Below are 72,089 nucleotides of genomic sequence, written 5' to 3' on the forward strand. Positions count from 1 at the left end.
TACAACCTTCGTTCACATAAAAATAATTAATGCACACCTCTAACTGATTATAAAATTGCTACAAAGTTTCCATTCAATAGAAAAAAGAGTGCATCACATTGAAGACAGGCTAAACTTTATATGAGTCATTATTTTTATCCTAGCGTATTTTGTAGACAACAGGTATGTTATGCACATATAAATTGCACATATATTTTTTTATTTTTATCGACGCACACATGGTAATAAAATATGTCCAATTTGAATGTTGGCTCTGAGAAGTTTTCCTTTTGAGGAATATGTATATATAATAATAATGATTTAAAGGCCTCTCCAAATTGTATTAAGTTCAACCGATTGGGAATCAATTCTTTACACATTCTTTGTGATCATAATCATATGATATATTGAACCGTGCTGAATATTAGACCAGCCAAAACGTGATTTTGTTTTTACTTTGGAGGGTATTTTGGGTTTATGCATGGCATTCATGCTTAAACTCTCGCAAAAATAATAAATAAAAACACAGGGGTGGATGCCAAGCCCTTTTTTATCCAAAAAAAATATTTCTTGGCCCATAATTTAAAAGAATGTTATTAAAAATTAAAACAAAGTGAATAATTTGTGGGTAATTGTTTGTTTCCCATAAAGTAGGTTATGGACATAACCGCTAGGTGGTTAAAATTGTAACAGATCAAGAAAACTTTGAATTGTAGAAAATACTCTTATTGTTTATCAACAACTTGAAACAAATGGAAAGCATCTAATAATTCTAGTTGACTGTGTATTTGTAATACAAAGATATGGGTAATATGCACAGTCATGCAAAAGGAGGAAACTGAATATTAAAGAACTTTGCTAGTTTTATCATAAAGTCGGTGGTGGATGTGACCACCATGACCATGGTAATCAGTTACACTCAAGAAAAGTTAAACGGAAGTTAAACGTTATGAATAGCGTTCCTTATAAATAGCTGTCATTATGAATAACGGTCCTTAGAGAAAGCAAATAGATGCCGGGGGCACATAAGCTCAAGTCCCGCCCAACAGAATTTAAACATTCTTTTTATGACCCTTTTTCGTGGTGCTATTCACCGAATCTACAAACTTTTGTCCCCTTTTACATGTTGAGCAATAAGGCCTAGTATGAACTGTGACTATGGAAATAAGAAAAGAATGAGGGGCCCTGTACAAGTATAAATGAATGGAAAGTACCCCCGGCCCCAGGACCCAGGTTTATAGGATTGAATTTGTATACATTAGCACATTGGCGTTAATGTATATGTCGATAATTGGTGGCTAGTTTTTTTTCGGTAATCGTTGGCCTCTACATCCCCCCCCCCCTCGTCCCCCACTGAAAATGTCTAGCGACGCCCTTGCCAACGATTAGCCCCAATTGGCCAAGCTATCGGCCACTTCTCCATCGTAGTACATTATGTGTGACCGGGGTTTAAGATAGGGAAAAGGAAGGCAGTGACGAAGAGAGAGAGAGAGAGAGAGAGAGAGAGAGAGAGAGAGAGAGGGGGGGGTGTATAGCCTAGGTTCAAATTTAGTTTTCTTCATACATTTAAACTTGGTACTAATGTTCATTTAGCTGCCATTGGCTTGCACCAAGTATATTAAACACAAGGTTGAGTTATGGGGAGAGAAGGATAATTGTTTGTGAGCGTTTTCATTTATATTATGCAAGTGTGAAAGAACATCAGAGAAAATATGTTCCCTGAAAAGAATGGCTTCATATTCTAAAAATAACATCTAACAGCTTCAAAATGAGGACCTCATTTTAATGTCACGTGTTTGTGTAGTCCCATGTACATCATTCTGTGTACAGTGCTTGTTACTTTTACCTTGACTGGGCCAAATTTCTTATAACTTTGATATTTTCAGAACCTTGCAATACACATCAATACTTATATGCTACATAATCAACTTTTTTCCGACTGATTCCGTACCGTTTCTTTCGGAAACAAGTCATTATATTGGTTGTGGAAATAGCGGGATCTACTGGGTGCATCCGGAAATTTCTTTATAACAATTGAAACTCAAGAAGCCTAACAATAAAAGCAGTTCTTTATCCAAATATCATTGCAAAGACGATGAACAAATAAGAATGATAATACAAGGTTGTCGTTAATGACGAAAACATGGACCTACTACAAATGGAAACTAATTGGTACCATAACACATTTATGCACCTGACTCTGTCAAAAGTATCATAATGACATTCCAAACATGCTTTCAAGCTTTGATCTCATGATGACCGCCGTCAGTCAGCCATACAAAAACAGAACTATGCCTGGAACTCTACAGAATGCCTGCGCAAAAGAAATTGAATCGCTTAAAATCACGGAAATGCATGAGCAGTTGTGGGGTAAAGCAGGATTAAACTATGATCGCCAAAAATGATATTGTCTTGAAACTGTCATAAAATATTAGCACACGAATGGCCAAGAAAGACGCGTTCGCAAGGGGAGGGAGGTGTTTTGGGGTAATTCGTGCAAACAGTGGAATCAAGCAAGTAAAATCAACTGTGAAATGAACTACATTTTTCATCATTGAGTCCCCAAAGTTTATTTAGTCAAATAGCATTGTAAGGACGGTGAACAAAAAAGAATAATAATTAAAGGTCAATGTTATTCGCTTGGCTCATTTATTCGCCAAGTGAAATCAACTGTGAAATTAAGTACATTTTTCAAAATAATAATGTAATACAAAGTCAACGTTAATCATGTTCATTTCCATGTCTCTCTGCTAATTCCAGCGAATTGACAATGGAATAAATCAAGTGAGCATCATTTTTTGGGGGGTATATGACCCGAAAATGCGAAAATCGAGCCTACCAATATCTCGCTCTCAGTGGGGGGGGGGGGGGGGGGGGGGGAGTATGCACCATTTAATAATATAATATATATATATATATCTGTAAAGCGCTTTGAGAGGGCCTTCCGTCCTGGAAAGCGCTATATAAGAACTAGCTATTATTATTATTATTATTTATTTTTGTATTTGACCCCGAAAACGTTTGATTTCCACAAAAACATACACACTTGAAATATTGTATCAAGCCATATTATGTTCATGAAAATGTATGATGAAAAAAAGAAAAAAGATGCAGAAACCAATAAATCAAATCAAATCAAATCAAATCACTTTTGTCAAGTTCAATATACCGATATAATTATACTGGCAAAAATCAGAGGAATATCTACAATAAAGCACCTTTTTGGCTCAAAATTTATATTTCACACACTACATCACTCATCGAAATTGATATCAGAATGAAGGTATTTTAATTATCCATCTTTTGACACCAAATACATGGTGATTAGAGGTTTTTAGTTCAAAGTTATCTTTCAAACTCGATATAAACACACCAAACAGGTCCTTAATACACTAATGCACGTATATGCATACAGTTATTACACATGAGGCAAAAATGTTGTTTTTGTGGAAATCAAATCAATAACTTTGGATTGATATAACTTTTTATTGAAACAATATATAAACCTCTCCCTCACACAGGATATTGTCGTTGTACATATGCAAATGTCTGGAAACTTATGAAAAAATGCAATTTTCCGATTTTGATATGTGGAAAATAATGTTTTTTTATAAAATTTAAATTTTTCGAAAAAAATTACAAAAATCATGGTTTTTACTCAAATTTGCGATGTTTATTAATCCAAAATTCTTTGAAATTGGTATCGAAATGTAGATAATTTAACTCTCTTTCATATGACACCTAACTCATTGTGGATCAAGGTTTCCCTAAAATATGATTTACAAAATACTATTTTGTCGTCAAAAGGGACACTTTTGTGGTGGGGGCGTCCCCCTGGCCACACCCACCACTTAGAACATGCCAGAAGGTCAATTTGTTATGTGGAGCTATGCGATCTTTACATCTGTGCATATTAAAATTGGTTTTCTGTCCAGCTAGGTTGACCCTCATTGGCTCCCGGTCTAGGACCCCCCAGGAAATGAAGAAGGGGTCTGAAAATTTGCACCCCATCATTTTTGGCTAATTTGGACCCTGTTGAAGCCAAAACAGCAGAAAAATCAACTTTGGCACAAACATCCTACGGGATTACATACCATACCGCACAATTAAAAATGTTTAGAAATCACATTGCTAGAATGTTAAATTTAACACAAAGTTTGGGGTAAATTTTGAAAATAGGGTGGATAGCGATTCTTTACAATTTATTTGGATGCCCCTGTAGGTGTATTATAAGCACTAGAAATTTAGCCCCTGTAACACTTCTGCTTTCGAGAAAAATTGAATATGAACATTAACCGGTGCTCCCGGCAAATGTTGATAAATTTCAAACAGCGCCTACGGTTGTACAATGGTAGCTGCGACCATGAAAATCTCGGACTATGTGGTTGTGATATATAATTTCCAAACGTTAATAGCTAATCTGTCGATTTTAGTCAAGAAAAATTGTTTTATATAGCTTAATTAATATCTTTACCTTGAGAGGGAGCTATACAACATAAAGAGTTTATTATTTACAATTTCATAACTTTAGACTCGATTTCAACCGCGACAACGATCACTGAATATGGTAAGATCGCATATGCTTCCAATAGGTTAATTTAAACCAAGTTCATGACACCATACCAACATTTTGCATCACCTTTAAGCTTTGTCATATTAAAACGGTACGTCTCTGGATCTATTCATACTTGCATTCAATTAATTCAGCCAAAGTAAGCATGCACATGTATTGTAACTTCTAAGCTCTTAGAAACTATAGTCTACTATACTCACTTTGATTCAAAAGTGTAAAACTCAGAAGTGCACTGAAAATTACTTTCAAACTGAGTGGCTACCAAACTGTATAATTCTAATATACATGGGCTGCACATCATAACATATGCAACAGTCCATAACTATATATAAAGATCAGAGATTTGGCACATTTGGCACATATGGTTACTTCAAAGCACCAACGAATTCAAGTTTCTAAACCCCAGGGGGATACTCAGAATTGGTTTTGACGGGGGTGATCCTCTCAAGTTTCAAAAACCCTACCCATTTTTAAGGTTCATTTCGGGGGATTTTACTCAAGTAAAGCCCATTTTTCAAAATTTTTGAGTCTTTGCAATTCAAACACCCGAAAATCTTGGAAATTTAAAAAAAACCGGACCCATGTTTACGGACTTTTTTTTAAAAATGGAACCAATATTTCGAGATTTTCGTGAAAAAGTGATCCATTAGAGCAGCACACCCCCGTATGTCGTAAAATGTGAGTACCCCCCCCCCCCCCCCAAAAAAAAAAAAAAAACATGAATAAATAAAAATAATAATAATAATAATAATAATAATAATAATAATAATAATAATAATAATAATAATAATAATAATTTAAACTTCATTTCTACCCTAATAAGTCAAAGTTTGAAGAAAAAAACATTACAAGGGCTGTCCAAATGAAGATTTAAATCTCAAACTGTAGTTGTTATTCTGAATACAGTTTACATTTCATATTATACAAATTCTGAAGAAAAAAAAACATGTAAAGCATGGATAGTTGATTTATTTTCTTCCGGAAAAGCAGATTGAAATCTACAACAAATATCAAACTTATTTAAGAATTTGACAGTACGAAAATGAGACTAATTTTGCAGGGATTATTTTAGAAAAATGTTAAGAGCAATATCATGCTTTATTACCCTATTGAAAATTGGGATTACCTTATAATAATTTTGTTGGTAGTAGCTGGAGAAAACAACATCGATGAGCCTTGAATTTATTTTAAAAACGAGTAAAAATTAATATCAGATTCGGGAATTCACGGCCAGGATTTTGACAAAAGTAGTAGTCGAAGGTTCGAGCTATCAGTGTGATGTCTTGTATATCACATTCATTCAACGTTATGTTAGTATTGGATGGTAATTTCGATTTAGTGCTTAGGGCATTATTTATGACCTGCCACGAACTCTTTGCATCGCGTTTCTGAAATTGGTATTGTCGAGAAAAGTAATTATTTTTAGCTGCTCGTAACAATAATGTATTAACGACGTTGTGATAGATAAATTATTTTCGTTTATTTCGTTCGGATTTTGTTTTCTTATACTTAATAAAGGCTACTTGTCGCGTTAACGGAGCGGAGAAAAGAATGTGTAATCCCTGGAGATATCGGGACTTTTTTATAATTGGTTATAGTAGATTGTAAAGGTGTGAGGATTTTATACAAATTCATGAATGTATTAATAAAGGTGTTGAATGATTCATCAGTATCGACATTGTTAAAAACCTGGGACCAGTGAATTTGTGCTAAGAATTCTCTGAACCTATCCACGTTGTTCCTGAAAGGTTTCGGGTCATTGTTCGGGCAGAGCGTGCTATAGGGAGAGCGGCAGAAGTGAATGCAAATACAAGGAAGTTATCAGATATATCACTTGTTATTATCCCGAAGTAAAAGTTTTGTTCAAGAAAGTCGGTGAAGATATTGTCAATAAGGGTTCAGTAATCAGTTGGATATTGATGGTTGTATTAAAGAGCAGCAATAACTGTTACATAATAATCATTGTCAAAATAATTATCGCTTAGACTGCTTTGAGGACATCAAGCTAGATTAAATTGTGATCGACACAAATTTATTGATTTGAAAACATTAAGAAAACGTTGGAAATGGAATTGATGAGACATAGATGTGAACATGGTAGACGAGGGTGACAAACTTGATTTGACTCTGACGAAATTGGATGCGAAATGATGAAATTGATTGGACAAAGTTTAACAAAAATAAATGACCTAAGACGAAATTGACTAGGAGATGTGCAAGTTTGAGAAGTTTTGGGACGAAATTGTCTGAAAGAAAGTATGAAATAGGTTGAAAAGGTGGTAAAATGGACGGGACAATATATATATATATACATGGTCGTTAATCGTGAGAATATTCGTTTCTCTCTCCCTCCCTGTTAAATCCTTCGAATTCAAGTTGGGAATATTTTGTTTTTAGTTTCCCTTCATTGTGAAGATTGAAGAGAAGGATGATAACTGATTGAAAACAATGTCAAAAAGCTATTTATCAGCTTCTGAATATCCAAATAACATTTTAAAAAAACTGTGGTATATCGGTGAGGACTCTTAACTCTCATAGAAAAGGGTTGTTCCTTATCGGTGCTACTGCTTTCACCCTTGGGCAAGGCCTAAAGATTGTACCATGAGACATAAGTAAAGCATGGAACTTTGATAACACATCCTAGTAATAATGAGCTGTCATAGCAAAATGCGTTACTACTAGGCCTGACTTTTACCTGAAAACAATCTTCTGGATCTGAATTTGAATCAGTTAACCATTTGGAAATCGTATACACAGGCTCGACTATCTCTTGTTCATATCAGAACTATTCAGTAACATAAAACATTTTCTAAAATTTTAAATTTCTTTTTATACGATTTTCAGTATAAATAACATTTTTTGTTCATAATTATGACCTTGATTCGCTCAGATTAGATTGCAATGAAGCTGAAATCGAAAAATGTACACAAACTTGGATGTTACATTTTGTTTTTATATTTATTGTTAAATTATAGAAATGTAATATCAATCAAATTGAATTGTTGCAGGATATTTATAAACATTTATAGAAATATAAAAGAAATTTCGTAACGGTTTGTAAATTTGTTTGTTTTTTAAATACCTTTTCAATACCAACATCATTTTTGTCTGACTCATGACCTTTAAATGGCTCATATTACATTGCAATCAAACTGGAAGCTCAGATACTTTGATATAGATGCTAACATTTGTTTTTATGTTGTTCGATTACCAATATTTGGTTTTCTTAAAATTCAGTTATTTTCTTGATACCGTTTATGGCAATTCCCACATATTAGCAGAAAAAGTCCAAGAGCCAAAAACTGAGAATGCACACACCACCTGAGATACAATTTTGAATAATGTTTTCCTGTTAAGTAGGACCCTTCCTTATCAGAATATGTCTGTTGCCCCTAATGTTCGTGGCGGATTTGACCACTAGGGTTATTACCATGTTAACGAATCAAGAAAATTCGAATTTTTTGAAAATGCCATATGTCAAATTTGTTCTATGTTAAATACAAGTAATAACAAAATACATAATTTCAATTTATGACTTTCTGCTTTCTAGGACCCTCGGTATGATAATCTGTCTGGCTGCCATAAAGTAGGTGCTAAACATGAGCGATGGGCCGTTATAATGAAAACGAATCAAGAAACATTTGAATTTCAGGGAATTCTGTTATTTTCAAAAAAATGAAACAAATAGTAAGCAGCTAATAATTTCATCTACCCGTTCGATTAGGATTAAGATTTGAGATATTTCAAGTATAAAAAAAGGGCTGGTGGAATGGAAACGGAATGTTAAAGAACCTCTTATCTTTCAGCCCCTAGCTCCCCATCCAAAAAAAAAGAACAATAATAATATTTATTATCATTATACTGCTGCTACTACTACTACTAATACTACATCTACTACTACTACTTCTACTACTACTACTACTACTACTACTACTACTACTACTACTACTACTACTACTACTACTACTAATACTACTTCTACTACTACTACTACTACTACTACTACTACTACTACAACTACTACTACTACTACTACTACTACTACTACTACTACTACTACTATTACTACTACTACTACTACTACTACTACTACTACTACTACTACTACTACAACTACTACTACTACTACCACTACTACTACTAGGAAGAAGAAGAATTATAAGAGGACAAGGAGAGGAGGAAGACTGGGAAGAAGAGGCATATTTTCAGCGATATTAGTGATAATTTTCTCTGTGATCGAGGCATACACATGCACATTACATACAGGAAGGCAATGACAAAGAGAGAGAGTATCCCAGGGTTTAAATTCAGTTTTCTTTAAATTATTAAGCCCTGTACTAATGATCATTTATCTGTGGCGCTACATACAAATAAAACCACGGTGTCGTTTGTTGTCATCACAATATTCAAAATAGATTTTTTAAAGATGATGAACAAATGAGTATAATAAAAGGACGTCGTTTATCGTGAGTTAGTTCACTTCTATCTCTTTCTGCTAAATCATCCCAATCAATGGAACCAACAGAGTAGAATTAACTGTAAAACGAATATATCAGAGTCCTACTCCGATGGCTCAGATTGGATTACGATCAAATCAGAAGATACAATCCTACAGCCCAAGATGCGTACATTTATTTTTCTAGTTGTTGTTCACTTATATAAATGTGGTAGCACTAAAATTCAAATTCGTAAGTCACATCCACCACCAACTTTATTACTGAACGAGGGGAATATAATTAATCAAATATGATTCGATCGTCGAGTAAATTCGTGGCTAAAACGGAATATGCTAGCCTCTTTACTACCATTCTAGCACACAAGCAACAGGGGAATTTCATTAATTATAAGTTATCACATTTTACAGATGCCTTTGGAGGCTAGAATCCTGCTGGGTCATTAGGGTACATGTTTTCTCGTGGTACCAGATTGGGTTGACGGTGGAACTTGACTGACATGTGTCCAACGATCGAGCCCCCCCCCCCCCCCACACACACACACACACACACATCTCAATCTGCAATTGATAATACAATGCATTATTTTGTCTCCTACGCCATGAATTAAAAAATAAAATCTAGCCCCCTTTTTTTTAAGTGCAAAATTTCCCCTTTTATCAGATCTATTATTCTACTCACGATACTTTAATCAGTTATGGTAATACCATTAGGCCTACGGTTTGAGAATGAGAATTCATTGAATTATCTGTCACTGGAATAGTAGTTCGTCTTACAGTGTTATATTTCACACTAAAGTTGCACAAACGCCAAAAACCGTGAGGTGCAAAGACCAATATTATATAAGAAATATCATCCATCATGACTTACATATCTAGTATCTGACGCCATGGTGCCCACGAAGCCGAGGCTGTGCCACCTCGTAGGGTACGTTTTGTGTTAACAGAAAACACTCAGACAGGCAGTACGACAATCAGTCAGCAGCATACACGATTCCAATAAGACGGCCTTGACTAACTTGTTATCAGGAGGACATACGCGTGAATGACGATTTCAAAAAAAATAATCTTGTTTTATGATTTTTGTTTTGGTGAAAATAATGTTCATATTATATTTATTCTTGCGAACCTACACAAACAAGCGATGCTTTCCGGTAGGTTTCTGTTTCATTTCATAATAATCAGCAATTGATTTATGAAATGTAATAAATTCGAATCAATCAATCAATAACATATATTCTTTATTCAAATAGCATTTTAAAGACGATGAACAAATGCGAATAATAATACAAGGTCGTCCATAATGGTGAGAATGCTAATTCCAACGAACTAACAGTGGAATCAACTGTGAAATGAACTACACTTTTCATAATAATAATAATAATAAATAATAATACATATAGCGCAGCGAAAATGTGACAATGGGAGCAATATGCCTGGAATCGACCAAGTGGAATCAACTGCGAAATGAACTACATTTGTCATCATTGAGTCCCTAAAGTTTTTTTTTAATTCAAATAGCATTGTAAAGACGAAGAACAAATACGAATAGCGATACAATGTCAACGGTAATCGTGAAAATATTCACCTCCATCTCTCTCTGCTAATTCCAGCGAACAGTCCAATCAACCAAATGAAATCGACTGTGAAATGAACTACATTTTTCTTCATTGAGTCCCTAAATAGTAAATTGCTATTCCATGTCATAATAATAATGATATAACAATTAAACTACTACTGCTACTAGTGATTACCATGTGACGCTACATAAAGTAGTATAATAATATTTGGTCTTGTTGTAAAGAAAAGTTTGGCATGCACCTGGTAGATTAAGATCGCGTGCTTTTTTTTCTTGTAATTGAAAGCAAGTCAGAAGAAGAAAAAAATGTTGGAACCAGCGGAATCTACTGAGTGCATGCTAGAAATGCCATAAAAACAATTGAAACTTCTACCAGGAATCCTAACATTTACACTTAGTTAATTCAAATGCATTGTAGAGACCATGGACAAATGAGAATAATAATAATACATCGTCGTCAATAGCTGACCAGTTCATTAACAATACGTATCGAACACTTACTTCACCTACACAGACCCACTTGCACACACTTGCAAAATTTTCTTCTTTCTTTAATTTCTTTCCACTTTTTATTCAGATACTTTCTAAAATTTGTTTGTATACGTGACACTCTATTCCACTACAAACTCCTATAACAGCGCCATGTACCCCCCCCCCCCCCTTTCCCGGCTGCTATCGACTCAAGCATTCTTGCTTATGATAGTTGGCCTCTGCATTTATCTTGATTATTTTTTACTTACATCGATACTTTCAAGCTTTTTTTTTTATTTGTGTGTATTTAAGTTGTCATTCTTTATGTAAATCAATTATATTATATACTATTATTGTTATTTGAATGTTTTATATTTGATTTATTAATAAATGCAGAAACATCTGCTAAAAAAATTAATGGTGAGAATATCATGCCTGTGCAAGAAAGGGGTACGTGGGTTTCGCCTTCAAAGACTTTAAAGACATTTGTTTTGAAAATCTTTTCAGAAATGTGTCTTAAAAGACATTCTCTTACACGTTATGATCTAATTTAGGTGAAATCTTGCAATCAATATGTTGGGGCTTCCAATACTTAAAGATAGTATGTCCCTTTTGCAGCCAACATCAAATTATGTAGAACTTTGCAGGAATTAGGAATATGTCATGTATGTCCTATCTGTGAAATTTAAACTTTAGCAGTGTCCTAATATTCATATTATGCAAGGAAACATGTTTACTTGCTAGACTTCACTGTCAGACACTATTGAGTGACAGACTGTTTTTTCTTCTTTGGTAATAACATACATACATACATTGAGCTGAAAAGGGTACATGAGCATTTCTCAACATCAATAACCCACTTCTTGTAATGGCCAAAATTAAACTGATTGAATCTTTGCGCAGCATAAAACGTACGACTATTCGGTACAAAACTACAATGGTCTGAAAATCAGACTATTACTTACTGGCTCTATAGCTTTTAAGTCGATTCAACAACTAATAGTCATTATTTTCCCACTTAAAGACTTTTCAAGCCCCACTTGTTTTAGGGATGTTCTAAATTAGTGTTATCTTTCAAATGCCGTTGGAATGTATTGTTATTGACTATTGTGTTTTGAGTTCGCCATTAACTGTTCATGAATAATAGAGGTAAATTCCCAGGTGAGTGGGTGTGTTTTCTTGTTGTATGAGTATCAGATGAAGAGGAGGAGGGGTGTTGGCTATATAGTTTACACGCGTGGGTGCATGAGCATGAGTGGGTGTGCGTGCTCGTGCGCTTGATGGCATTAATGCTAGTTTTGTAACAAAACATTATAAGTATTGTCATCATTGTCGGGTTTGGGGAAGGGGTCGCAGCTGAAGTAAGGCCTATTTGAGAAAAATAAATGTGGAGGAGTCTTTTAAACATATCAACAGCACAAATTCTGTTTAGAGAACAAGTCTCATCGTTTCTTTACACTTCGCCCTTAACTTTGCTGAGAGTCCCTCCCTCCCTCGACACCGCCCCCTCAAAGGCTAAGCGTACTTTCAATTATAGATAAAAACGTGATCATATCGACGAGTGTCGATAGGATTTCTTTTCTTCCAAATTGAAACTAATTATTTGGTGTCTATGCCCCCTATCTTCCTCTTTCAATTATAAATATTTTAGTTCAGCTGTCCCAAATTTTCACCTGTTAATGAACAAGTTGTTCCCTATCCTACAGCTTACATCACAGTCTATCGTTGTACTTGCTGCATAATATCATGTGCAATCAACCGTTTTGAAGTGCTCTACACGTACCTCAGGGCATTTTGATGATATTCATATTGAAGCCATATATATGTTGTAGCTGTGTATTTGTTATCATATTCTGTGGATATTCTGATAAAAAGAGAATGACCTAAATCAAGGTTGTTTGAATAAAAGGTGCAATGAAATAGTAATATGTTGGTCAGCAAAACACACGAAATGGCGCTTTAATGTAGAGCACTTTGAGCTTCTAGTCCCCTGTTTGCCCATCTACATGCATACAGCAGTCAGGTAAAACAAACCACCAAAACAAAGCAAAAAGGGAGAAAAGAAGAAGAAGAAGAACAACAAATAACATCAGATAAGTATATAAAACAAAGAAACGACCAAAGATTAATCAAGTAAAAAAGGCATATACTTGGTGGAAATCACAAGTGGGGAGGGGGTAGGGGGCTAGTTCTTTCCAATGAATTAAGACTGCGAATGAAGAGGGGTGAGATATGGTGGGGGGGGGGGGGGATAAAGGGGACAGCTAGTCTGTACAGAAAGCTGATGTTAATGCTCAAACACATAGACACAATGTAGTATGTTTTGATGCGAAACACCAACATACGATGCATATCACCCACCCGCAACAGAGAAAAAGTACATGGATTAAAAGACACTGACACAGGTCATGGCTGGGTTGATAATCGGTTTCATAACACGGATCAAATGACCGAATCTATACCCTCAAGTGTGTTTCGTTCAGGGCAAGTTTAATAACCTCGAATATGACCCTAACAATTCCATACGTGCTGGTTTATGCATGACCTTGTCAATTGAAATTGAGTATGTTATTCGAGCGCAGAATCAGTATGCACCCGTCGCATTTATTGGCGGGTTGATAAAATAAACTTGCTCATAGGTCACCCCATGGACAGACAGACCAAAGGCAGAATACTGGAAATATAATCTGACCTCTGTGTTTCCGGATGAACGTCTATGCTCTGACTAATTTCCAAACTCACCCTGTTAGTTGGTGAAAAAATTACATCCTTCAGTGAACATCCTGTTAATGGTAAATTCAGGTAGTACCTGCTCTTGATCGACAAAACATACTCCATGAACTCACTGCCTTCAATATTTAAAAAATTAGTCACAATATATTTACGGGGCTACGGACATTTTGCAAAGTTGTCTATGCAACGTCACACCGAGACACGAGCATCTCCCTCCCCCACTCGGGAAATTACACAGTTTAATTGTTACTAATCAGTTTGGTTTGCTTTGGGGACATCATCTGCTTTTATAAAGTAGCACGGAATACGTCTGGTATAACATGGCGGACGCCGAGTTTTACGACGTCGGACTGTTCCAGGCCTGGGACTATGTCGTCCTAGCGGCGATGCTTAGCGTGTCAGCCGGCATCGGGGTCTTCTACGCCTTTACCGGCGGCCGGCAGTCAACCACACGTGAGTTTCTGCTCGCGAATCGTAACATGAACCCCATCCCCGTTGCGATGTCGCTGGTGGCCAGTTTTATCTCTGCGATCACCGTACTGGGGACGCCAGCCGAAATGTACCTGAATGGACCCATGTACTGGTTGTACGGAATAGCCTTCATATTCACCGGATTCCTGACGTCCCTCTTCCTACCAACGTTTTATCGTTTGGGTGTGACGAGCGCTAATGAGGTAGGAATCTGTTCTAATCATTACTTTCCTTACCTCCCAACACACACACAAAAGGAGCAAGCAAGTCAAGAAGTAAACAAAATCAACTTTTATGACATTATGTGCCTAAAACGTGTTCAAACCAGGTTCAAACATAAATAGCATGCACCCTCACCAAATTACCTTTGTTTTCCTTTTTTCATATATAGACTTATATGGGAAAAGCGAGAATCTTTTTCAGGGGAGGGCTTCAAATTATCCTAGATAGCTCATCGAATACGTTTTGTCTCTGAAAGGCCAGATGTACATGATCATAACTTTCCTGACTCTTGATCATTATTTAGTATTGAATATAATTCACCCAATTTAGTTTCAAACGTTGTGTAAACAAAGTTTCCAAACAAGTTCTCTTTTTATCGGGTAATAGGAAACCTCAACTGTGATTTCTAAAGTTTTCATATTTATCTCCGGAAAACAGTCACAGGGACAAATAAAACACCCACCGGAACTACTGTGCCCTTTCATTTTGCCATGCCAAGGACAATTTCATTGTTTTCAAACGGTGCTTATATATCTCTATATAGCGCTTTCCACCGAAATTTCTAAGCGTTAGGTGACAAGGTGACATGTATATTATAGTGGACCAGCCAAACATAAAAAGACTCCCTAAATAGTTTCCATGGCATTTTAGGGTAATACAAGGCATCCACGCTAAAACTCGTGCAAAAATACGGAATAATAACAATGGGGTGGATGCCACGCGCATTTTCTAACCGTAAACATTTAACTTTGTGGACCGAATATGTATTATCCGATGAAGACCTTTTAATTGCTTTAAATTTCATTATGATATTAAAGTAATAAACCGGTTTAATAGACATTTTAAAGTTGGATATTACACACATTATGTATGACGCATTGAAACATAAAAATTTGACTTATTCAAAATATGGGGTTATTGAAACTAATCATATTTCAAAGATTTGAAAACACCATAAAGCTGTCCGTTGAGACACTTCTTTGCAAAAATTTTAGCACGATTGCAACGCTTCAAAATCCCGTCTAGGCTGTTTTACTATCAAATCGAAATCGATTTTAGCTAAATAAGTCTACTATTGGTTCGAAGCAATGAATCAACATCTTTTTCCACTTTAAACAAATCTCCAAAACAATGTTACAGCATATTTCTTCCCTCAGTAATACAATATATTTTACATTCTTGATACGTGTCATGTTCCTCTTAAAATTCGGTGATTTTGTATGCGCTACCGTACCTTTTGTTTTTAGGGCTCATAGATACTCGAGATCGTTATTGTTATTACTATTGAGTAAATATTCAAACTCACGGAATATTCACAAGACGGCGACGCTTACGCTAATCACCGGGTTTTCGCGTCCAGTCGGGTGGTCGCGTTGCACAACATTTCGTGAAACGGAAGCGGAAGATCATATGAAGATGCACATGAAAGGATGCGACTTTTCGTAAATTTTCCCAAGGGTATTTTCTAAGTGTCGAATAAATGGGACCGGATAATTTGTACGTGAGAGGGGTTTATCTCACAATGTCACCCCCTACATTTCGTGAATAAAGGGGCATGTTTTCGGAAAAGGTCCGACTGGACGACCCGATGATTCGAAGTAAGCCCTACGCCACAATCGTTCACGATGTTGTAAACTTGCCATTATCCATACAATCATCCTAATCATGCTAAGTACAGGATTAAGCATGTCAAGAAGCCTTATTTTCAGATGCCTTCACAAAGCTCAATTAATGAAAATAAATTAAATGAAGATATAATGGAGATGATTTAATCAGTGGGCAGTTTGAATATTGCCTTGTGTTGTAAATTATCTACACAGTAATGACAGTCATACTATCTTTTTTTTTACAGTACCTCGAGAAACGATTTAACAAGCCAACAAGATTACTGGGGACAATACTGTATCTTCTGCAAATGGTAACTTGTCTAATTTTAGATTTCCAATCATGACAGTAAAACATAACGAGAGACATATCACCAAGATGGTACCTGAATTCGTTTTTAGTTTTTACCTCCAACCTGTAACCACATTATTGAAATAATTATATCAATATGCTTTTGCAATATCCATAATAACATTTTAGTTTTTAATATTTGTATGTCCGCTGTGTATCATAACTTCAAAAGTTATATAGATATATTTTGTTTTTCTCATTTGAATACAACTTGCCCTTTCTTGTAATACTAGTAATATATTTCATTCTTTAGTTATTTAATATGGATATAACACACATCACTGAATGAGTTTTTTTTTTCTTGCTTTCTGATATATATTATATACTAAAAAGTGTAAATAAAAACCACTGGAGGTATTGACATTGCCCTTTATTTTGAAAAGTTGTCCGCCTCCCTAGATTGTCCCGTTGTGTTTGCATAACATTTTCGTTAAAAAAATGTCTATGCTTGGGGACCGCCCAACAAATGAATAAAGAACCTCTTGCGAAAATATTTAAAAGTAAATATGGAAAACTTAATGTTATCATTTCTTTCTGTATAATTATGTAAAGCATAATTCCGAAACGAGCTTTATCCACTTTTGATGAAAATTGAGTTATAAAGATATCAGAATATTGCTCACTTAGTAAAGTACCAGTCTTCATTCATCTAAATAAATCTAATCGGTCGCTTGGTCGCTAATGATCCTTCAGCAGGGGCGGCCGAGCGACTTCCAAAGTGTGGGGGAAGTCGGGCACCAACGAAAAATAGCACTTTCTGGAAAAGGGGCACCTACAAAGAGAAATCTCAAAGCAAATATATACAATTTTGTATATTTCGACAATGGGGCACTTTTTAGAAAGGAAAAGGGCACATGTAAAAATTAAAGGTACACTTATCCGAGTTAATTGAAAAGGGTTAGTTATCAAAAGGGGAAGAGGCACGAGGGGCAGTTGTCAAAGTAAAAAGGGCATCTCTCAGATTTGTGTAGGGCATTTATCGGAGGTTAAGAGAGCACTTATGAAAAGTGAAAAGGGGCACTTCTCGTACTTGATAAGGGGCACTTACTAGAGATTATAAAGGGCACAAAAAGAAAAAGCAAATTGAATCCAAATCATTATTTTTCAGGAAACATGTACCAAAAACTAATTGATTTTGTAGAATTTCTGTTAAACCTTTTGTAAACAGGGGAAAGCATTTGATGATGAAAGCACTATCCACTCCATGTTATTGGCTGTTTTCGAAGTATTTGCCCGTTATAAGTATTCTGCATTTGTATGTGACTGATGTAGTATCATTTTGCCTACAGATTTTATACCTCGGTATTGTCATCTACGCCCCGGCACTTGCCTTAAACCAAGGTAAACATTCCAGAATATTTTAAAGAGTTCCTTAATAATTTCCTATTCCTTTTCCTATCTCAATGGACATAATTTATTAGAACCTTCCTTTGTAATATACAAACATTGATTTCTGTCAGTCAGTTAAAAGCACTTTTCTTGTAGCTCTGAATGTAAACAAATGTCATGCATTTTTATAAAAAAATCTATGTTCTAGTTGTGCAAGGAAACAAACGGTATCAGTGCCCTAAACTTGTTTGGATAAACGGTCATCCATTTTTGAAGATCCTTTGCTACTGTATCAAACAGAAATTAATGCTTTAATAAATGGGCAATACTTGTTCTTCTGTTTCCATGTAATGCTAGTTTTAATAGATTTGATTAGTGCTTTATTATTTATGCCCCATATATGACGAAAACAGTAGGCCCCGGTGGCACGCGGAAGGGGGGGGGGGGGATGGGCTGGCAGGAGACCCCGAGTAAAAAACCAATACGCTACGTGGTTTCTCGGAATTTATGTTGTTCTCTAATGTTGTAACATTTTGTCTTTTATTTCTACAGTCAGCGGTCTAGACCTTTGGGGGTCCGTTTTAGCGATTGGTATTGTCTGCACATTCTATACGACCATTGTAAGTATTCTGACCCAATATTTAAGGGCTGTAGTAAAGTCCAAAACAAGTCAGTTTCATAGAACACAACCAATGTGTGGAGCGCACAATAAAATAATGTGGAAGTGTAGAATTATATCAGCGAGGGGCGACATGAGGTCCCCATCTGTCATTTTTGTATAATTCATGACCAACGTTTTCACGATTTCAATCCATATAGGGTGGTATGAAAGCAGTATTGTGGACTGATACATTCCAAGTGACCGTCATGATGGCTGGCTTCTTGGCTGTCATCATAGCAGGGTCAATGAACGTTGACGGCTTCAACGAAGCTTGGCGGATAGCCGGAGAAGGCGGGCGACTTGATATTTTGGAGTAAGTGGTTAGTGCCACGTTGAAGTCTGAAGTTAATGGCCCGAATTCACGAAGGGGGTTTGTAAACAAACCTTTATTTATGTGCGTCATATGACACGTGTCGACGCGTTTCAGACCAAGTTTTGTCTCAACATTGGTCTGAAACGCATCGAAACGCGTCATATGATGCACATAAAGTAAGGTTTATCGACAAACCTCCTTTGTGAATTCGGGCCTATGTGTTCCACATTCAAATAAAAGTAAAGATTCATATAAGCCGGCCGCAAAGCATTCCGGATAAACAATTTGAATCAGGTAAAATGTATGGTAATTGATCGATAGGTTTCGGGAGATATAAATGCGCCATGGACAAAGAGACTGCTAAATGTGAGCAGCCTAACTAAAAAAAAGACATTGATTAAAGTTTACGTAATCAACCAACTCTTAGAAGACGCGAATAAGTATATGCATGTATACATTTGAAAAGTTATACAGGTGTAAGAAAATTATTTCCCTCTTTTTTGTGTGTTTTTATTCTAGCTTCAACCCGGACCCGACTGTACGCCATACTTTCTGGACAGTCGTCGTAGGCGGAACATTCTTCTGGAGCACTCTCTACGCTGTCAACCAGGCACAGGTCCAGAGATACCTCACATGTCGGTCCGAAAAGACTGCTTTACTGTAAGTCAAGTCTAGAATTATACCTACAAATCGTATGTGCGATAGAATAAAATTTATTGACTCATTCGACCCCCTTCTGGGGTATGAAAGTACAACACATGTACATATCATGATAATGATACATAATAAAGAATACAAACATAGCTTAATAATACAAAGAATACAGAATACAACAAAACAACAATATAAAAGTATATCGATAAATAGGAATGATCTAAACCTAGCCTATGCTAAACATAAATACAGTACTATACAATATGGCAAGCATAGATGAAAAGTGGAGAATACCACATGAACAATCTAAATACAAACACGAAGAAAAAGAAAGATAAACAAAAAATAATACAAAAATTACATTATTGTCTTACCTATATAAGAAATTATAAGTTTCCTTTTTGTACATGTAAGTGAGTTGTGATTGGATTGTTAAGATTTACGCAGACTAACAAAATACGGCATAATCGTCCATTGGACAAACAAAAACATAATGGAATATAATGTAATAACACGAACAAAAACAAAAAGTATACTAACTAAAAATGAACAAAGAACAAAAAAACCATCAAAACTATACTTGACCTAAAGAACACACTGTTTACAGACATTCTACACGATCAGACGTGTTGTAACATGGCATAATTATCAAGATATATCCATCTTTTTTCTAACTGACGTTGTCCAATACAATTTTTTCTTTCAAACTTTAAAAGAACATAATATCATAATCGTTTACATTTGTTCAATCATGACTACAATCTTAACAGGTCCCTGTTCATGGCTATAATTGGTATGATAATCGTTGTATCAGCAGCATGTATATCGGGTATCGTCATGTATGCTAACTTCGCCGTCTGTGACCCGCTAACCATGGGCTATGTCTCCAAATCAGACCAGGTAAAGACCAGGGGAGTTTTTCACAAAGACTAAGATCGACTTCAAGTTGGACGTAACTATGGTGGGCTGTTCATGCCACTAGTTGCTCTCACCATTGGTCTCTCAAAAGCGTCACAAATCTATAGAATTTAAATATGTTGGTAGTTCTTTGTATTAGAAATTAAGTTACTTACATTGTGAACCTGTATATTTAAGACTTTATTCTACAACAATGGTGAGAGCAAACAGTGGCATGAAGAGCCTGCCATAGTTGAGTCCAACTTTAAGGTCAATCTTAGTCTTTGTGAAACACCTCCAGCACTGTAAACAAATATCAACTGCATTTATAATAATGATGATGCTGATGATGATGTCAACGACAATAATGTTAAGCATAATGATAATAATAATAATGATAATAATGACATTAATAGACAAAATGATCATAATATTAATAACAATGATGATAATAGTAATCGCAAACGCCTCTAGACATATATAGTTAAGGGTTTTAAAGGGGAATTGAACAGCCGTATGAAGAAAATTCTTCATCACGAATTCTACATTAGAAATACATTCGAACGCTAGCCGAGTCTCCATCAGTAAATTCCGGATTAGACATGGGTTTAGCTGCCTGCGAGCTTTGTACACGCTGTCATTTGTAATTCCATCTGGTGCAGTCACTGGGAAATAAACCGCAATGCACATGGGAACAAAGTATGTATTTACCAGTAAGTTATACTTGTTTTTAATGATTTACGTGTAATTTATCCGTAGAAGTACACATAATTTCAATACATTGTGCAAGTTCATGTACTTGTACTTTCATGACATTTTTGGTTCTTATCTCTTTTTAGCTCATGCCATATTTTGTGATGTACCTGTTCGGCAAGATGCCCGGGCTACCCGGCCTATTTACCTCGGCCATATTCAGTGCTGCTCTCAGGTAGGATAACCACAGACCCGTAGTCGTCCGTTCGCATCGGGAATTCGACACAATTCCTTTGCAAATCTGTTTCTATCATAAAGTTCTTTAGATGTACCATGGCTTATATTTAGTCTTTGTATTAAGTAAGTTCTTAATTGTACACAATGTGGGTGGGATGCCGATTATGATGCGGCTTCTCTTTTTATGTATGTTATGCCTTTTGGGCTAATTGTCTCACTGCCTTTAGAGTTTGGAAATAAGGGGAACTGTCGTAAGAGTTATGAATACTCCCTTCAAAATTGCAAGCTGTTTTTTAAAATCGAAAAGACTTTCGAAAAATCAACCCGGCTAAGGCAATTTCAATTGTCTTGTCCATCACGTTTTGAAATATAAGAATGTTACAATAAGGTAATACATTCTCTGAGCATAAGCAAGATGAATCCTATGGGCTTAACAATATAACTTACTCAAATTGCCCTTGATTCCATTTATCGAAAGCCATTGCGATTGTGTAGTTTGCCAAGCTTCAATTTCTATTCTTTAAAGCCCTTTATAGCTACTTGCGCCCTCTACATAGCAATCAATGCCTAATCAATGCATGTTGCTCCCCCATGATCCTCTTTTTCTTATGTTAGTTCAGAGCTGATTTGATGAGAAAACCACCTGTCAGTGAAATTGCAGGGTGTTCTAATCCCCCTGGCAAAACTAGTACAGACGGGCTTTAAATCTTTCTTCTCTCTTATTGCTTGACTATATAGTACCGTGTCCTCTGGGGTTAACTCTCTGGCTGCTGTTGTGGGCGAGGACATCGTGAAATCGATTTGGCCTGACATGAAAGAAAAGACCTACACATGGACCACAAAGGGTCTTGGTAAATATATCTATTACAACAATGAATTACAATAACCGACAACAAGAAACGATCATACATACGAACATTCTAATTGTTACTATTCTATTTGTCAAATGAAAATTGAATATTTAACAAACACGATATTTGACTTAAGCTCAAAACGTAAATCTAGTCATTGTTGCCTTCAACCATTCCATTCCATCACATAGAACAATAATCGCATGTTGATATAAGACATAAAAAGCATTTTCATCAAGGCATATGACATAATTATATTTTTTCAAATTATGCAATACTGTATTAAAATAGTCTCTTGACAATCCTATTGAGTTTGTAGATTAAGTGAACAATTTCGTTAAACTGTAATGTCCACACCGATATAATAAGGATAATATGATCTCCCTCCACCCTGGGCTAGTATCAGAATCACAGAAACGTAGAGCTGATTGTGCAGATGATAGAGAGAGAGAGAGAGAGAGCAAGACGCCCTCTCACACCAAGCCTGGCGGGAATCATCGAAATCGAGGGATAACGCAAACAAACCCCAAAACAACAACAACAACCTCCACATCGGATGATCTTATTCTACATGCCAGAGGGCGTTCAAGGAAAAAAAAAATGTTTGCATGGATGGGCAATTAAAATGAAATAAAATGATATTTTACGTAATGCGTCAAAAGTGATGAACTTGTAACATATCTGTTATTTTCGTCTTTCTTCTGCTTTCGGTTAGCCCTCTTCTTCGGGATACTAAGCATCGCGATGGCATTTGTTTCTTCGCAACTCGGTAGTGTTCTTGGGGTACGTAATGGTATTCAATATAAAACAAAATATTTACCACATGCATATCAAAGTAAATTATGCAGTATGTAGCATCAACTATTGTTAAACATAAATTCCGTTTTGTGTGATTTATATCATTACTCGACTCGTTGGAGGGAGGGGGAAGGGATTGCATTTTGTAATTGTTTTGATATTGTACATGATAGCCCCCCCCCCCCCCCCACACACACACACACACACAATCAAATACGCAATTTGTGCACATAAAAACATCCACGTGATAAAAACCCACTTTCTTACTTGGGTTTTGTGTTTGTTTAAAGAAGGAGAAAAACTAAACTAGATGGCATTCGAAAATGATGTTTAAATGGAGGCTCTTTTTCATTTCTTGACACATACCGATACTTACAAATATACCTATACTTAGTATTTTTATTAGTCTACCTACACTAATACATACTATACTATATTAATACTTATATTTATACTCGTGCATATTATACTGATGCTTTTAAATATAACAATAATTTTACTTAAACTATACTGAATGATGCATAATCCTTCCCCTATTTGTTTTCTTTAGGCAGCCTTCAGTGTTTTTGGAATGATTGGGGGCCCACTTCTGGGACTTTACACTTCTGGAATGTTCTTTCCATGGATCAACTCTAAGGTAAGTCAACCAAATTCTTCGGCTTTTGCGCAGAGAAAAGTTACTTTCGGTAAAAATAATACTATATACGTGCACGTCAAATGTGATAACCGTGAACCTTTTATTCAACAGCAGTGCACTCCATGATACACAGCTTTAATTATTTCTTTTTAATGTGAGGGATAAATGATATCCATGAAGTATTCCCAGCAATAAGCCAGTTCATAGATACAATCTGCGCATGGGCAGATAAAGGTCATTTGTACCAAAATGGTAAAACCCACAGAGATGAATACTGGATATGCGCTCATGAAAGTTATGTAACATTATTTATTTATGCACCAACGGTACATTCTATGATACGCAGGAGGAAGTATTCTTTTCAAGAGGACAAACAAAAAGTATTCATGAAGCACATCTAGGAATTTGGCAGTTATTATTTTAAGATGCTCAACGTGGAACTTCTCCATTTGTGAAAGATCTGTGGATATTTGGGGTCATTTGTACCATGTGCTATATGTTGTACACCAGAAGTCATTCTTCCCTGATACCATCAGGCTTTGGAACTTGCTACCTGCTGGATTTGTCAACTGTACCTCCACTGAAGCTTTTAAGCAGAGGTACAAGACGTCCATCTTCGTTAGAAGGGGATGAAGGATTTTTATCTGCACATAGAATATTGTAGAAAGTTTTAAATTCGCACTGTACATTCACAACACCAGACCTGCCTAATAGTACGTGATACATCATACGCTGGACTGTACTTTTCCTGGAAGGAGAAAAAAGAATTTTGGGAGTGATATTCCTCAACAGCACAAGGTGGGACCTCTCCACATTTAAAATATTAGTAAGCCCATCTATTGTATGTGTCAACTATACACATATATCTCATTCACTTGGTACACTCTCTTGATTAATTGTAGAGGTATGTTTCTGATGTTTAAATACGGCCTACCGACACTCTTCTTCTCCGTGTCTCGCTGTCTATGACGTAGGGGGCGTTCGTTGGCACTCTGCTCGGCTTGACTTGGTCTCTCTGGGTGGGCATAGGGGCACAGATCTACCCTCCCTCTTCCGAGAAGCCACCGCTGAGCATAGCTGGATGCAACATTACACTGGAAACCATGACAACGCTGTCTGACACCATGATGACGTCTTCAACCATGGAGCCACCAATGGGGAGGTGTGGAATTTACTTCTTTACGTCTAATCATGAAGTATCAATATTACCTCGGGAGCGATAGTTTAAACTTTAACTAAATTAATATTATTATCATTAATCATTATAATTGCTATCATTATTACCGTCATTATTATTATTGTTATTGTTATCATTATGTATTCAGGAATAAATCGTCTCCACCGATTGAGGCAAACCTGGCAACGAACAGTTTGGGGACCAGTTTTATATGTAAAATGGGTCGTTCACATTGAAATTCCCCTACGACATCCCAGTCCCATTTCGCTCCTGCCCCCTCCCTCTCTCTCTCTCTCCCTCTCCATCTTCTATAAACTTCCCACTTGTATATGTTCACTTTCAGACCAGCCATTGCCAGTCTATATAGCTTGTCATACGCCTGGTACAGCGCTGCAGCAATGCTTATGACGATCTTTTGGGCCCTCATTGGAAGCTTCTTGACGGGTAATGACTAATAACAATAATAATATCAATAATAACAATTACTTAGTATAGCCAAATCAGTACTGTAATAATTCCTGTAATTTCCGCAAATATAATTACACCAGCATAATACTAATAATAATAACGTTTCAAAGGCGCTTTATACAGGCGTTTCTAAGCGCACAGGTGGTACTGTCCAATTTTATTATAATTATTCAACATGTTCAATACCTTAAAAGCAACAAAATAAAATAAAATATTACTAATAAAATACAATACAATACAATTGAATTGAATGGAATTCACAATTGTGTGCGCCTCCAGTAAACTATAACTGATTAAAAAGGTGGGTTTTGAGAAGGGTTTTGAATGATTCAATGGATGGGGAATTTCGAATATGGGCTGGGAGTTTGTTCCAGAAGGCGGGGGCAATCGATAAAAAGGCACGGTCACTGAAATGGTTTTTTGATCGTGGGCCGTGAATTAACTGCATGGAAGAAGATGAACGGAGGGATCTGGCAGAAAAGGAGACTATAGGTCAAGAAGATATTTAGGGGCAAGGTTATGTGTTATTTTGTATGAAAGAATTAGGATTTTGAAAGTAATGCGAGAATTGCCAGGTATCGATTATGACACCTGGGTCGAGAGAGACAAATGCAGTAAAAACAGCTTTGTCCAATGATATAAGGGCCGAGCAAACATTGAACCCGGGACCTCTCGTATGAGAGTCAAGGGATTTAAACAATATACCACTATGCTCTCTTGTTTGTGTATGTCACATTTTTCTTTTATAAATCGTGACCGAGGAAGTGCGTTTAATAAACCGAGTTCAAACTGGCGGAGAAGTATAAATGCGTTAAACATGTCAAAAGGAGGACTGATATTGCGAGGACAGAAGAACATGTTATCAATCCAAATAGAGGGCGTTTTGTGGCTACACCTTCATTCTGATGGCAAAAGAAGTTATTCTGCAAAGATGGTAGTAAAATGAAAGGAACAAATGTTCTTTTAAGTCATTTTTTGGCCACATTACCCCGCAATTATTTGACAAGAAAATGTTACTTCATGGCCCGATTGAATTCATTAAAGCAATTTGTTCGTGGTCACAGCTATAATTGAATAGTTTGAAATAATGACTGATTTGATATCGCTTTTTATCCAGTGGCAAAGACCCTGTGTAGATTTTAACTTTGTATTCGTTTGAGCATGTTATATCGTGTGCAGCATTCCTCCTCGCATTAGCACTCTACCCATCTGTCCTTTACATATAGTCAGTTATCATTTTTATTTTTTTCCTCCCAACCTCCCTCCTCTCGAAGGCGCTAATGACCCTAGGACTTTGAACCCAATGTTAATTAGCCCCATCGCAGACCGAATGTACTGCTGTCTACCGGAAATTGTAAAGCGCCCTCTCCGGTGTGGTGTCGGTGACCTCTACGAGGAAGGTCAAAAGGAAAAGGTGAGATGCAAACTCTGTGTTATTGTGAATATCATTTACCAGGCAAAAAAGTAAGCGTAAATCAACATGTTATAAGTATGTTGCTTTTCGAAGGAAAAATCACTTGGATCTTAAAAATACTATTTCCCTTTTGCAGCAAAATCAAATTATGTAAAACATTGCAGGAAACATGAATATGTCATGAATGTCCTATCTGTGAAATTTATGCAAGGAAACCCGTATACTTTCTATACTTAATTGTCAGACACTATACACCAGTTTACAGTTGTGTGCGCCATTTTAAACAAAGCTAATGACCTAGGAGTCATGTATTTATGCGTAAATTAAGATTGCGCCTATGCAAATAATGATGACATCACTGCCTGCGCGCTGCGTTGTGCGCGCACATCATCATTTGCATGGGCGCAATTTTAATTTACGCATAAATACCAGAGGTCAGAGGTTATTGGCCCCAATTTTGGGGCCAATTACCCGAGGTCAACTGTCTGCGCAAGCGCACTGATACAACTGTAAACTGGTGTATTGAGTGACTGACAGATTTATTTTTATTTGTTCGGTAATAAAATACATAACATGAGCTGTAACAGGTACATGCAGCATTTGCTTACATCTATAATATTACCCACTTCTTTTAGTGGCCAAAATTAAACTGATTGAATATTTGGGCAGCACAAAACATACGATTATTACCAAATGGTCGTATGTTTTGTGCTGCGCAAAGATTCAATGAAGGGTCCGAAGATCATACTATTTACATAAGTGATTGATTGCAATCACCTCTGTCGATTCGACATCTAATCGTCGTTATTTTCCCACATTTTCGTTTTGAAGGAAGTCCTAAATCACTATTATCTCTCAAATGCCATTGGAATTAACCTTTTAATTTTTCTGGCCTGCAAATGGGACATAATACCTTTAAAATGTTTTTGAAGAGTACAAAAATAAACACTGACAAAAGCTTCAAAGAGCTTCTCTAATTAAAGAAGGAGATAACTAGAAGCATAGGTTTTAATTTCTTTATTTTATTAGTTGTCAGTGCATATTCTGTTTCTCTCACACTCCTATAGTATGACCAGGATTCATCTTCAGATGATAATGTATGAGAATGATTTTGATAACTTATTTTGTTAATTTGGGACATGTCATGAGCATCAATGCTGAGTGCCCTGCAATTCACCCTAGCATTTACCAGCAAAAAAATTACATCCGGGTGAGTAGTAGCAAACGGAAATGAAGGTCGTGTCAAAGGACAATATACTGTTGGGCTGGCATTCGAATCCTCAACCCTTGGATTCAGAGTCAAGTCGATAAACCATAGTACCACAACAATTCTTCATAGCAATTGTCTGTTTGGAGTCAGACGTGCGTTAACCCATACACGTTATCACACAGATTTAATGCTATTCTGGCTCTAAACAGACATTTGTTTTTTGTTTGTTTTTTCTACCAATATTATTGCATAGGTTGCTGATGAAGAAATGAAAGTAGCTTACTCGAATCCGGGCTACATCGGGCAGTTATCTCCATCCTGTGTTGGTCATGCTCCAAAGAGCCAAGAAGAGGTGGGTTATGAATTCAACAAATATCTTATGGACACCTAATTGTGACTTTTTATATGGAGACTAGCCCTAGACAAAAGTTGTTAGTTCATTAGAATATCAGAGAAAAACATCCCCTCGAAATAAACAAAAAACAAAAAATAGAGGTTAGGTATTAGACATCTGGAATGAAGATTTTGTTGTAATTATTCTATGAGCAATCATGAATATCAATATATAGGTCTGTATATTAAAGGCAAAACAGGAACTCGGTCTCGATCATAAAAAACTGCTCTGAGGGAAAGCATAAATATGAGAGAGGCAGCAGGAATACAAACTTCAAACTGTCATCCATGTGTTTCTTTGTTTGTCTGTTTTTTTTCCAATTCAACCTTGATTGATGTGTTATACACATCAACATAATTGTGTCTGTGCTTGGGGTTTCAATGTATTACAGCATTGTTAAAACAACTTAGCATAAGTGGTTGCTTGCTATAGCCCATGACTGTCATACACCTGATTCTTACCATTTGTTGACTTCCATTTTATGATAAGTTTCGATTGCCAATGCGGAGTTCCATTTCTGTTTCTAAAACATGGAAGAATGGCTTGACAAACTCCATCTTGCAAAGAGGAACTAAAATGAGAACGAAAGAGGTGCATACGAACTAGAAAATTAACTGATAACATCAAAAAGTGATCGGGAATGTCATTTGAGCTGCTAACTAGAACACGTTTAAACAGAAAAGTATGGAGAATCTGTGTCTCAAGGTCCATGTCATTGTCGCTCTAACGGCCTAAATATCTAATACCTAAATTGAAGAATTTCTAATATTGTTTTTCTTTTCATTTTTGTTTACAGCCACATACTACCATGGAAGCTCAGATTTGACTTCGAGAATGTGAACCTCAGTCCATCTTCTGATTAGTTTGATTTTTTTTTTTTTTAAGGGGGTCTTCTTCGGGGAAAGATGAATAAAAAGTTTGAGCTTTTTATTCATTTCAATGTAAGTGCGATAAAGCATCAAAGAAAAGGTGTCCCCTAAAACGGATGCCTCTCAAATGTCCTCGTATTCACAATATGACAAGTTACAGCTAAAAGTTGTGGACACACTGTTGTGCCACATGTCTGTGTAGTCCCATTAACACATTTCTGTGCACAATACTTGTGACCTTTAGCAAGACTTGGGCCAATTTCTGATAGATTTCATGATTCTGAAAGTCCAAAATGTATACCTAATAGCTAGTATATGATCAACCGTTTCCAATAGCCTCCACACAGTTTCTTTTATAATGCAATAGCGTGACAAGAACTCATCTTTATCCTTTAATATATACAAATCGACAACAACAGAATATTTCCCTCTGGATGTTAGGGGTTCCATGCCGCTACTATTACAAGAGATATTACAAGTTTAAACATAAACTCAATTAATATTCATCGACTCTGGAACAGACAGGTCGGGCAATGCTTTACCCAAAACCTTACAAATATAATTCGAAGAGTTCAGCTCTTTATTCTGTACAAACAACTTTTAGGCAATGTGGCTAAAAAAAAAAAAAATATATAAATAAAAAGAACTAAATGAAAACTCTATTTAAAAAAATTATTGAGATTTATTTTTAAACGCACACGCACTTCTCTCTCTTTCTCTCTCTCTCTCTCCCTCTCTCTCTCTCTCTCTCATACTCTCTCTTGGCACTCATAATTTGTACAGTAAGAAACGTTGATTAATATAGTTAATTACAGCTAATACAAAGTTGTGATAATTATCGATATTGGACAGTTAAATGTAGGTTTACAACTGCTTTACATACAGCAAGGGACGAATTCTTAGATAAACCGGTTTTCTTTGGATTAAAGTACGTTAAAATGTATTAGTTAATTCCGGAGTTGGCGATAAGTGGAAATTGAAAACCTCTGTATTTAAAGTCACATTGGTGCCGACAAGGTGAGCTAGCACATTAGACTAGGGACCTATTAGTGAAATACCCCTTGTGCGGTGACCAAGAAGGTAGATTATGTAGTTGGCAAGAAGAAGATAGACAATCGAGTATTTTTACTCAAACTTGAATTGGACTTGGATGGTTGCTGGTTATCCTAGATTGAAAGTACTTAAAAGACAATTTTGTGTTTACCCCGGAATAGAATTACTTCTCATGTTTTCGTAGAAAAGAAAATGTACACTTTGGAGTAGAATTCAGTTTGATATTAGTGATATAATACTGTTACATCATAAACCTGTCCTTAGAATTGTTAACATAACACTGCATATACTATCCATACTTTAAGCTAGTATCACTCAGTTGAATTATTTGTTGACGGACGAAAGTATATTAATGTAATGTATATTTAAGCTCTTAAACTATTTGCATTGCATACAATCTGAATTGAATCGTATTTGGCATGACTTGCATGTGAATTATACGTTGAAATTTATGCTGACAGATCCGTTCTTTAATACAGGAATAATTGTCTGGTTACAAGTTATTAGTACTTACGTGCAAATGGTAATTGGCAACCCAAGACTGCCCACAAGTTTAAATCACAAAGGACCGTCCAGAATGACTGAAGGGCCACCCACGTACCCAACCACTAAGTTCACTGGCGTGCGTATGGGGGTATGCTCGACGAAGGAAAGATCTCCACCTCTCCCCTTCTTAGTAGAACCCAAAATGACTGGAGCAAGGTCATCCCAAGACTGCTCACAAGGTAAAATTACTAGAGCCGTCAAGAATGACTGAAGGGCCACCCACTTACCCCAGAACTAAGTTCACTGGGTTGCGTATGGAGGTATGCTCGAAGAAGGAAAGATCTCCACCACTCTCCTTTTCAAAGGGACTTAAACGACTGGAGTCTGTCAAAGAGGAGTATGGTCTTCGACTTTTCAACCCTGGACGGATACAGGACTTCTACGACATGTCGGAGAATTCAAAGAAAGGACTAGTAGACATCGAGTTCCTTCCGAAGATGACTAGCGCGACAGTTGTGCGGTCGGACATGGCCTCTTTATATGATCATGGTGTATACAGGTGTCATGGACGAGTGGATATGTCACCGGACTGTGGATCACAAGGTCCGCGGTTCAAGTCCCAACGGGGAACTAATGTCCTTTGGCAAGACTTTGATCTACATTTGCCACTCTCAACCCAGGTGTTAAATGGGTACCCGGTAGGAAGCGAAAGGTAATATGCTTAGATTAGCAAGTGTGCGCTTGTAAAAAAAAATGACGCCTGGCTGGAATGCTCCCCAGGGACTGGACAATGTGCATACATTGTGTGCGGGTATGCCTGAATCCGATGACCGGGGTAATAATATATATATATATATATACATATGTAAAGCGCTTTGAGAGGGCCTTCGGTCCTGAAAAGCGTTATATAAGAACTAGCTGCTATTATTATTATTACGTGAACATGGCGAAGGTCAATGATGAGCTAACACGACATCAGAAGACCCGCATATTTACAACAACATCGATGAACCGTAGGAATATTGGACTCACATTGAGTTCCAAGAGTATGAAAACATATGCGGTTGAGAATCTATGCATATCTAGCAGGAAGAAATATAGCATGAGCAGGAGATTTACAAGTCCAATCGATCACGGCAGGGTGTAAATTGTTAACCGGGCCATTTTGCAATAGAAACATTTGATTTGCATCTGGTCGGGTGGGAAAGTTGAAGAAATTCATCATGCGAATAAAGTGAATTTCTTATTTACTTTCACAAGCTTTCCCCATCACTCACTTACTAGCCAAACCATCCTTAAAATTGTATATTAAATTTGCAAGCACATTATCCATGGGAAGCGTATATGCCATCTTTTCTTGTAATAATTGACTTTAATTTTGCTGCTCTAAACTACAATATTGAATACAATTTTTCGAGAGGAGATGTCGAGGAATTATGGTTAATACCAGCTAATAGTAATTGCATTTGACTTGTAATTAGTGAGGAATACATTGCATATTTAAACAGACATTGAATAAAAAAAATCATGTAAAACTGCTGTAATCGAATCGTAAGCGTAATTGTGGCGGTTCATTGTCATTAACAGTATACGCAACCCAAGGACTGAAGATGCAAGTTCAATTAACATAACAACAAAAAAAAACAATTTTACAAAAACATTTAAAAATGAAGAAGATTCAAATATCTGAGGCCGATATTTTTTGTGAAAATTTATAAATTAAGTAATTATTATTATACCTCAATTATTTATTTAATTATTATCATTTTGTATTTATTTATGTATTTTATTTATATATTTATTTATTTATCTATTTATTTATTTATTTATTTTATTAGGTTTTAATTTTATTTATGTATTTTTTATTTTATTTTTTTCTTTGGGGGGGGGGGGACTATTTACCTTTTTATCTTTGATCACGGTGATGGGCTTGATTAACCTGAAAGTTCATAAACTGTGTGCATGCTGTTGAAGTTTGTGTGTGTTTGTGTGTGAATGAAAGAGAGAGAGAGAGGGGAAATTGGGACATTGACAATGAAACCAAGAAGAAAGAATACAATGGAACAAATGGCGATATGCAAGTTGGGGAAAAGAGGAAAACATGTAACAACAAAATCAATGATCCCGATACTACATAAATCACATTTTTTATTCGTAATTTTATCACAGTTTCAGTTTTTATTTGAATATAGTATATATATATTTACCGTAATACTTCCTCTTATACTCCATCGCATCTAATTCTGTTAAGGTACCCTTCTGGGAAGAGCGAATCCACACAACCTAACACTTGACAAAACTCATAGAGTAAAGGTGGACCTGGAATAATTGAGATAGGCTTTTACGGTAAGCGTGTTACACATCAGACAGGAATCGCATCGTCAAATTACACCAAAAATGGATCAACAATTTGCACAATTAGCACCATTCGACGCAACGTTCGTGATTTTTTTCGTTGTCAGTTTGGGGATTAGTTGCGATGTTTTCCCTTCACTTATTGCCAGCCATTTTGACAATGCAAACGACGTAAAGGATGTGGTTAACTTGGTCGCAGCTGCAGGGGTGATTCTTAACGTACTGGTAAATGATATCATCATGATTCGATTCATTCGCGGTAAGACTGTACACCATCAGGCTCAAGAAGTGTTTTGGCCGATGCGCTGTCGTCATTGCGCCAGAGCCGTTGGCATACTGGCAAGCGACGAGCCAGCTGACACCCGTATAAAACTGGCTTTTCCACTTGAACAAGAGAACAGTGGCGTTGTCCAAAAATGTACAAGTCCGTCATTCGTAATCCCGTCAACCAGTTTTTCCGTTTCTACTGAGAGTCTTGCGTCTGGACACCATGACCCGACTGATCTTGGAATCAGTTCACCAAGTACAAATTCTAAAAGAAGGACCCCGGTCACTGAAAGCCCAAACATACTTACGAATAAGAACCACTCCACGCCACAGACCATTACGGATAATCAGTCTCACGTCGGAGATACACGTAGTAGATCTACCGCCGATGCGGATCACACGCAAAATAGAAATGGTGAACCCGGAGGTTATAATAAAGAGACGGAATTACATTCGACGCCTCTATTTAAAAGTCCACACAAATCTCCCTTGCGAGTCTTCATAATATTAGCGATCCTGTCCTTGGCCAGGAGTATTTTTGTGATAGTTGCGGCTGTGTTGTGCGTCTTACGGCCTAGTGCGACATATAGAGGGAAAGTGTCTTATATTGGTAAAGCTCTTCTGAATGGAGCTTTTGGGAGTTACCTAGTTATTGCAATGTTCTTTTTCACCTCTTATTACGACGCTGTCTTCATCAAAAGGGGAAAATTTTGTTACCCCATAGGATACATATTCGCTGGCTGTATCTGGTCTATACTTGCTGCCGGAAATGAACCCCCGCATCATCCAACCTGCCCATGCGAATTGAACGGAACATTTGGAGAGTTTGTTTTGGATTTTAAGGAAATAGTTGAACCCTTTATAGTAGAGTGTGCTATAATCGGAGCTGGCATCATTATGCAGATGTGGAGTGGCACCTTACCAGAGGGGGTTTTGAAACTGTCATCATGTGCCAGTCCGTCATTCGATTTTCTGTCTAGCCAGAAATCTAAACCAATTTGGAAGAGGATCTCAACTTTTTGTTCACAAAGACTTAACTATCAAAACCTATTTTTCAACAGAGATGCCAGATCTTCAGCTGACATAGAATCTTTATCTCTACAGAACAATCATAGAAAACATGATTTGAAAAAGACTCTCCTGAAACTGTTCCTGGGACTCTTACTCGGAGTTCTAATCAATATCACTGCAGTTACAATTCTTAGATTTTTTACAAATCTCATTGTTTTTTCAATGAACACGCAAATCTATTTGGAATGGTGTTGCGAGATTTCCTCTGGCATTCCACTTATCGGCATGCTCCATTTCCAATCGTATACCGCAAATAAAAGGTCACATCGTTTTCCTGTAAAACGCGGAATATCATTACTTCGTGGACTGGGGAATAGCGATCGCATCCTGATGCTAGGCTGTGGCGGAATATTCATGCTGAGCTTATCCCGTCTTATCGGGGCGATCACCTTCTTGGTCTTTACCACGTCATCTTCCGGCGACGACCAGGCACTAGCTTACTTCTCCATTCTGTATGCTCTGTTTAAAATTTACTTGACGTGGAGCATGACGCTATTTTTGTTCATAGCGCAACGCCAGTTCTTTGACGATATCCAGAAAATCAAATGGACTCTGATCTGTTCCATGTACACGGGAATCTTTAGCGTAACCATCTGGGTATTAGGAAACACGAGCATGCATCCTTGGGTTGAGTTAGAATTGTTTTTCGGCAAGGGGAAGTGGAGGATCTTTGGAACAATCCTGGATCCCTTAGTAAGTCTATTTGGTATTCATTCTGCTTTAGTGGCATTTGAGGCATTCAGAGAAGTATATGATAATTACAAATTTGTATGTGTCGCAAAAGAATCTTTCCCGACCTTAGAATGAAAAGAATATAAATCGTTGTTAAATAGTGCTACAAATAAAAACGAAGTAAACGCAATTTGCATGAATCAGAGGTTAAATTAGTATATTTAACAATTCTTCCAACTAAGTAGTACTTTATCATCTGACACATTTATATCTTTTAACAAATCTTATCAATGACTTGAAATTTTTGTAAAGCATGCGGGTAAACAACAAAACTAATGAAAATCTTTTGAACGTAATATTTATAAATTACATATTACGCATAATTTAAAAAAACATCCAGTAGAATATATTCCTTGTTTTCTGAGTTCTTAGTTTCCTTAGTTTTTTTTTTCCTTGTATTTCTACTTGGAATAGGTTCAATATCAAATTACATATTATTCTCCAAAATAAAATTCCATCCCTGCAATATAACATACTAGTAGCATGAAACGTTGGGTCGACTTGTCCACAAGTGCTGCATAAATCATTGTTTACAATTTGTCATTTATATAAGATTTCTATTGAGGTAAGAAACCTGTGAATCATTTTGAAATTAAACTGTTTCACTTTATTATTACGAATTTGCTTTAATTTAAATGAAAATACATCCTTCCAAACAAAGTCATTATCTAAATCTAAAAAGAAATTCCTAAAATAAATGACAATTGGTTCTCTTCACTACTTCTGTTTCAACAAACGATAGTAATGTTTCACTTTCATAACAACAACAAATTAATTTATCCCCTGTTTCTATTTCTATAAGATTTGAAATACATGTTTAAAAACATTGACAACACTTAATCTATGTAACCAACACTTTGGAAATGTTTTCTTTAATTTTGTTTATTCAAAATCAAATATGAGCTGTTGTGCGTTCACTTTATCGATAAATAAAATAGAGTCATTCCCAATACCATTTGTAATTAAATTTTGTATTCTCAATAAACCGGCATCTTGCCATTCTTGATAAAACAATATTTTTTCTTGAAAGTAATGTTACAATTTGTTTAACTAATTTCATTTGGAATATTTCTTACTTTTAACATATCAATAATTTTATTTCTGACCAAAGAAAAGATTTGTATAACATTATGGCAAACTTTGTTTAGAGCATTATAAATAAACATCTTTCATATTGCAATTGGACTGTAAACAAAGTGGCAAACCCCTATCTTATCAGACCATTATCTGAACATATTTCCAATTAGAGCCATTTTGATTAAAGAAACGAGATTTCCATGACAAACGAAGCGAATATATTTTACTAGCAATATCATTCATATTCAATCCACCATTTTCAATATCATTTAATACATTTCAAATTTTATTTATTTCTACATTCCAGTTTAATTGTAAATTGTAACAATTTCTAAATTTAGCCTATATAAACTCCTAAATATTTAAAAGGTTACGAAACCGAGAATTATCGATGTTTTATCGTAACCTAATCACAATTATAATTAATAAATGACACATATTTGTGAAGCTTACATCCCCCTCTTTCATTTGATGCAACTCATACGATGCATATTTTACGCATGTGTGATTAAAAACAGCTTGAAGAGAGGGTACCAAAAAGTCATTTAGAAACAAAAAGAGTTGACAAAAGACTTAACTCCTTTTCGTTGACGATCAGCAATACATCAAGTCTTTCGTCTTCTTTTTAATTTTTTTTAATAATGTTTTTATTAAGAAATCAAATCATAACATATACAAACTTTCCAAAACAATACAAATGCTAGTCTTTCGTCTTCTTTGTGAATGGCTGATCGTAAGCTTTACAAATATGTGTCATTTATTGATTATGATTGTGGTCTCCTCCAAGATAAGGTGGAGTACCAAAGACTTCTACAAATATGAACATTTAGACGGAGAGGCGTTGGACCTCTATAACGTAAATATATGTAATATATAATATGTGAGGCATCTTATAGATTTAGATTAAGATTTAGGTTTAAGTTTAAATCTCAGTTCATTTTAGTACTATATGAACAACAATTCGAACATGTATATTTTATACTTGTACATGGTAACTTAAGGTATAAATTTAGTTTTCTGTAAGATAGTAGATGCCTCGTTAATGTATATGTAGAGGACAAAGGCAGTCAGTCTTTTACTTGAATTAAAAATGCTTTTCCTCCTATGTTTAAATAGAATGTAAATAGTTGATCTAAATATGAGTGCACTGGATTGTGAATCTGTAAACTCGCACCTCTCTTTCTCCCTCTCTCTTGGCACTCAGAATTCGTACAGTAAGAAACGTTGATTATAATTACTTAGAGTTTAATACAGCTCATAACAATTTGTGATAATTATCTATATTGGAATTTTAAATATAGGTTACCAGACGGCAAGGAATAAAATCTTAAATAAACCGGTTCTCTTTAGATTAAAATACGTTTTTTTAAATTGATTAGTTAATTCCGTAGTTGCCGATAAGTAGGAATTGGAAATCCCATCGTAGAAACCTCTGTATTTAAAGTCACATGGGTGCCGACATAGTGAGCTAGCATGTTGAATAGGGACCAGTTAGTGGATACCCGTTGAGCGGTGACCATGAAGGTACATTGTATAGTTGGCAATAATAAGATCGACAATTGAGTATTTGGATTGGAGTAATTGTTGGATGGTTGCTGGTTAGCCTAGATTGAAAGCACCGGATAGGCTATTTTGTGTTTAGCCTGGAATATAATTATACTTCTCTTCTCATGTTTTCGTAGGAAAGAAAAGATACACTTTAAAGTAGAATTCAGTTGCTAGTGATCTAAAACTGTTTCATCAAAAATCTGTTCCAAGAATTGTAAACATAACTCTGCATAATACTATCCAAACTTTAAGCTAGTATCACTTAGGCAATTGTTTTTTGTCGGACAAAAGTGACAACAGATGTGTATAAAATGTATATTTAAGCTCTTAAACTACTTGCATTGCATACATACTTGAATTGAATCATATTTGACATGACTTGCATATGAATTAGGCTCGAACGCCTTATTGTTAGTTGAAATGTATTAATAAATTGTCACTTGAACAATTTAGGCTGATAGATACGTTCTTTAATACAGTAATGCATGTCTGGTTACACATTAGTTACAGTAGGTAAGTGCGAATGGTGATTGGTACTTTTACATCTTCTTTAGATAGCATGATGAGAACTTAGAGACCAAAGTCATCATCTGGCTATATTTTTAGACACTTCTCCATGTAATTGTGCCTTTAGATTGCTCGCTACCTATGGGAGGAATGTGATAGAGGCTGTGAGAGAAAGTGCCCCAAGATACGAGTGCGAATAATGTGCATCTTTGACTGTGTGTACAGGACACTGAGTGTGCCCTGTCTCATGTTTGCAGTATGTCGTGCAGATCGTTAGACAGTTTGTTTGTATAAATCTGGTGAGAATATTTTTATTAAATCATGTTTACAGAGTACTGATAGAGAATAATTAAGATCTTATGATGATGATTTAACTCACCTCGTTGAAGGAGTAAACAATATTCCTAGAGAGGAATGTGGAGACGAGACAGGCTGCTCGTGACATGGGTTGAATCGAGCGCAAATGTTTACGAGAGCCCATAATTCAGGTCAAAAGTTGAATATTACTTATGACATTGTGTTGAATTGTTGAATTAAAAAGGTGCGAATGAGTCATTAAATGTATGAATATCTTTATAACTGGATGTTGTAATGAGAGAGCATCTTAAACTCCTTAACCATAGGTGATGGGAGCTTACCGTGTGATTTATTGTAAACTCGATTTTGGTTGCAGAGTGATATGTACTCCCTTTCTCTCACTTAAATACACCCCTCTTCTTACCTTAATCCTATCTCTTCTTTCCTTTTCGTTTTATTAATCACTCCCTATTTCGCCTCAATAAAATAATAAGTGTTTGTTTAACACAAGAAATTACTTAAATTGAATTGAAATAATTAAAAAAAGTATTACCCATGAATAAAGAGAATTACCACAACCCCCCTCCTAACAAATAAGCAAACACAAAACACAAAAGAAAAAACACTCTGTCTTTGCACTCCTCTTTCATGCACACAGATGGTCTAATAAACACACACCGCCCTCATTACATTCACATCCCAACCCAGTCTCAAGGTATATGAGGAGGGAAAAGTAATAGTAATTATTGAAATATTAATAAAATATTAATAACAATAATAATCGTGATAATAATAATGAAAACAACTATAAACACTGTCGCTCATATAGTTGGAATATTTGTGTTTTACCCCAATTTATGGAATTATTTACAAAATAATTTATTCCTATCCTTATAGATCTAGATAATAGTATACATTCTCAGATTGTATTGACTAATAATTTGCCAATGTGTGTTTTGCGTGACTGCTAAAGCATGCATATGCTACTATGCTTATAAACTAGGGGACCTACGTCCTTAAGTAATAAATGACAGTAATGAGGATTAATGCCCCACAAAAGAGCACTAATCCTCATAACTGTCATTTATGACTTAAGGGCGTAGGTCACCTATTTGATAAGCATAGTAGCATACACATGCTTTAGCAGTCACGCAAAACACACATTGGCAAATTATTATTCAATAAAATCTGAGAATGTATACTATTATCTAGATCTATTAGGAATAAAGTATTTTTTAAATAATTCCATAAGTTGGGGTAAAAAAAAATATTCCAACTATATGAGCGACAGTGTATACATTTTCCCCTTCAATGTTGTATTATACCATTATAATGTGTATGTATTAGGAAGCCTCTTTTGAATGATGATATTGATTTTGTAATCACTCGATGAGGAAGATTGTTGGTGATATCGTTTGATGGTATGATATCATCGGTTATAAGTTGGAGAAATGCAGTAGTTAATTGCTCTAATATGCATGTTTCTTTTGTCCGTGTTGAGCTCTTATGATACGTTCGTAAAATTGTATTTCTTTCGTTACACCATGCTTATTGTGTGGTTATTAAAGCATTAATGTTCCTACCCCACAGAAGACCTGGGTTTTCGTGTCACATCTTTATTGTAAATTCATTTGATTTTCATGTACATTATGAAAACAAAGTATGACCGAATAAAGATGATCAATATATGATAATGATAATAATCACAATACAAAATGGTAATGATAGAATTAGCAATGCAGCAAAGTTAAATCTATGTGCCACTCTTCCCTGAAAAAACTAATTGTCGACGTTGGGTCAATGTTTGGAAATTAATCGGCGACTGATCGTATATTATTTGTCGATTAATATCCAAAAAGACCTTCGTGTCACCTCTAACAACTGAGTTGTTCGACGACCGGTCGTAGATCTAGTGTGAGACTTAGGCTTAACGTCATCATTAACACAACAAACCGGCTTTTGCCGTGTCATATCTCAACGAGCCTTTAGATTAAATTGCTGTGTGTAATGATATAAGAAGCAGACTTCACATCACAACCACACAATTTGAGAAAAGAATACAAAAACGCTTTATACATTAACATTCATGAAAATATATAATTGTTTTATGTGTTCGTTTAATATCTATTGAGGAAAATGGGAAGACAAAACACCCCTGGTATTTTCTTCCAATGGTCTAAAAGACAGAGCGTGTAAGAGATAGAGAGATGAATAGTTAGATATCGAGATAGACAGATAGAGATAGATAAGTAAAAATAGAAAATATCGCTTTTATGATATTGCGCCAGTTTCAAGAGGTACTTTAGAGTGAAATTAAAAATGTATACATATTGTATTATCAATACTTCTCGAGTAATTTCCTGCTTATCCAAATTTTGGTTTCGCTAATACTCACTAATAATGACAAGGAAATCAATCATCAATTAAAAAACGATAAATTCATTAATCTAAATGTGAATAAATCTATGAATTATGGAATCTCTCTTTCTCATTTATTCCAAAACATAACATCTGTCCCATATTTGAAGAGCTTGATTCCAAAAGGAGCTAAATCCATAATTTATCAATATTTAGTTATTTGTCTTAAAATACTGATTTTCTACATGGGGACAAAATATATAACATTCAAAAATTTCACCAGGAAGTATGAAAATATTTAGGTACAATATCATGTTTTATTCCAAAAGGAGCTAAATCCAAATCGGTTTCATTCCAAAAGGAGCTAAATCCACTTTGGGTACTTCTGAGTAAATCACCTTTTTTATTTCTCCACTTTCCCTTTAGCCATGTACCTTCATGTTCTTATTTATGTTAAAGGTGTCACCCTGGACCAATAATATATGATAAGAAAAAAAATCTACCAGTTATTTCTGATGTTCACTATTTTTTTTTAGATTTTGTGGATTTAGCTCCATTTGGAATGAAACATGGATTTAGCTCCTTTTGGAATGAAACGGATTTAGCTCCTTTTGGAATGAAAACTGTGATATGTTGTTTATTTTCTTTTCAAAGTTTTTTTAGTTGTGATTTTACTATTATTTAAAAGGAAAGGTTTGCTACAAAATTTTAAAAATTTCAGTGACTTTATTGAGAAAATATGACATTTTTCAGTGACTTTATTGAGAAAATATGACATTTTTCCGTTACAATATCATGTTTCATTTCAAAAGGAGCTAAATCCACGATTAAAAAAAAATCTAAAAATTTAGTAAAAATTAGGAAAAACTGGTAGATTTTTTCTTATCATATATTATTGGTCCAGGGTGACACCTTTAACATAGACCAGTTATGGTCATGCAATTGCATAGTGAAAGAAACGTTGTGAAATCGATCAGAAAAGGTTGATCACCTAGCATAGATGTACTGCAAGGTTCTGAAATCATCAAAATTATAAGAAAAATTTGGCCAAGTCTTCATAAAGTTAGAAGCACTGTACACAGAAAGATGTATATGGGACTACACACAAGTGCGCGACACGTGCATTTGTATCTCTCAACAGTATATAGATTTACTAATTTACCAAATATATCAATTAGTAGGCGGTTTCCCGTCAAAATTGTTATCGTCATGTAATATTCAAAACATATTCTTTCACATGATTGGTAATAAGAGCTTCCATTTCATTTTTTGAAATTGGGGCGTTTCCAATACTGGTCTTTACCTTTAAGTTACATGGCTAAAGGGAAAATGGAGAAACAAAAAAAAATTACTCAGAAGTACCCAAAGTGGATTTAGCTCCTTTTGGAATGAAACTCTTCATTTGTTATTTTGGGTATTTTGTAAGAAGTTTATTTGTTGATTATGAATACGTAGTCATTGATTATTGAGTAGGGCTTGAAATTCTTTTTTTTAAATTTTTTATTTCATTGTTCATTCATATTTGTTGGATTTCTATTTCTTAAAGCTTTTATCGCAATCAATAATGTGAATATTGATATGTATGGATATTAGTCAATAATGGTTTTTAAGATAAATTGATTTTATAGACATATCTTTAATATAATAATATAAACATGCGTGTGGTCTAGTGGCTTAGATTATGCGAAAATGAAACCCTCTTAAAAGCACCAGGGTATTTAGCAACTACTTTGCACTTGATATTTGTTGGGATCCAGAAGGGGCTTAACCCTTAGAATTTGATACCGGGTTAACGCTTTTCTGGCTGTAAACATAAAACTGAGGGTGAGGTGTTCAATGCATTAAATGTATATAGAAACTTATTACTTCATTGTACACTTTGTCTTAGATTTACACTTGAGTTATCGTAAAAGAGGAGAAAACAATGTCCTACATTGTAAGAAGAGGTCATTTCTTTCAGTTTCATTTCATTTATCAAGTGCTTTTAAACTGTACCTGCTCCACACGGTCTATTTTAGCTCATATTCAGCTGGAGGCAATAAACAAAGCCATAAACCTCGATGTTGGACAGAGCTGAATGAAACGTAAGGGTGAACACAGTTTAGTCTTCGAGCTTCTTCCCAGTTTAACCTTAGCAGTGAGCGTTATAGCGAGCTTAGTACTTGATATTCATAAAATAATGCAGATGCTCCATTAAACATGGCAAGTGGACGAATACACGCAAAACTAGACAGGGATACAGACATGAGTGGTATCTTATCCCTGTGCTTGGTAGCAAGTACTGGGGTTGGTATTACCTTCGTGTCACATCTTCCTTTAAGCAAAGACACACCGTCCTTCCAGCGAGACGCGCTCTACATCGCCGGTAAGCTAAGTCTGGCTGTCGTTATCTTGATCATCATTTTCCAGTTGTTCACATTCATCAGGAATAAGGGGAAGTACCATGAAAACCAGACTGTCTTCTGGCCACTACGATGCAACCATTGCGCATTCATCCTCGGTTCGTCCACAACGGAGTCTTCCTACACATCATCTGACACAAGAAGGCTCAGTTTAACCGGCTGTGCTCTTTATGAAAACCCTCTTTACCAATGTCCTCGGCTTCGTACACGACAGACCGACATAACGTCTCTGCCACCACCCTTTCTTTCTAGCAGTCCTCAGCTGTTGGATAATCCCCTGAGCCCTGAGTTATCTTCTGAAGAAAATCATCAAGACTCTGCTACGAATGACCTGCTTGGCACGAAATTGCAGTCACCTCAAAGCTATGACCTTCCTGTATATCTTCGGAATGGCCACGTGTACTGCAAAAGGAGTACATCTTTCCTGAAGATATACGGGGTGTTACTGATTGTTACGTTAATCAGCGTAACTTTGGCCTTAAACTCTACTATAGCCTGTTTTAGTATTTTCCAAGGAAGCAACGTCAGTATTAAGATTTCACTGATAAGCTCAAGTGTTCAACGCATTATTTTAATCGCCTTCATACCAGTGTCACTGCAGTTTGCTGTACACTACTACGATGCGGTCTTTGCCACAACGATCAACAACCTCTTTACCATGGTAATATTTATGTCCGGAGCTGTGTGGATTTCTATCTTTAAGATAGCGACACCGGTCAGCGAACTTTTGAAGTCACCCTACAGTAATTCAGGTGGACTGTGCGGATTGAACAGTACAAAAGAAAAGCAAAGGGCGGTCCTCATGATGATACCATTTAACACAGAGAGTGCCATCATCGCGCTCTGCATTCTGTGGCATATGTGGGTATCCTTCGTGCGCAGAGCTTCACTTCGTCTCGCCAGTGCTCATACATCACAGAGAGAAATCTTTCAAAGTGATAGCTGTATTGTGCTCATCAAGAACTATTTGAGCAGATGCAGAGTTTACATGACTCGTAGCCAGGTTTGTCGAAACACCTTGCTACACCCTTCAATTAAAGATCTCCAGAATTGCTTGCGCAAGGCTTGGGCACTCTCAATCTCGTTGTCCATTGCATATTTATTTTTTTCTTTGTACATCGAATGTGGTGACCCTTTCAAAAAGCACAGTTTCTACAAAAACGAAATAATGTGGAGCACAGACATAGTTTTTATTCTTCCTTTCTTTATTCTGCATATGCACCAGTCATACGTTTCGCGTCATTCGCATGAGACATTCGCACCCATATCCCCTAGGAAGGTAGAAGCCCACGACGTCCTGCTCTTGCTGTGCTCCTGTGGAATCTTCTGTCAGTGTATCATGCGTCTTGTGGCTGGCTGTGGACTCCTACTCAGCGACCCATTAGAGCCTCACCTGGGTCACCACAAAGCACTCTCCATCTACGCTATCATCTATTCACTGGCCATTATCCTCATGATCTGGCAGATGACAGCCTTCTTACTGCAAGTGCAGGGGATTCGCATGACGAATATTTGCGAAATCAAGTGGGTCTTGGTGTGTCTCATCTATATCTCCGTGGCCAATGGTACTCGTTGGCTTGTTGAGAGTATCACCATCAACACATGGCACGTACAGTGTGCATTTTACGGCGAGGGTGCAGGGAATGCCGTTGGTACCCTGCTTGAGCCTTTCGCCACATTGTATGGACTTCATGCAGCAACGGTGGCTTACGAAGTGTACAAGTCGATTATTCAAGGAGCCAGGGATCAGTACACGTCTGTGGAGCACATGGTACAATTTGGTGATCTGTAGTACTTGCATGTCCATGTACCCGAAAAATGTTAGGTAAACAAATACCAAATATTGAGGGGAAAGGTAACATGCATGTTTGCAGAGTAAGGTATTTACTTATATGAGGTAAATTCCTCAAAGCAGTCAATATTTGTATGATATGTAATACATTAATAAGACTTCCATTGGTTTATGTATAAAGACTATATGTGAAAACATAAATAGAACATGATATCGTTTGCCAAGATCCCGAAGGGCGTTAGCGTTGTGTTGTGGTACATTATGAAACATCGTCAAGCCCTCATCAGACGATTATGTAGCGATCCCCGTCTTTTTTTGAAAAAAATTTAGTCTCTACGATTACATCTTAGTTTTGTTTGAAAGAAGGACAACATTTTGGCTATTTTGTCACAGTTGCGTAAATAATGTGATTCGCACCGCTCACAAACATTTTAGCAATATACTATCATCAATTTTGAGGAAAACAAATATGCACTGGATTGAACATGTTAAAACAATAGTGTTTGACAAGTGACATGTTACTCTCTTTCTTAAATACTCTCTTAAATACTGCAAAAAAGAAAGTAGGGAAAGCAAAAACACTTCTTTTATTAAAACTACTTATGTATTTATTTCAATTTCTGTCTCAGTAGCTGTAAACAAAAATATTTACAAAAACAGTAAAAAAAAAATATAAAAAAATTGATGTTATGACTATAAAAAAAGACATTTAAAGTGAATCGTCGATTTTTTTTTGCATCGTTCGATGTCACCAAAGTCGATCCCTCAATCCCGCATTTAGTTAGTTTCACTTTTTACTAACGATTCTGATGACATCTTCGCAAGCTTCAGAAATGACGCAAAAGACAATATATTTTTTTTATTACAATTTTTAACCAATTCTAAAGAAAATTGTGTGCCTTGGGTTTCTCTTTTGATGTATCAGATTTTTCGAAATCGTACCGATTTCTTGAGACAGCGAACTAAGGTCACGTGCCGGGAATGGTCACACCACCATAATGTTATATAAAATATGTTAGTTAAAGGGCAATCTATTAAACCCATGTAATAAGTTCATTTGTACGAAAGCAGAAAAAAAGATGAACAAAATGGCGAAAGTTTAATATATTTAATCGGACCGATAATAAGTTATGAATGTTTGAAATATAAGAATCACTAAGTCTATGAAAATCTCAAATTGGCAGCTTTGTCAGTGGATTGTGATGTCGTCGCGAATAACTCTGCCGTTGATAGTCTTGTACACAAATAACATACATTTCTGTTTTCTCCTAAGCGCCTTTTCAATTGGGGCACTCCTCAAAATGTATTGTGGATATCATATTATTTAATGTTCTCTAACATGAAAAGACACTCCAGAGTCATATGTTTTGAAAAATTGACAAGTTTGCTATTTTGTCTTTTGGAACAAATGTGAAACTTGCCCGGCACTTCGTCATGGGGCCTACAACTTTACAATCTTGTTTTCATGTAGGTCCCATCATATTTTTCTCAGTTAAATCAGTATTCTGTATTGACGACTTATCGTTATGTTATTTATTATTTATTATTGCTTGTTATTTTTATCACACAAAAAAACTTGTACTTTATTTTGAAATGTGTAACATGAGAAATATGAAATGAAATGAAATGAAATGAAATGAAATGAAGTGATATAGTGATTCAGCCCATTTGAAATGTCTAACTTTCTTATGTCTTTTCCGATTTCATTCAAAATTTCACCAGTCTACTTCTTTGATCTTACTGCTTTCCTCTAGAGTAGTTTGCTATCAAGGTTGGATTTCCCTTTGGATGAACTATACAAACAGTGTTTTATATATTTTCCAGTGATCAGTTAATCTGGATAATGTATCGTCTCTAAGACCAAACGCTCTCTACACGTTCGTCTTGCGATCTGATTTTCGAACTTAAATGGCAATCGGTTTAGATTGAAAATCTAAACACATTTCATCTCCCTGATTTAGCTTCTAGATAATAAAAATAATAACAAGCGGAACTGCATTGCAATATTCTAGTCAGAATGGAGGCCGAATCGTCTTTAGATCGTAGACAATCGCACTGCTGATCCGACGTCCTACGATTCTAAGCCGATTTAGTTTGTCCTCTTCCAATGAAGCGTGAAATCCCATAAAATTTAAGTTTGCTTAATCGTATCAGACAAACCTTGGTCTGTAACGCGTAAAAACCATTCATTTACACACATAAACCTCCTTTGTGAATTCGGGCCTTTTTGTTTGATTGCTAGTATGCAATGCTATTGCATTGCCCGACGGATCGTATAGTGTGCGGTAGGCTTAAAAGAAGACTTCTTACCAGTTCATTGTCCCTTGTAAATTTACACTCTGTCCTTATAATGGTTGCATTGGTATTCCAAGCCGCGTATCTAGAAGTTTTAAACCGAGGGGAGGGGTAGGGGGGTCAACACAGGTTAATGTTGGGAAGATATATGTTTATAGAATCCAGCGTCCCGACACCCTAAATATGTATATTGATGTGCTTGGGAAAATAACAAGAAATGGAAGGGGGAAAACCGCTCAGTCCTGCTCTTAATATCACTAAAAATACATGATATCAATTACTGTATCATGAATGTCATATAATATCAAAGTCAAGCCAGAATTTCATGTAAATGAACACTATGTCTGAATTAGATAACGAAATTAAAAGTAGTGCTTTTACTCTCGTTGTTATTGTTATTGACTATTGTGTTATGAGTTCGCCTTTAACTGTTCATGCATAATAGCGGTAAATTCTCAGGTGAGTGGGTGTGTGTGTGTTTTCTTGTTGTATGAGTATGAGATAAAGAGGGGGGGGGGTGTGCAGTGGAAAGCTGTAATTAAGCTGTGCTATGTGTTTGCACGTGTAAGTGCATGGACATTAGTGGGTGTGCGTGCTAATGCGTTTGATGGCATTAATGCTAGCTTTGTAACAAAACATTACAAGTATTATCATCATTGTCAGGTTTGGGGGGAGGGGTGGCAGCTGAAGTAAGGCCTATTGGAGAAAAATAAATGTGGAGGAGTCTCTTCAAACATATCAACAGCACAAATTCTGTTTATACATGAAGAACAGGTCTCATCGTTTCCTTACACTTCGTCTATAACTTTGCTCAGAGTCTCCCCCTTCCTCGACCCCCCTAAAGACTTTCAATTAGATAAAAACGTGATCATATTGACGAGTGTCGGTAGCATTTTTTTCTTCCAAATTTAAACGAATTATTTGATGTCTATGCCCCCTATCTTCCTCTTTCAATTTTGAATATTTGTGTTAAGCTGTCCCAAATGTTCACCTATTAATAAACAAATTGTTTAGATCCGACAACCGACAACTTACATCGCAATATATAGCTGTACTCAGGCGCGTACGCAGGGGGGGGGGGGGGGGGGGGGGGGGGTGGGGGTTAGATCCCCCTTGAGTTTTGTTTATGTGTATGTTTTTTTTTTTTTTTTTGGAAACCCCCCCCCCTCCCCCTTTGAGATTTTTTAAATTTTTTTTTTAATAATAATAATAATAATAATAATTATGCCAATAGCTGACCGAAAAAAGGTGACCTTACCCCCTCCCCCCCCCCCCCAACGGGACAAAATGTCAATTTTTCAAATTTCGAGACCCCAAAAAACAAAAAAAAGTGTCCTCTTGAGCTGCTCTTGAGCAGGAGAATTGAATCGCCTATATCTTTTCTTTTCATCAGCTATTTAATCGCCTTTTTCTCCTCTGTTGCTTTCATACTGGCCATTTCGTCGGATGCGTCCAGATGCATCCGATGAAAATCAGTGCAGTTAGAAAAGGGTATTATTTATCTCTTTTTATTTTGGTACTCGATTTTATGAGAAAATACACAGTTTATAAAAAGTAACATATTTGAATGCAACTTTCTGTTGCATCAAATTGAATTGAAATAGTTTATCAGTCTAAATTGACTGTTATAATATACGTCGGACATTATACTGTAGCGAAAAGATATAAACATGATAAAATGAAAATAAATAAGAATCAAGAACGGGGGGGGGGGTGAAAGGAGAGCCAAAATAACATACTAATAAATACAGTACAGATTATATGACGATACGCCCAACTTTCTCTCTCTCTCTCTCTTTCTCTCTGTCTTGTCTGTCTGTCTCTCTCTCTCTCTCTCACACACTCTCTAAAAACCGTTCATTATACTTCATCTCTCTCATACTGTTTTCTATTTCCGAAAGCACGTTTCGACATATAAATTAGAATTGTTAATCATAACGCATAGCCAGATTTTACCCTATCTAAAATATTGATGCAAAGATATTACACTCATGGAAAGATAAAGGAATAAACGAGAGGATGTTATTAAATAAAATGTTACAGACAAAAAGATGATAGGGGAAATGTTTGATTCTCTTTCTCTTGATCGCTCGCTCTCTCGACGCCAGCTTACGTCTTTGTCTCTCGTACTGCTTTCTGGTCCACTTTTTGTTTTTATACCGAAATTTTTCCTTCCGATTTTGCGAAAAATTGTTATACAATATTTTTAAAATGAAGAAGAAAAAAATGGGACTAACGGCTGATATCGAAATGAGAAGAATATTACCGTACAATAATTAAAAAAAGTAAGAGTTTGGATATAAAAATATGAAAAAAATCTTTTTTGACAGAAATAATATACGTCGGACAAAGGAGATAACACCTTGGTCGGACTTTAGCGAAAATATTTTTCTTTAAAAGAACTAAAGAAACATTCGGAACGGGGGGGGGGGGGGTTGATCAGAGAGACAACTAGCATGATAATAAATACAGTACAGACTACGTCCAACTTTCTATCTCCTTCTCTCTTTCTCTCTCTCTCTCTCTCTCTATCTGTCAATGTTGTTCCGCCATTTGCTTCTATGCCGGCATCATTCCCTCGATGAGATAAATTATGATAACATATCCCTGATGATGAACACATAACAATACTAGGGAACAAAAATAGAGAACGAGCGGCTGATAATGTCAAAATGAATATTACTGTACACAAATTATAGAAAGTAAAAGTTTTGATTTTGAATGTAAATCTCTGTTGCGTAAAAATAAAATGAAACGTTCATTATTTTGACGGAAATATTATACGTCGGACAAAGGAGATAACACCTTGGTCGGACATTATACTTTAGCGAAAATATTTTTCTTTAAAAGAACTAAAGAAACATTCGGAACGGGGGGTTGATCAGAGAGACAGCTAGCATGATAATAAATACAGTACAGACTACGTCCAACTTTCTATCTCCTTCTCTCTTTCTCTCTCTCTCTCTCTCTCTCTCTCTCTATCTGTCAATGTTGTTCCGCCATTTGCTTCTATGCCGGCATCATTCCCTCGATGAGATAAATTATGATAACATATCCCTGATGATGAACACATAACAATACTAGGGAACAAAAATAGAGAACGAGCGGCTGATAATGTCAAAATGAATATTACTGTACACAAATTATAGAAAGTAAAAGTTTTGATTTTGAATGTAAATCTCTGTTGCGTAAAAATAAAATGAAACGTTCATTATTTTGACGGAAATATTATAAATCGGACATCAGTCATGGAGAGGGAGACAAGGAAAAGTACGCAACAAATAAATATAAACAAGATAGGATTCTAGAGCGGAAGATGATATAGGGGAAACGAAATAGTTTGTAAGTATTGCTTGGAGAGCAAAATAATTAGTCTGTTTGATTTACTAATGTAAAGCGCTTTGAGCATGTTTTATGTAAAGGCGCTTTTTAAATATCAATATGTATGAATATTTTGGCAAATTTTGACATTAAATAGTTTGTAAGTATGTATTGACAAAGTACATACAAATAAAAATGATACAGAAACATCTGCAAGTATATGGGACCTACATTGAATATGCGAAAAAAGCTATGTCTTTGTCTTTCGCCCATGATCCCACAGCTAAGTTACGTAAGAGGAGGAACAAAGAACGTTACCGAATGTAAAGTTCGTTGTCATGGTTATAAACTCCAACAAATAGAAGAGCGGAAGTAAGGTAAGGGTATATTATTGAATGACAATGAAATGACTTACAGCATTGATGATCCTACTACCTGTATAACCCTGTTTTTTTTTTGTTTTTTTTTTTGTTTTTTTTTGGGGGGGGGGGGTATTGGGGTCTTGTTTTTTGCAGTTGTCGTTGCTGTTTTTAAGCATATAACGTAGAACCAGCTTTCACCCTATCTGAAATAATCATTAACAAATATAACAATCATTCAAGATAGAGGAATGAACATGATTATATGATAAGCTAAAATGTCACAGACAATCGGATTATGAGAAATTATTGTTTCTCTCTCTTTTTCTCTCTCTTTATGTCTCTCTCTCCCTCTCTCTTTCCTCTCTCTTTCTCTTTCTCTCTCTCTCTTCCCCTCTCTCCATCTATCTGTCTGTTTCTTTGTCTTTTTGCCAATGTTGTTCTGCCATTTGCTTGTAAGCCGGCACCATTCTTTCTTTGAGATAAATTATTATAACATAATCCTGATGTTGTACACATAATTATATACCTTACATTTATTATAGGGAACGAAATAGAAAAGGAGCAGCTGGTAATGTCGAAACGAGAAGAATACTACTGTACAATAAATACAAAGAAACCTTTTGAATGTAAATATCTGTTGCATCAAATTAATATTTACAAAAAAGATTTATTATGCTATACTGACGGTACTATTATACGTCGGTCATTATACTTCAGCGAAAATATATTTATTATAAAAAAAATGAACTAAAAGAAAACAAAGCGGAGCTGGAGGGGGGGGGGTGATTGGAGAGACAAATATCATAACAATAAATACAGTACAGACTACGTCGAACTTTCTCCCCCCCCCTCTCTCTCTCTCTCTCTCTCTCTCTCTTTGTATGTCTGTCTCTCTGTCTATCTGTCAATTTTCGTTTTCATCTTTCGTATTGATCTCTATTCCTCCATTTGCTTGTACCCCGGCAGCATTCCTTCCTTGAGATTAATTATCATCACATATCCCTGATGTTATACGTCAGGCGTTATACTTAACCCTAAAAAGGCCGGGCTATTTGAGGTCTTAGTACGGCCGGGGGCCATTATGCCCCCCCCCCCCTCCCCCTTAAGATCTCGGCCGAGAAGTGGCCGATCGCCGCGAAAAGTTGCACGCATGTCAAATGAAGTGTATAAAATAATAATATGATTTCAATTTTTTGAAAAAATTACTCATTTGCATATTTATGGTAATTTATGCAAATAAAGTCATTAAAATCACATTTTTACCCATAAATCATATATTATTCATATTTAGGCATTCTTTTTCACTACATATATTCATTAGACCATTCTAAATAATAATACAACAAAAAAATTGGAAGAGCCAGCTTATTCCTTATGTTATCTCTTGTTTTGATAATTTCTTATGTATTTCATTGTTTTTTTTTAACTTATGTATTTCATTGTTTTTGTTTTTATATTTCATTTCTTACTACAATTCAACTATTTAGACTCCCAAAATAACCACCTAAACTTTAAACAAGACCCACTTACCCATGTTTGATCTGTTTTTAGAAAAAATGACTTTTCCATATGTTTTGTACACAAATCACGAAAAAGAGCGATTTTCGGGCTGACATGCAAAGACAAAAGGTCACGTGACCTTGTAACCGTAGGTCCAAGAAAAATCTTTTAAAAGTTGCGCAAGACTCGAAAGAAAAAAGTCAGCGAGCGGCGGAGCGCCATCCATATGCGTTCCCGAGCAATCGGAAAAATCGTGGATGGGGGGGGGGGGGGCATAGTGCCCCCCCCCCCCCCCCGGCCCCGTGCCGCGATCCGTTATAAGCTTTGGTTATAAGCTTTGCGCTGCTCCCAATGAAATACCAGCAGTAACAGTAATCTGTGCATTGAAGGTCTCAGCGAAAGTCATTAGGGACTTTTAGATTTGCGTGGACTGATACGTGTGACGTCCATTCACGGCAGTGTATTAACAGGACGTCGATCGTAGCATAGACCAATTGTCTTCGTGCGAATCTAAAAGTCCCTAATATCTCTGGGACAGACATCGCGGAGCTGCAATACGCTGATGTACGAATTTCATGTGAGAGAAAACTTGACATGCTTATGAAAAAGTACAATTATAATCAATAATATGAAAGTAAAAAAAAAAACACAGAAGTAATGGATAATGATAGTATATACTTTGGCAAAACCCTCAAATACACTAGTTTAGTGAATTAGTGGCAAGGAAAGGCAATTTAAGGCTTGTAAAGACGTCATTTACCTGCCTATTATGGGAACCTGGTATACCACACTCCAGCAAAGCAAAGAGAGTCAATGCTATTAATGCGTATTGACCTTTAGCACTGCATACTTGCTGTGAGGCAGGTATTATAAGACCTATACACAAATATACACACCACACAATATTGCATTAACTGTACACAATCATGCCGATGCAACTGTAAGCAAAATTCGATACTAGACTTACAATTTGAATTTTTAAATTATCTTTTTAACATCAGTAAGTTGAAAAAATGTATTTAACTGCTATTTAGGTGTCATAAGTTGTCACTAAAGTACCGATTTTAAGTGAAATCAGTTGAGTTTTGTACAGTGGTGTTTGAAATGTTGAGAATCAAAAGCATGTAGCTTTTACTACACAGCCAGGATAGTGATGCTCCTATGTGTGGTATACCAGGTTCCCGTCTGTGAGTGACTCCACGGGAGCCTGGCATACCAGGTTCCCGGAAGGAACGGGTTAAGACTGCGAATGAAGCATTGAGATTGAATTAGGGGCAAGAATGTTAGTATGTTCGTTTATGTGTGAGAGAGACAGAGGGGGATAGCTATGGGGGGGGGGGGGGGGTAAAGTGGACAGCTCGCCTATACAGAACGCTGATGTTAATGCTCCAACACATATGCACAATGTAGTATGTTGTGATGCGCAAGGACAACATACGATGCATATCACACATCCGCTACAGAGAAAAACATGGATTAATAAAATTTAAAGAGTAGACAACGATTTAAAATGGTTTATTGACAGGCTGACAAAATGTAGGTCAAGAGGTTGTTTACATTTTTGAGGGAAATTCACGCGCTAGGAAATGTAATACTTTGTATTACATTGGAAGGAAATGTACAAGCGTATGTACGCTTATCAAGCAAGCGCGGAAAATACCGCCAGCAAATTAAAAATAGCACGAAGGGGCTTTCATTCTAGTTATGGCTTTCATTTTGAATGGACAAGAAGAAAAATTTACGGAGTCTAAAACATTATTAGAGGATTTGGATTAATACTAAAGTTAGCACTGCACTGGAATAATTAGTTGGATATATAACGCTGAATTATTTCTTCTCGTGAGCGACCAGCGGGATTATACTCGGGTTTTGGGCTGGCCTTTGTCGTTGGGCCTGATTAGAAAGGAGAGTCCATATCATTATTTTGGCCTGGTCGCACATCACACAGTGGCATCACGGCATAGGCGGGATCGAATGCTGCGTTTCACGGACGTGGCAGTCACCGGCAGTGCACCACATCGCCGGGTGAGTCTCTCTTTAAGGGAATCGAAAACTGATCCGAGGGGAAACGGTTGCACCATTTCAATACACGAAATTGAGGCGGGTAGTTGTCCCGTAAAGGCGGTCCTTAGATATTTGAAAATGCGCCCGGGAAGTGGGGAGGCTTTCTTTTGCTCATATGGTTCACTTCCTCTCACCAGGCATGAGTTCAGTGCCATGATAAAGAGATGCATGTCATACAGAGATATGTTGGCGGCGAAGTTTTCCTCCCATTCTTTTCGTATAGGTGCGGCTACAACCGCTGCTATGGCGGGCTGCTCGGACGCCCAAATACAGCACATGGGTCGATGGGCTTCCTCCGCGCATCGCGGATATATTGATATGGTTGTTTAAATATGAGCAATGTTGCAAAGTACCGTTGGGGTTGATTTGATTTGATTTGAGTTGATTCGCCAGGTAATACGTACAAAATATAACAGAGTGAATGATGAGGTTAACGTGTCCGGGGCCAATAATGTAAGGGTGAGGCCGCATACACAGGAATGAATATATGTACAAGTACAACACACAGAGGAATAAGTCCCTCGCCTCGAGAGGTTAAATAAGCTAATAATAATAAGAGCAATAATAATAATAATGGTGCTACAACATGAAAATGAAAACGAAGTCAAGCAGACAACAAACATACATGCAGAACAAGAGCAAGAAAACACAATGGGATTTCAAGTTCACATTAACGCATGTTCTCTTGGAATACAAAATGCTGCCCAGTCCTCTTTTCTTATTTTGTCCACAGAACAAATATGGATAGTAGGCGACTCTATCGTTTTCTGGGCCCATCGCAGGGCGGAGCGGACTGGCTGCGCCGATATGGATTTGGGGACGGTCATCCATTGGGCTGGAAAGCGGGGCCTTCGCTTGGACCAAACAAACGCATGACTAGAGTCGATTACCAGTGGCCTGACGAAGCCGACCGTTTTAGTGTTACACGTGGGCACGAATGACATAGAGGGATGTTCGTAGAGGGCGATGGCGAATGCGGTGAACAGATTAATCACATCGAACACTGAGACGACAATAATATGGTCTGACATCCTAGAACGGGTAGAATATAAATGCTGTAGTCCGGAAGCGCAGGAAAAATTAGACGATAGAAGGAGGGCCACGAACCGATACGCTCGCGCCTTGGCCGGCAGGAATGGGGGAAAGGCCATTCCACACCCCGACATAAGGCATAACCCAATAAACAAAAGCCGAAAGAGTAACCTCTTTTGGAAGTGTATTTTAAGTGATTTTAAAGTATGGTGCCTTTTGAACTAGATTTAAACGTTATCGACACGTGACTTCATTTAAACAAAAAAGGTACTCCTGTTCACGTTTTCATCTAACCTAAAAACCACCAATTTATCACGCGACTGGAGTAACGTGATTCCACTTAAATAACCACTTGACCAAGCAACGAGTTTTTTGTCCGTTAACCGATGGTGGTGATAAATAAGTAATTATTTGATCTTGTAAGCACCTTTATCGATGGTTTCACAGGTTATCCAAGGTTGATGGTAATAATCATGTTACTTACACCGGCTAATCGTCTTATTGTTCTGTCCGTGATCCTGTGCTTATATTAAATGAGTAATTCTAAGGGGTCTTACACACCTCTTTAAATGGTTTCAAAGTTACCATAACTTTCTTGGTTATGATCACGTAGCTAAAACTGATTACTAATCTAAGCTGTGAATCCGTGATATTTAGGTGTGAAAAATTAGTAATTATTAGGTGTCTTAAAACACCTATTTAAATGGTAGTCAAAGTTGCCAGCAGTTCCGCGGTGTTGATCTCGTGACTCAAACGGATTATTAATCTAAGCTAGGCATACGTGACTTTTAGGTGTGCAAAATTAGTAATTATTAGGTGTGTTAAAACACCTTTTTAAATGGTTTCAAAGTTACAATAACTTTCTTGGTGATGATCACGTAGCTAAAACTGATTACTAATCTAAGCTGTGAACCGTGATATTTAGGTGTGAAAAATAAGTAATTATTAGGTGTCTTAAAACACCTATGTAAATGGTTTCAAAGTTACCATAACTTTCTTGGTGATAATCAAGTAGCTAAATCTGATTACTAATCTAAGCTGTAATCCGTGATATTTAGGTGTGAAAAATATGTAGTTATTAGGTGTCTTAAAACACCTATTTGAATGGTATTCAAAGTTGCCAGCAGTTCCGCGGTGATGATCTCGTGACTCAAACGGATTATTAATCTCAGCTGAGCATCGGTGATTTTTAGGTGTGAACAATTAGTCATTATTAGGTGTCTTAAAACACCTATTTAAATGGTAATCAAAGATGCCAGCAGTTCCGCGGTGATGATCTCGTGACTCAAACGGATTATTAATATAAGCTGGGTATTCCGTGATTTCTAGGTGTGAAAAATGAGTTATATTTGGGTGCCTTGATGGTTTCACAGTTACCATTTAAGTTCCGTGGTGATAATCCCGTGACTGTTGGCATATTTCTATTTTCACCAGTTGATAACAGACTGTCAGCACATTTTCATTGCGCCAGTAGATAACTGGTTTGTGTGCATATTTCCGGTTGCACCCGTTGATGACTGACTGTTGGCATATTTCCAGTTGACACCAATTAATTTGCATATTGAATATGGGGTGCGTGCAGATCTATGTTTTTTTGTTTTTTTTTAACAATTTATCTGAATTTACAGCATATTTCTTAATTACTGATGATTTAGTTATATGCAATTCATTTCGAAAATACTACGAATATAAATTACCAGTTATTAGGACATTTGGCTACTTCGTATAAATTACATTTAATTAAACGTGAATAAGGGAAACATTAACTGTGAACTAAAATAATTCAATAAAATACAAGTATATGAAAAAAGTTCGATTAATTAAATTATGTAAGTCTTCTTATTACCAATGCCTTTACATTGGAAATACAGACGTACCAGTATTGAAGTGTTGTTGCCGTTCAACTGGTTGGAAGTGTTACCATATGGTTCTAATGGCTCAGCTAGACAAGTTGAATTCTAACTGGCCTGGATCAACTGGATCATTATTTAGCCCATTTCAATTTCCGGTGTTACCATTTGGCATACACTGGTTCATCAACTGGACCAGTTGCAACTAGCTTTCTCTTCTGGGCTTTTTGCATCCACCCCACCCCCCACCCCCTCTAATCCCAAACTGCTTCCGGCGCGCCTGGACGTAATTATGGAAGATCCAAAACACGATGTTTAGAAACGGGATGAGAAGGTCATTATTTTGGTTCATTTATTGTGTAACATTTGCGTAATTATTGGGTAGAACGCGGGTTACAGTAACATATTTCCTCTTCGACGTAAATTTCACGTGAATGAAGTACATGATTCATCTCAAGTCAGCCTCGTAATATTCACGTGAATTTCACGCAGATATATTGACTTAAACTATCACTAACGCTTCACCTGTTTCTGTGACGCGATAATTTCGTTTATGAAGATGTAATTTCATAACCAAACAAACACGGGAGTATTAAGTTTACAAACCATGGTCTCCAAGGTAGGGATAATCACGTTATTATAATGGTGATATTGCAGTGACAATTGCGTGATTTAGTGTACGTGTGTTTTTAGTGACCTAGTGCAATAAACGTATTAACACATTTACGTAAATGTCCGGTGTTTGAAGAACGTAACTCTCCTTAAGTCGATACCTTGATATTGACGTTATTTTCACGTGATTTTGTTTATTGGGAAGGATAGGGCTTTATATAGGCCGGACGGATTGCATCTCTCCAATGAGGGTTTGGACAGGTTTATCACTGACCTGAAGGAGGGCCTGTCCTATCTCGGTTCATCCAAGTAGTTAAACAATGATAATGTTACAAAACACGTTGTTTGTTCTTATATTTCAATGTTCTTATAGTTCAGTGTTCTTATATGTCAGCGTTCTTATATTTCAATGTTTAAGTCTGTTCGGGTAGCAAAGTAAATCCCGCAAAAAAGTTTGAGTCCGGCACCGCAAGATCATGTTTTTGTTGTTGGGATAAGAGTGCCTTATTTTGGGAGTAACAAAGTTGTGGAGAGTAAATAATGGTTATATGGGGCAGGTTTAGGTGGACATTGGTAAATGACCATTTTCGAAATGGGCATTAACGGTTTAGTCACTTCTTTGAGGGGAATGAATTAGGCATAATGATGTGCCGGTGTTGTAGAGATAAGTTTATTACGATACTCTGTAGTCTGTTAGAGGGTTATAAATTAGCTAAGGGCGAAAAAGTACATGCCTGTACATGTACATTGGTTAATTTGACCAATTGAAATGTTAATTCCACCAAAGTGTATATAGTTAAGCATAGATATTCCCTTAGTGCACAGAAATCGTTAGTGATGACAACGTTGTGATTTGGCGGCCGATCATATATAAATATATTCTCGTTTGGCGGTAATTTGTCAAATTATGCCTCCAAATCACTAATCACATGGTACTGATAAGTTTATTGATCAATAATTGTCATCCGATAATTTTCGACCCCACTCAATTTTTACATGCGAGGGGGTTGCCAATGTATATTCAGTCGAATTTGTTCGCATGTCAATTCTTAGTTTTCCGGCCCCCATTCGATTTGAATGCGGGGGGACCTAGTTGTACCTACACATTTTCAAACTCAGGGTGTCACGCTTCAATCTTAGGCATCATCCGATCTTACAGGCGGAGAGGCTGGTATATATATACATCTATATTCTATAACTTTAGGCATCACTCGATTTTGTAGGCGGGGGGCTGATATAATGACTTAATGTATATAAGTTTAGCCTAGGCATCACTCGATTTCATAGGCGGGGGGCCTAGCATAATTTTAGGCATCACTCGATTTTATAGGCGGGGGGCTGATATAATGACTTAATGTATATAAGTTTAGCCTAGGCATCACTCGATTTCATAGGCGGGGGGGCCTAGCATTGCATTTGTAAGCATTTTTTATGATTCAATATATCTGTGTTATTTTGTTATGACACCCAGAAAATCAAAATGTGCAAAATAAGCGTCCATCTCAAAATGTTAATAAAGCCACGACATAAACGCAAATTTGGTTGTTTGTTATTTTTGTTAGCCGTGAATAATACAATTTAAAGAGTAGACAACGATTTAAAATGGTTTATTGACAGGCTGACAAAATGTAGGTCAAGAGGTTGTTTACATTTTTGATGGAAATTCACGCGCTAGGAAATTTAATACTTTGTATTACATTGGAAGAAAATGTACAAGCGTATGTACGCTTATCAAGCAAGCGCGGAAAATACCGCCAGCAAATTAAAAATAGCACGAAGGGGCTTTCATTCTAGTTATGGCTTTCATTTTGAATGGACAAGAAGAAAAATTTACGGAGTCTCAAACATTCCCACCACCTCCCCATTATCTCCACCAATAAAAGTATTTTTTAGTATATTAGTGGCATAAATTAAGTATTGCTTGGTGGTTCGAAGTAGCCAAGGTATACGTATTAGTACGGAAAGGATTTAGGGTTTCAGGTATGAAAGGTACGGATAGGGTTTATGTAATAAATTGGTCAGTGATTTAGGAAGTTAATGCAGAGCCGGGGGCATTTGGCCTGGTCGCACATCAACTTGCGTCGTGCACAAAGAAAGTGGGCCGTAGGGGAATTTTTCCCATTGGGTTTCGCCCCTACCCGGTTTTGTATGGGTAAGTCACTGATCACATGGTACTGATAAGTTTATTGATCAATAATTGTCATCCGATAATTTTCGACCCCACTCAATTTTTACATGCGAGGGGGTTGCCAATGTATATTCAGTCGAATTTGTTCGCATGTCAATTCTTAGTTTTCCGGCCCCCATTCGATTTGAATGCGGGGGGACCTAGTTGTACCTACACATTTTCAAACTCAGGGTGTCACGCTTTAATCTTAGGCATCATCCGATCTTACAGGCGGAGAGGCTGGTATATATATACATCTATATTCTATAACTTTAGGCATCACTCGATTTTATAGGCGGGGGGCTGATATAATGACTTAATGTATATAAGTTTAGCCTAGGCATCACTCGATTTCATAGGCGGGGGGCCTAGCATAACTTTAGGCATCACTCGATTTTATAGGCGGGGGGCTGATATAATGACTTAATGTATATAAGTTTAGCCTAGGCATCACTCGATTTCATAGGCGGGGGGCCTAGCATTGCATTTGTAAGTATTTTTTATGATTCAATATATCTGTGTTATTTTGTTATGACACCCAGAAAATCAAAATGTGCAAAATAAGCGTCCATCTCAAAATGTTAATAAAGCCACGACATAAACGCAAATTTGGTTGTTTGTTATTTTTGTTAGCCGTGAATAAAAGACACTAACACAGGTTGTGGCTGAGTGGATAATCGGGTTCATAACACGGATCAAATGACCGAATCTTTGCCTTTAAATGTGTTTCGTTCAGGGCAAGTTTACCACTCATATAATCCTATCAATTCAATACGTGCTGCTAACGATTCTGATAACTAAAATCGTTTGCTTGTAAATACACAGGATAGGGGTTAATTAACAATCAAAGAAACCAGACTTTCAAATTGAAAAACCCCCGGAATGATATTAAGGACGGGCATTTGTTTCCTCTTGAAACGAGTGTTTGCGGCTGAATATACAATGGCGTCTTATTTTGTTTACAAGCGACAGATTCTTTTATTTTGTGTCGCTGCATTTGTCACCAAAATAAAACCATGCGCGGGGTTTAGAGTGAGGCAATAGGGACTTTTAGATTTGCACGTCGAAACCTTTGACTGCAACGTGTGACGTCATTTTAAGGCATTGCGCATGCGTTACGTCGTCTCAGTCGGCGATCGAGAATGCGTCAACCTTGATTTTCCTAAATCTAGTACATACATACATATTGGTATTTATATAGCGCCTTTACATGCTCAATGTACTAGTATGCCGCGCGCGCATAAAATATACAGTTCCTCGGGTGGACAAAGGAACATCCCTTCCCTGCTATTATGTAAAAATGTGTAAAACAGGTGTCACATGCATATTCACCTGTTGCACACTAACATTGTAGCAGTGAAGGGATGTTCTTTTGTTGAGGGTAGAATAAGGAACTGTATATTTTGTCCTCTTTCTTTGTCCGTGATGTTCATACTGTTACTTCCTGCATGCATGTATATCTTCGAGTGCAATCTAAAGATTTCTAATTGTAGTCAACATGGGCAGTTAAAGGAAACCAAAACCTTTATACTAAGTTACTTTTATTGTAAAGTTTAAGATATTTGAAAAATATCAGTGAAAATTTGAACAAAATCAGGCAAGGAATAAGGAAGTAAGAGCTTTTTTAAATTACTAGTCACTAGAGGGCGGTATTCAATTTCATGACATCATCTCTGAACAACTCTCCATGCCTTTTGTACATAAAATTTCACATTTTTTTTTTTATTTCTTCATATTTATTTGTGTTCTTGATCCGACTTCATAACATGTGAAGTAGAATATCATTTTGCATTCTATATCTTGCTTTCAGGGGAGTACATTATCTCAATCACAAGAAAGAAGGAAAAACATGAAATTTGATTTACCAAAGGCATGGAGAGTTGTTTACAGATGATGTCATCAAATTGAATACCGCCCTCTAGTGACTAGTAATTTAAAAAAAGCTCTTACAGGCTTTACAAGTTTTGACCGGGGAGCTGCCTCTGAGATATCGTAGAAGGTTGTTAAATGATAACTTTCGAGTTTATTTACTGTCTAGTACTTTAAACCACCCAACAAAAGAAGTATTGGGTGATGACTATGATTTAAATAACTTAGAATGGAAGATAGGAGAAGGACCTTTTAAACTGCGATCCTTTAGAGACGAAGTAGTGGTGGAAGGGCAAACCAACTTATTGCCGAAAATCTCAGAATGGCGGTTAGCACGACCACAAGTGTCTTTCGAACACAATGGCAAAGTGCAAAAAAAGGAAATGCCTCCATTTGAAATAAAATCGATTGTTCTAGATAGCATTGGAGATTCATGGAATGGGTTTTTACATATATATACAGATGGTTCTAAACTCGAGGATGGGAAGACAGGAGCCGCATTTTATGTGTCTCATTATAATGTGGTGAAATTTTTTAGATTATCCCATGTCTGTATTATGAGAGCAGAACTAGTGGCCATACTAATGGCACTAGAGTGGATTAATACATTTATTGAATCCTCTTCGGTGGTAATTTTTAGCGACGCTTTGTCAGCTTTACAAATGATCGATTCATACTTTATTAGATGTGCTATTGTAAATGAAATTTTATCCATAATTAATATTTTGCAGTTTAAGGATGTTTGTGTTGCTTTTGAATGGATTCCGTCACATTGCGATATTAGGGGCAATGAGATCGTAGATCGGGCTGCCAAAAAAGGAGCCATGAAAAGGTGTATAGACATAGTTATACCAAATACAAGAAGTGAATTGGCAGCCTCTCGTTTGATCCATTATAACAAATTATGGCAAGCAGAATGGGACAATGCAGAACACGGTAGATTTTTATATGCTTTGCATAGCGACGTTTCAAAGCCCATACATAGACAAGGCCTATCTCGCAGAGAAGAATGCTTGATACAACAACTAAGAGTAGGTAACTGTAGTTTAAATTATTACCTTTTTCAAATTAACCAACACGATACTGGTCTTTGTGAAGTTTGTCAAGAAGATGAAACAATTAAACATTTTATTTTCTATTGTACAAAATACGACAAAGATAGACGTCTCTTAAAAGAAAGGATTAAATTGAACAACCCCAATCTGAAACAATTATTGATGTCTAACCCAATTTTTACTCGTGAATTATTGGGTTACATATACGATACTAATCGTTTTAGATAGCTTTTAAAGCTATCAGGGATCCCCTTAACTTATGTCGATCCTGTAATAATATATAAAATGAAGTATTTGCGGTTTTTCCATGAACAATTGCAACTAACTCCCATCTCGCCTTCTATGTGCATTTTATGCAATTTTAATATTGCAGCTTTTTTTTTTTTTTTTTTTTATAAAACCATATCACTATTAATTTCATTTCACCAAAGAAATTCGCTCGTGGGCTTGATTTCCGAAGCCCACGCCAAAGCTATACACGAAATTGACTGGCGCAAATAATCTTTGAGATTGAAGAGCGCCATCTAAACGAAGAACCAACCAACCATCTTACTTCCTTAATCCTTGCTCGATTTTGTTCAAATTTTCACTGATATTTTTCAAAGATCTTAAACTTTACAATAAAATTAACTTAGTATGAAGGTTTTGGTTTCCTTTAAGTACGTTGACACGCATGATCAGTCGGCGTTCGTCGTGTTCTCGTCCACTCAATCTAAAAGTCCTTAATAGATTATACATTTAACCTGACGGTAGTGAAGTAAGAGAAAGAACTCAAGAGAAGATGAAAACACAGGCATTGAAAATGTGTGAGATGTCATGGGACATCGTCTGCTTGTGCTAATCATGTCCATACCGTGATCTCACACATCTCAGCAGCGTTCGGAGAGCTCTTCAGGTGCTATTCCGGGGCTGTATTTAAGCGTTTTGTAATTTATAATAAAAAATTACTTCAAATGTTTCCAAGCAATGAATTTTGATAACCTTGTCGAATCAAAGTTTTAACTTTGCAATAATGAAAATAAAGTTAGTTTTTAAAATCAATGAATATCTACTTTAAGTTGCTTTATTTAGTAATTGTATTCAGTCAGTGCTTAATTGTATATAAGGTGGGATGCTGATTATGATGCGGCTTCTCTTTCATGACTTTGGGGCTAATAGTCTCACTGCCTTAAAAATTTGGAAAGAAGGGGAACTATCTTAACAGTTATGAATACTCCCTTTAAAATTGCAAGCCATTTTTTTTTAAAGAAAAGACTTTCAAAAAGTCAACCGAATGCAATTCTAATTGTCTTGTCCATTACCCCTTGAAACGTACGAATGTGACAATGAGTTATCTGAGCATGATCAAGATGAATCTTATGGGCTTAACAATATTAGTTACTGAAATTGCCCTTGATTTGAGTTCTTGAAAGCTATTGCGATCGTGTAGTTTGCCAAGTATTAATTTCTATTCTTTAAAGCCCTACTGCACTACTAATAGCTACTTGCGCCCTCTACATAGCAATCAATGCCTAATCGGTGCCTGTTGCTCCCCCATGATCCACTTTTTCTTATATTAATTGAGAGCTGAATCGATGATAAAACCACCTGTCAGTGACATTGCATGGTGGTCTAATACCCCTGGCCAAACTAGTACAGACGGGCTTTAAATCTTTCTTCTCTTTTATTCCCTGACTTATATAGTACCGTGTCCTCTGCGGTTAACTCTCTGGCTGCTGTTGTGGGCGAGGACATCGTGAAATCGATTTGGCCTGACATTAAAGATAAGACCTACACATGGACCACAAAGGGTCTAGGTAAATACATCTATCAAAGCAATGAATTAAAAAAAAAAAACAAGAAATGTTCCTACGTTTAACAATCCTGTCATTGTTGTTACTATTCTATTTTTCAAATGAAAATTGAGTATTTAAAAAACACGATATTTGACAGAAGCTGAAAAGGTGAATCTAATCACTGTTGCCCTCAGGCATTCCATTCCACCACATAGAACAATAATCACATCTTGATAAAAAAGACATAAAGCATTTCATCAAGGCATATGACATAATTATATTGTTCGAATTATACAATACTGTGTTAAAACAGTCGTTTGACAGTATATGGGGTTTGTAGATTGAGTTAACCATTTCATTATTAAAACTGTAATGTCCACACAGATAAAATAAGAATAATACAATCTCCCTCCACACTGGGTAAGTATGAGAATCACAAAAAACGTAGAGCTGCAGAAGAGAGAGCAAAACGCCCTCTCACACCTAGCCTGGCGGGAATCATCGACATCGAGGGTATGAGCCAACCAGGGACGTGATAGAGAAGGACTGGAATCAAGCCGCTCTCCTTTGACCCCATGCTCCAAGCCGCCGAAAAGTTATGCGCTAATCTGCAACTGTTGACCAGGTGGTGAGATAAAAGAGCGCATGAAATTTCAGGAGTTAGAATTCCTACATCAGAAAATGGTATCACTGCAACTGTTCGCTGTCCCTTCCAATGATTTCTCATCCATTGTTGAATGTGTAAAGAGTAGAACAAGCGAACACAAACTTGTGTACTTTCACTTTTTTTAAACTTGAAAAATACAAAAAACACGCGAAAACACGCATTAGCAAACTTAATGTTATTGAAGATTGTAAATCATGGATCAAATAACGGGACATTAAAGCATGCACAAATTAGCGCATCATCCTAAAATATTGAGTTTTTGACAGGATGTAATTTTTCTTTTACCAACTCTGGCACACAAATTAAAGGAAGGACGGAGTTCTAAATTTGAAAATTTGTTTGATGCACTATTCCCAATAAAATCCCCAAATAAAGTTTTTGATTTACACTGAAATTTTGCCGGTAATTTAATATTTTGTAATAAATGTAAAACTGGTGCCTGGCTTCCGAAAGTCCCCGCAGTGGAAGCGCGGTTCGGAGCATGGAACTTCAAAGCCAAGTGGAATGTTACACATCCCATTGTTACGCTTTAGAACTCAAGAATGCGTATGAATAAATTACAAGAGTTTCGCCTCCTTTTCTTTCACCTCCCTGAGCCAACAAACCCCCAACAACAACAAACTCCACATCGGATGATCTTATTCTACATGCCAGAGGGCGTTCAAATAAAAGAAAACTTGTTTCCATGACAGTGGCGGATCTAGGGGAAGGGGTCCGTGGTGCCCCCCCCCCCCTGGGGAAAAAAACGTGTAAAAACACGTGATTTATTTTTGTGGGGGTGCAAATTTTCAAATTTTCGAGTGCCCCCCCCCCAAAAAAAAAAATGTGCTTACTACCCCCCCCCCCCCCCCCCCCAACCACTGAGCGACTTTTCGGCTGGCGCGATTTTCAAATTTTCGGGAGCAAAACAAAAAATTAGCCCCCCCCCCCCCCCCCCCCCTCTTGATCCGCACCTGTGCATGGATGGGCTAATGAAATGCAATGAAATGATATTTTATGTAATGCGTCAGAAGTAATGAATTTGTAACATTTCTGTTATTTTCGTTTTTCTTCTGTTTTCTGTTAGCCCACTTCTTCGGGATACTAAGCATTGCGATGGCATTTGTATCTTCGCAGCTCGGTCTTCGCAACTCGGTAGTGTTCTTGGGGTACGTAATGGTATTCAATATAAAACGAAATATTTACCACATGCATATTAAAGTAAATTATGCAGTATGTAGCATCAACTATTGATAAACATAAATTCCGTTTTGTGTGATTTATACCACTACTCGACTCATTGGAAAGAGGGGAGGGGGGGGGGGGTTGCATTTTGTAAGTGCTTTGGCATTATACATGATAGCCTCCCCCCACCCCCACACACAATCAAATACAAAATTTGTGCACATAAAAAACACACCCACGTGATCAAACACACTTTCTTACTTGGATTTTGTGTTTTGTTTAAAAAAGAAGAAGAACTAAATTAGATGGCATTGGACAACTATGTTTAAATGGAAGCTCTTCTTCATTTCTTGACACATACCGATACTTAAAAATATACCTATACTTATATTTCTATTAGTCTACCTACACTTACATACTATACTATATTAATACTTATACTTAAACGTTGATAAAATTATATTTATACTCCTTCATAATTATTAAACTGATGCTTTTAATTATAACAATAATTTTACTTAAACTATAACTAAAGGATCATCGCCTCCCCCTATTTATTTTCTTTAGGCAGCCTTCAGTGTTGTTGGGATGATTGGGGGCCCACTTCTGGGACTTTACACTTCTGGAATGTTCTTTCCATGGATCAACTCTAGAGTAAGTCAACCAAATTCTCTGGCTCTTGCGCAAAGAAAAGTTACTTTGTAAATATAATATTATATACGTGCACGTGAAATGTGATAACCACGTTGGGGGATAAATGATATTCATGAAGTATTCTTAGCAATTTTCAAGGACTCTCGAATACCAGAAGTCATTTTTCCCTGATTCCATCAGGCTTTGGAACTTGCTACCTGCTGAATTTGTCAACTGTACCTCCACTGAATCTTTCAAGCAAGATGTACAAAACGTCCTTCTTCGTTAGAAGGGATGAAGAATTTTTAGCTGCACGTAGAATAATGTAGAAGGTTTTAAATTTGCACTATTCATTCACAACAACAGACCTGCCTAATAGTACGTGATACACCAGACGGTGGACTGTACTTTTCCTGGAAGGAGAAGAAGAATTTTGGGAGTGATATTCCTCAATAGCACAAGGTGGGACCTCTCCACATTTAAAACATCAGTGAGCCCATCTATTGTATGTGTCAACTATACACATATATCTCATTCACTTGGTACACTCTCTTGATAGGCATTATTCAATTAATTGTAGAGGTATGTTTCTGATGTTTAAATATGGCCTACCGACACTCTTCTACTCCGTTTCTCTCTGCCTATGACACACCAAAAAGGTGTCATCTGTAATTAATTTTTAAAATAATTATTCTATGATTAATCATTTACATCATTACCTAGTGCTGTATATTAGAGGCAGAAAATAAACTCGGTTTCGTCCATAGAATAACTGCTCTGAGGGGGAAGAAAAGAAATGAGAGAGGCAGCAAAAAACATACTTCAAACTGTCATCTTTGTGTTTCTTTATTTATTGTTTCTTCCATTTGAATCTTGATTGACGTGTAATACACATCAATATAAACTGTTTATTATTTGGGTTTCGATGCACTACGGCATTGTTAAAACAACTTAGCATAAGTGGTAAATTCCTAAAAATACACTTTTCATAGCCTATTAATGTCATGCATTTGATTCTTACCAGTTGTTGATTTCCATTTTATGATATGCTTCGATTGCCATTACGGAGTTCCGTTTCTGTATCTGAAACCTGAGAGAAGAGCTTGGCAACCATTATTATGCAAAGAGGAACTAATAGAAGATTGCCACCTAACTGTACTTTTAATAAGGAGCCTAGCTTCCGAAATGAGGTGTTAGTTTATTAGAAACAGAACATATCAGAGAAAAATATACCTCGAAAAAAGAGGGTAGGTAGCCGATATCTGGAATAAAGATTTTATGATTATTATTCTATGAGCAATCATGAATAACAATATCTAGTTCCGTATATAAACGTACAATTCAAGGTTCCATTAGTAATACGATCGCAAAGACTTTCGAGAAATCAACAGATTAACAAGAGGGCAATTTACTACAAACCATGCCTATACAAACCATTTCGAATTACTTAACAGTGTCGTAATCCTCACGTGACATATCAAAGAAGCATTTTTTGATTCGTTATTGTTTGAAACAAATGCATTTTCTATTCTGGTGAAGCACAAGGCCCTATATGACTCCCCCCCCCCCCCCCCCCTCGAAATTCAACGTGTTGATTAACTTTGTACGGAATGATTCTTTCATTCTCTGGAATAAAATCATCAGGTATACTACAAATTATTTCATCTGGTTCGTTCGTTATCGCAAAGAGGTTTGCGTGTCATTATTTATAGGCGATCGAACTTCAAATATAACAATTGCTTTCAACTGCTTTTGTGCAAGCAGCGGGATTACAAGGGGAAAATGAAATCATTTGTCATATTTTCCACATTGAATTCCATATCTTAAATTGATGATAAAATACTGTTCTAGCTCAATCACTTATTTAGGGTCATATATTTTATTAAACTGGTTGATATTTTATTATTTGACGAGCATGTTTTTTGCCGCTACTACCATGACTTGTGTGGACATAGATATACATCCCTTATAGGTCAAAAGCATTAATAACATGGAAATTGTTTATAACCAGCTGACTTTTTTCTGGATAGGTCCAAGAATATGTCTAGAATAACATACTAAATCCCCCTGAGCGTTTTTCGCAATCCAAGATGGCGTCCAAAATCGCCGCCAATTCCTGAATTTGTTATGCCTTTGCAACTAGATAACCCAAATACAAAATTTGAATGTCTAAATATTGTTTTTCAGCACAAGAAATTCATTACAATACTTATTTATACATTTTTAAACGCACAAGTAGCAGTAATACTATTTGAGCCATTCCCGAAATCCGAAATGGCGCCCAAAATGGCCACCATTTCCAATTTTATCTCATTAATAAAGTAGATACGTTGTGAGTATAATCAAGTGTCTATGCTAGAAAAGCACCATTGAATACATATCAGTACAAAACAAACTTTTCATTAAAAAATACTTCTTAGGCATAAAGTACACACACATACGCACACACACACCACACACACACACCACACACACACGAACACGCACACACACAACCACACACACACACAAACATCTATCGCTGCTTCCATCATCCTCAACGATACCAGACTGACAGTGTACAACCGTGAAGAGTACTCAACATTAGATGGAATTGAAAATGGGGACACATTAGTACCAAGGTCACTAAAGCTTTTCAAACGTAATGACTGTGAGAAAGGTGCGGTGTGAATGTTTCTTTGCTGCAGCACTAGTTGGAGGTACACTTTCTGGCTGAAAGGATGAACTAAAAATGAACTAAAAATATTATTGGATCAATACAAACTTATCAATTTTACTATGTTTACAAAAACTCAGAGAACTGCGACCGATAGCCGGGTTCTATGCAGTGTTACGGTAGTCATCAAGAGATCCATAACTGCTGGTCCCATAAAGCTTACAAATTAAGGCTTCCCCACTTATTTTACTTCTTCCTTAAAATCTTAGCATCGATGATGATAATGTTAAAATCATTTCTTACCTGAAAACACGGGGATAACACCTCCAAACCCCCATAAGTTTAACCAACAGTGGTTATAACTGTAACCAACAACCCACCAAAGTTTAACCAACATCGTGTGAATCAAAACAGGATAACGTTTTAATGAACAAATGGTAAAAAGTTTAATCAACACCATTCTAACCAACATTGAGCAAATTTTTTAAACCAATAAACGATTAAAAAGTGTAACAAACCACGGTTTAAATTCGAATCAACAGGCCGTTGGTTAAAGTTTGTCCAACAATTGAGTGGTTCATATAGTAATCCATGGTTTATTAACATTTTAACTTGTTCTAATAGTGTAATACCCCATCCTCTGCTCCGCTGCTCATTGTAAGCGAAATGCAGACATTATAAATTCAAATTTGTATTCCAAAATCCTGCTACTGAAATACAATAGATTACATATTTTCTATTCACATTCTTTTAATTTATTTGAATTTATTGTTTACACGATGATACTGAACGAATTGTTTATAAGTGTTTCGGTTTCGCTAGACAACCTCAGTCTACTAGGGATATCAGATATCAGGGTTTTATTTATCATCCAGTCACAAGTAATGTTTGTATGAATTACATATTTCCTTTTAAATTACCAAGCATATGCAACAGCTTTTTTAAAACTTAAGAGCAGTTTTAACTCCGTGATTTAGCCTAGCTCAAGCAATCAGTTTCGAAGATTGGGTTGAACAGAAGCTCCAAGGTACTTTTTTCCAGACAGTTATTGTGAGTACTTTTTCGAAGAGAAACTGACAAAAACTTACTCCGAGTATTGAACTCTGCAAGAAATGAAAGAAATGTAGTGTAAATCAAAGCAGACATATACCGGGATAAAACGGTCTCTCTACCACAGCTCGCTGCTGCTGTGCTTTATGCTCAGTTTGGGAATATGCGCCGCTGTCCTCCCAAACATACCGTTTAAAGAAAACGACACAGATTCGCCACGTGGGGGTTTAACCTACGTCATCACTCGGTCCTGCCTAACAGTCGCCCTGATATTCTTTGAAATATTTGTGTGGTATGTTGTTCGGAAGAGAGACAGTTTTCATAAGAATCAGGAAGTCTTTTGGCCATTGAGATGCCGTCACTGTGCACATGCCGTAGGCCTTCTACCGCACCTTACGGATAACGATGAAGATGGTGAGGCCAAAAAAAAAATCATTTTCACCTCTGTCGTCTTCTGCTAATACGAGGAAGAATCCTTTCAGTGAAGTACATCAACTGTACCACAAACCACACATGTCTCTGCTGAACACCTTCTACATTTTTGGCACGATTGCCGAGATCAACCTTTCCATACCACTCATTGCTAACATCATGTGCCTCATCACTATGGACAATTCCGTAGTTGATATTGTTGTTCTTGTAGGACAAGTGCTGCTAGATTTCACATTTGCCACGTTAATATTATCTGGGATGTTATTCTTCAGGAACTACTATGATGCAGCATTCGTCGACAATAACAAGTTTACTTTTCCCTTAGCAATAATTTTTGCCGGTTGCTTCTGGATCGCCGCTGTCAAGATAGTATACCCCTTGGGTGATTTGACGTCTTTAAAATACGGGCATGTGGACTATCCTTGTTTCCTTCCTGGAAACTTCGGACTCTTTACAAAACGACATGAGATAACTTTGACTCCTTTCTACGCTGAAAATGCCATTATTGCTGCTGCAATGATGTGGCAGATGTGGTACTCTAAACTTCCAGAAGCTCTTCTGAAGAAGTCTCAAAGCACCTTACAGTTTGAGAGTCTCGGTC

At 36.5% G+C, this 72,089-nt stretch overlaps 1 protein-coding gene across 1 annotated transcript; it reads left to right on the plus strand.

Moving 5' to 3' along the window:
- Positions 1 to 13,696: 13,696 nt before the first annotated feature.
- On the plus strand, positions 13,697 to 29,724 carry LOC580845 (sodium-coupled monocarboxylate transporter 1). The gene is made up of 16 exons (XM_030983138.1): positions 13,697 to 14,462; positions 16,334 to 16,399; positions 17,727 to 17,778; positions 18,319 to 18,386; positions 18,586 to 18,740; positions 19,260 to 19,400; positions 20,165 to 20,294; positions 21,131 to 21,219; positions 21,960 to 22,072; positions 22,788 to 22,855; positions 23,421 to 23,507; positions 24,482 to 24,669; positions 25,028 to 25,128; positions 26,427 to 26,566; positions 28,030 to 28,128; positions 28,967 to 29,724. Exons 1-16 carry the CDS (start codon positions 14,109 to 14,111, stop codon positions 28,994 to 28,996), a joined length of 1,881 nt encoding a protein of 626 aa, XP_030838998.1. The 5' UTR covers positions 13,697 to 14,108; the 3' UTR covers positions 28,997 to 29,724.
- The last annotated feature ends 42,365 nt before the right edge of the window (positions 29,725 to 72,089 follow it).

Source organism: Strongylocentrotus purpuratus, unplaced genomic scaffold (genome assembly GCF_000002235.5).
Source record: "Strongylocentrotus purpuratus isolate Spur 01 unplaced genomic scaffold, Spur_5.0 spur5_scaffold_13, whole genome shotgun sequence".
In the NCBI taxonomy this organism is placed as follows: Eukaryota; Metazoa; Echinodermata; class Echinoidea; order Camarodonta; family Strongylocentrotidae; genus Strongylocentrotus; species Strongylocentrotus purpuratus.

Bases quoted from the DNA above. Each gene is read 5' to 3' on its own strand.
- LOC580845 (XM_030983138.1), top strand. From the start codon at position 14,109: ATGGCGGACGCCGAGTTTTACGACGTCGGACTGTTCCAGGCCTGGGAC. The intron at 22,073-22,787 runs GTAAATATATCT...GCTTTCGGTTAG, and splicing joins ATGGACCACAAAGGGTCTTG to CCCTCTTCTTCGGGATACTA. The intron at 28,129-28,966 runs GTGGGTTATGAA...TTTTGTTTACAG, and splicing joins CTCCAAAGAGCCAAGAAGAG to CCACATACTACCATGGAAGC.